We start from the raw sequence: 72089 nt of genomic DNA on the forward strand, positions 1-72089 counted from the left end.
CTCCCCAGAGCGAAACACTAGGTCGAATGAATCCCCAGTCTAGTAATTCTTGCAACTGCTCCTTCAACTCCCGAAGTTCTGCTGGAGCCATCCGGTACGGAGCTTTAGAGATCGATGCCTTACTAGGCAACAACTTTATCGCAAACTCCACCTCACGATCTGAAGGTAAATCGGGTAAATCATCTAGAAACACATTCGGGAACTCGCTGAACACCCGAATGTCCTCGAGTATCAACTCATCCCGCAGCAGTTCCTTTATACAAGCTAGGTACCCCTGACATCCGTCCAAGAGTGGCCTCCTCGCCTATAGTGCTGAAAGAATTTGTGGCGCTGAATGCATACACGATCCCATGAATTCGTACTCCTGCTCCCCAGGAGGTCTGAAAACTACCACCTTCCTACGACAGTTGATCACAACATAACTGGAGAACAACTAATCCATCCCGGAATGATATCGAACCCCGACATGTCATATACCACAAGATTCGCCGGTAGCAGCTTCTCCTAAATTTCCACTAAGCAGTCTACCAACATCTTCCTACAGGAAAGATACACTCTCCCGATGGCGTAGTAACAGATAACACCTCATTCATGTCTTGGATCTCAACCCCACATCGTCCCACAAAATTCACAGATACAAAGGAATGAGTTGCACCCAAATCAAACAATACAAAAGCTTTATTCGAAAGTAATAATAAGGTACATGTTACCACGTTACCTCCATGCTCAGCGTTCGCTGGAGTAAGAGAGTATACTCTGATCAGAGCTATATTCGTCTGAGCGGTTCCTCGAGGTATCTGGTTGCTCCCTCGGTCCCCACTAACTGCTGGCACGTCTCACCTCGGTGCTCGACAATTACGAGACTTGTGGCCTGTCTGGCCACAGTTGTAGCAACTACCCCCAAATGACTGGCACTCACCCTTGTGCCGCTTGTGACATTTGATACAACGACCACTCGTATGGCTTCCCTGAGAATCCTGGCACTCAGTATTCTGGTGGTAATCCGAGCCCTTACTCCTCTTCTTCCACGATCCCTGACAAGATCCTGTCTGAGAACCAGAAGGTACTATTCTCTTCCTCAATTCCTGATTCTCCTCATCCTCTCCTATACCAGTCTTGATCACCGTGGCCTTATCCACCAATACCGAGAACTCGCAAATTTGAAGCATACCCACTAGTCTGCAGATATCCTTCCTCAAACCCTTCTCAAACCTCCGAGTCTTCTCATACTCTCTCGATATCATACATGGTGCAAAGTGGGACAGCTTTATGTATCGAGCCGCATACCCCTGCACCGTCAAACTCCCTTGAGTCAGCGCAGAAAACTCATCTGCCTTCGCATCACGTACGGAAGTCGGGAAGTATCTGTTGAAGAACACCTCCTTGAAGCGGCTCCACGTCATCTCCTCAGGACCACCACTCTACTTCTCCAGCAAATTTACTACAGTCCACCATCGACCCGCCTCCCCAGACAGCTGGAAGGTGGCATAAAGAAATCGCTGCCTATCTGTGCAGTGCAGGACCTCCAAGATCCTCTCAATCTTCTCTACCCCAATCCTCTGCTATCGTTGGGTCAGGTTCTCCAAAGAACGTCGGAGGATGCATACGTGTGAATCTCTCAATGGTGCACCCCGCAGCAACATGAGAACACTCACATCTCCTCACACTTCGCCTGATCTCCTGTAATACCTGCCTTGTCAAACCTTGAGGCACAAAAGGGGACTCATCACTCGCAGTCTCTTCGGAGCCACTTCCCAGGTTATTATCCTTGGGCTCCATTCTAAAGCACAATAGGAATCTATCGGTATCCCTACAACACATACAGTTAACACAATGATCTACACTAATCGTGTTAACTACTCCTGCCAGGTCTAGGTCTGTCCTATCACACCGACACGAAAGTCATCAATGATCTGCCCTGGTTTTACTAGAATCGTCATCCTAGGAAAAATGCGGAATACCATCGACAAATCCCGGTCTAGCAACCGAACAACCCTCAACCAACTCTACCCATATCCCCATCCTTTACTGTAGTATGTACTCATAACTAAGCCTAACCAAGTCTACAAGATCTAGTAACTTGGTTAGCTCTGATACCAAGCTGTCACGCCCTGAATCTCGTAATGGAACCCAGGGGTGAAAATGTAACCTAACATGTTCCTGTATCATACAAATTATCACAGATACAGTACAATGGATAAGGGTACGACCCCGTGGGGTTCCCAAACACCCTAAACACATCCAACCACAATCATATACGCGACGGAAAAAGTCATTCTATATCAACATATGCAGTACCATACTAGAGTTTATACAAGAGCAGAACATGGCTATGACAAAACGTACAAACTGGGTGCCCAAATACAACTCAAAATGGCAACCCAACAAACTTCAGTCCTAGCACTTACCCAAGTGCTAACACAGTACACCGGCCACTACGCTCCCTACACCAAGACGCTAATTTCAGTTACTCGAAAGACCTGTAAAAATGTACGTACAGCAGGGGTGAGACACCTCTCAGTAAGGAATAACACAAGTTATATCGGTGCGTGACATTTGAGTATTATCATGATACAACATACACGTAGTTGAATGCAACCCAGTACTAATTCACACAGTGTATACACGCACGCATACGGCGGCCATTTATACGCAGCCCCGTCACAATACACACACATGATCAGTAATACACAGTGTCGTCACACTCATCGACCTGAAGCCGACCCAGCATTCCGACGTTGGCCCATAGCCAACCCGCACAGCATGACGCCACCGGCACATGGCTAGTCCTTAACTCCCATGGCATCGTACCGGCACTAGCTGGTGGATCCACACCCTTCCGTCTGATCTTCCGGGATAGGCTCACGCCCTCGGATATAGAGCCGATCACTCTCAGTCCCTGGAATCATTGGAATCGAGATCGTATCAGCAATTCCGCATATCACACACACATGCATGCTCATAAAACCAAACAAATCACACTCATTTGGTAATTTAAATCATGGTTTTCCAAACAAATACAGTTTAAACAAAGTCAAGGCATGACCATCCCAATATCACTGTATAAATTACACATATACTCGATTTTCAACAAAACCCGGGATTCGACTCATCGCCCCTTTTTTCCCAAAACTGCAATAATGAAAAACCCATAATTTTTCCTGCTAGATCCCCCCAAATGAGTAGCCAAAACACACACAGGACCGTGAACCACAGTTCCACCGAGGCCGATTTCGAAAAGAACCAATATAAACAAAGTTCCTCTTACTTTAACCCTGTATAACAAATCCCGAACTCCAAGGCTCCTAAATAGCGAACCGAGTTCCAAAACCTACAAATCACAGTACAGAATATACTCACAAGACCATCCTTTACAAAGCTACCAGATTAGAAATGAAAACCGAGCCTTACCTCAATTTTTTGCCAAAACCTGAAAACCTCCGAAACGAGATTCCGATCTGTAGAAGTTGTAGAGAATCCTTCCACGATCCTCGTGGTAACTTCCGTTCCCCGATTCTATCAACGATCAGCGAAGAAATCTAGAAAGAGAGAGAGTAGGGAGAGGTTTAGAGAGAGAGAGAAGGATATGTTTGAGATTTCTTAATGAAGAAGTAATGAGAATTTCCTTTTATAGCCCTTTGACCCGGCCCGATTTCATTGACGAAATGGTGCCTTCGTCGACAATCTTTCACTAGCTACGTCGACGAATCGGTGGTCTCGTCGACGAATCTGAGATCGCCAGTTTTTTCGAGACCCCTCGACTTCTCCTTGTCGACAAGTCTCTAAATTTCGTAGATGAGAAGAACACAGGCTTCGTCGATGAAATCCAGCTTCGTCAACGAATCTGCTCTTTTACCAATATGTCCCTCTCTTTATATATATAAACCCATTATCACGGTTCGGGTTCTTACAATACTGTTGTGTTTCCAGGCGTGGCCTGAGGTGGCGGTAATCTAGCTTGGTAAGGATTGGTTGTAAAGGTTGAAGTCAGCCCCGTGCTAATTGACCTGGTTGTTTAGGTGCCGCTCCACCTGTTTAAGTGAGCATTATAGTGGTAATCCTTATGCTTGTTAGCTAAGACGGGGACGTAGGAAATTTATCAAACCTCTATAACATTTCTACGTGACACTTCTCTTTACTACTTTTTGGTGCATGCGTAGTTAATTAAATTGCATTATTTAATTTCTAGTACATATTATAATTGATTTACTTTACCTGCACTAGATTGACCATAGGGTTATGAATATACTGCTGTTAGGTTACTGACCTAGGGGGTTGATTTTAAAAGTACCAATTCACCCTCCCTCCGGATCACAGTAAAGCTAACATGTGCCTTTAGACACGTTGAGATGATTGATTAGACTTTGGGCTTATCTCTATGGGACTTTAAATAGGCACTTATAAGAGTTTTTTTTATCAAAATATTAAAAAAATAAAATAAAAAACACACAAATATGAAGGAAACGAGAAAAATTTACATAAATGTACCCAATCAACTTTTCAAAAGACAGTTTGGGTTTTAAAATAATAATAATAATAATAATAATAATAATAATAATAATAATAATAATAATAAAAAAAAGATCAGCCGTCAACTCTTGTAAGCCAGAATTAGGAAAAAAAAAAGAACTGACTTTTCAAAAGTCGGTTCTTCACCTACACCCACACACGCACAAAGCCCAAAGCCTACCCCCTGCCTCCTCCCCACCCCCTCCCAAATCAAATCCCAAAGACACCCCCCCCCCCCCACACACACACAATCAATTTATTTAAAAAATTAAATAAAAATAAAATATATATTATTTTTCAAATTTTAAGATTTAAATAAAAAATTGTAAATAAAAAATATATTTTTAAAGTGTCATTTAATACAAAAAATATTTTGACTTTTTATTTATTTTTCAAATAAATTTTAAAAATGGCTGGGAAATATATATAAAAAAAAGTTTGCATGCATGCAAAAAAATGAATTAAATTATAATAATTAATAAATTTAATTATCATTATTTTATCTAAAATTAGTTATTTTTTTATTCATAATTTATAATCGAAGTAGTGTAGGTTTTACTACAAAGGATGCGGTGCGGGTCTTACCACCAAGGAGGTTGGTGTCCAAGGAGGAATGGAGGTCATGACGGAGCTGGCCCATCACATTAAGTATCGGCAAATGGCCGGCCTGGGCACTAGCAAGAGGCGGTCGAGGATTCGTATGGGAAGTGAACAGTGATGATCAACATTAGAGGAGTGATGATCTGGGAAGTACCGGCGCTGTAAAGATAGTAATCATATTTATATTTTTTGTAGAAAAAATTTAATTTATAAAATTATAAAATTTATAATTATAAAATTTTACGTGTGTTTATTTATTTATTAAATAAACTTAAAACTATCAATAAAAAATTAAAAGAAAATTTAAGTCTTATGAAATTTGAATAAATAGGAAAATTTTAATTTATAAAATTATAAAATTTATAATTATAAAATTTGATCGTGTTTATTTATTTTTTAAATAAATTTAAAGCTACTAATAAAAAACTAAAAGAAAATTTATGTATTACAAATTTTGAAAAAAAAAAAAATAATTTTATATAAAAAATAATAATAATTAAATTTATTAATTATAATAATTTAATTCATATTTTTGCATACATGTAAACTTTTTTTTAATATTTCCCTGCCATTTTTTTTAATTCATTTGAAAAATAAATAAAAAATAGAAAATATTTTTTTAAATGACACTTAAAAATATTTTTTTATTTACAAATTTTTATTTAAATCTTATAATTTGAAAAATAATATATATTTTATTATTATTTAAATTTAAAAAAATTTATGTAATTAGGAAGTAAGATATCCTTTTTTGTCTTAATATTTTCAAAAGTAAATTATTTCAATTTTTTTGTTATTGTATTCATTTGTATATAATATTTTGAAATTAAAAAATTAACTCAATTTTTTTAATTCATTTGAAAAATAAATAAAGAGTAGAAAATAATTTTTTTGTATTAAATGATACTTAAAAATATATTTTTATTTAAAAATTTTTATTTAATTATAAAAATTTGAAAAATAATATAAATTTTATTATTATTTAATTTTTTTTAAAAAATGATTGTGTGTGTGTTGGGGGGAGGTGGGGGTCTTTGGGATTTGATTATTTTTGGGGGCGACTTTTGAAAAGTCGATTTTATTTATTTATTATATATTTTAAAGCCTAAATTAATTTTTGGAAAGTTGGTTGGGTACATTTGTGTAAATTTTCTCTATTTCCTTCATATTTGTATTTTTTTGATTTAAAAAAAATATATTTTAGTAAAAAACTTAGTTATAAAGCTATTGCTTTTTTAAAAAAACATGCGGAGTGGGTTAAAACCTAGTACTATTAAACATAGTTAAAACCCAATACTATTAAACATAGTTAAGCCTAAAATTTAGATCCAATCGTCGTGTCTCTTTACGTGGATCTCAATTCTTTGTTGACATCTCAGGATTTGTTTGGTATCACTGTTGTTTTCAATTTTATGTTTCTATTTCTCCGCAGTGAAAAACAGATTATAAAAATGCGTTTGATTATGTTGTCAATTATCTAATCTGTTGTCGATTTTAAGTTGTTTGTCAAAAAATTGAAAATTAGATTTTATGATTTTCAATTGTTTATGTAACGTATTGCCAAAATTTTAATATTTCAAAATAAATATTTAGATTATATTCATTTTATACACTTTTAAATTAAAATTAAAATTAAATCATCATATGAATTTAAATATAATCAAAAGAAAAATCTATATTTTATTTTGTTTTAAAAATAATAAAAATAATTACAAAATACTTTTACTATTTTTCATGTTTAATAAAATTTTTATTGTATAGTAAATTTTGAAAGTAAAATAATTATATAAATTTTATTTTTTATTACAGTAATTTTTTAATGTACATTATTTATAATTTATAATTTTAATAATATTATTTGATTTAAAAATAATTTTTTAAAAATTAAATATTAATTTATATTAATTTTACAAATATTAACTAAACAAGTTTCAGTTTTTAGTTTTAGTTCTGATTTTTATTTCTGATTTTCCTTTTTCGACGGTGGTACCGCCCTCTCATCTTTTTATTGGCACAATACAGGTAAGAGTATAAATGGGAACCAGAGTGGACCTGGGGCTCGGGAGAGGATTGAAGATAGAGAAAAGGATAACAATGGCAGTTCGTTCATTTCCTTCAACTTTCTCTTCTCTGAACGACAGATTATGCCCTAATTTTTATAGCTTCAGAAACCACTCCTCGCTTCCGATTGCACGGCGGAGCGGCCGTCGCGGCCTCTGGCTCGTCACAGCTTCTCTGCTTTGCTCGCAAAAGTCTACGACATTGGATAAATCCACATTGAAAGTCGCGGAGACCATCGCTGAGGACGAGCTCTGGGCCGCTGCTTGTCTCCGTGTTCGCTCTTTTTACGAATTCCAATCGTCTTTTGGCATCGAAGTGAGTGATTGTGTGACCTAGATTGAAGTATGCTCAAAACATTTATGTTCTCTTTGGTTGCTGTGAAAGGGCAGTGAAAGAAAAGAGAATTGGAAATATAATAATTAGGTTTGCAGTATTTGAAGTCCTAGAATTGAAAATCTTAAACACTACTTAATCTAAGGTAGAAATATAGGAACCATTTGTCTTTTAGTTTTTCCTTCCAGTTTTTGAGCAATCGAACGCGGGAATAAAACTTGGAAAGTTTTCTGGTGAAGCACCCAAAAAAGTCAATTTTGAGTTATTTTGCATGAAAAATTCGGGCAGTGGGGGTGGCATGAAATTTTACACGTGGCCGAATCAAAGTCTATACAATGAAGTTGATTGAGCTATTTAGTGGTTTGACGCAATTTTTATTTTAATAATTCCTGAACTGGGATATGGTTGCATAATTGGGCACAAATGGTATGAGAATAGTATTAAAATAATTGTATAATTTTTGTTTTTGATAGAAAAGAAATTTTATGAGAACAGCAAGGAATAATTCTATAATTTTATGTTACATGATCCCTAGCAATTGTAACTGTAGAAGTGTTGATATTAGTATTACTGACTATAGAGTGTGAATGAGTTGGCTAAATTAGGCAATGTACTGGCATTGTTGGTTTCATGAGGGCTACCTTTAGCAGGGAAAAGGAGGGGAAGGGAAGGAACTGAGGTGAGAGGTCTAGTAATGCCTTTTTTGAGAGTTTTATTTTTGAGGGTAAGGGAATAGGAGGACTTTGGAGGAAACATGAGAGTAATTGAACTATTACCATCATGTTCTTGATGCAGTTAAATAAAACATAACATGAGAAATTTAGAAGACATTTGGTTAGGTTTCTGATTTCTATTAAGAAACAGATCATGGCATTACGTTTACATTGTTAATTTTTGGTTTTTGTTGCCGGTTTTCAACAAAATTTTTTTTTTTTCTGAAACCAAATTATATGTTTTTTAATTGTTTTGGTAACATATTGCCACACTACTTTAATTTACAATATTAAATTTTGTGGATTAAATAACCATTTTATACATACTTTTAATTAAAATCAAGTGAAATAACCATGATAATGTTAAATATAATGAAAATAAACTATCCTTAAAATTTCTAAAATTTGAAAAAAGTAATAAAAGTCTTTCAAAAAATATTTTTATCACTTTTTAATTGTCATCTACAAAAGGATTGTTCATGTAGCACTAAAAGTATGTTTTAACATATAATAATTGAGTAATAATTTCCATTTTTTATTATAATATTTTTAATTGTATACATTTATATTATTATTATTATTACTACTACTGTTATTATTATTATTATTATTATTATTATTATTATTATTATTATTATTATTATTTTATTCATATTGTTTAATTTCAACTATAAAAAAATTTGCATTTGTTCGATTAGGCTTTTAATTTGTTTTTGTTTTAGAAATTTTAACCAAACATGTTGCTAATTTTTGATTTTAGTTCTTGTTTCTTATTTTTAGTTTTCATAATTTTTGACAATGATATCATTCGACCCCTTAGGGGCCATTTGGTTCATAGAATTTAACATTCCAGTAAAACTTGAGATTATTGAAATATTAAATTTCTATAATTATATTACTATTTACACATAATTCTTGTGTTTGGTTCACTCATAATCAAATTCTTTGGAATGTATTGTCCATTTAACCCAAAAAAAATAAAAATAAAAATTCCAGCTGCAATTTCCAGAGAAGAGCACGATCTTCCTCCGCTCCTACACCACTTGCCAGCTGTGAAGCTCAACCTTTTGTGGTTCAGCCAACAATCAACAGCGAGCTGATGAACTTCAACGCTGAAATGACACGGCCTCAATGAGCTTGCAATTAATGTTTTAAGATCTTGATCTTCAGTGCCAGATTGACAAATGAAATGATTGTCGATGATGATGATTGATCTTCACCGTGAGTGCTTCCCATGATCCTAAAATTTGAAAATTTTGTTCTCAAAATTGCCGTAAAATTCGAGATTGTGAGCCCCTATTGTCGATGCCATGGTTTTAAATAAAGGCCGCGACCGTTACGTAACGCCGTTACGTAAAGGTTTTTTGGGTTATCGATACCGTTACACACTGCAAAATCGGTGGGAAGAAAAATCATGGCCGTAGCGGCCGTTACGGACCACGACCGTTACGTAAAGGCCGCTACAGCCGTTACGTAACCGCTACAAGACTATTACACCAAAAAAATATTTTATTTTTTACTTTTTCTTCTCACTTTTTCTCTCTTTCATATATCATTCTCAATATACCAAGTGGCAAGAGGGGGAAAAGATTATAATGAGGATGACAATGATACAAAATTTACTATTTCTTTAAAAACTCATAATAGATGCATTAATTATCAATTTCAATCTTGTTAGGAATTTTTTTTTTTTAATAATATTAGTAATTGATATTTATGTTCTTTATTTTTCAACTTCAACCTTCTTTCTTTTCTAGCTATTTTATATTTATATTATTCGTATGTCTTATGTGTCTAATAGATTAATGGAGTGTATAATGTATTTTATTTTATTAATTCATTTAGCACACATAAGAATTTATCACAAATAAGAACAATGAGAAGTATAAATACGCGCATACACGTAATTTTCTATCAATGATGGTTTAAAACAAATGTAAACTTGTTGCCCTTACCAAATAACTTAGTTACTCGAACTAAAGGGTCCAAAATACACTAAAACCCTTTCTAAGAATGGCCAAAAGCTTAAAACATGCAAGTACGCTAATATGCACGAGGTTGTGCGTGCTTCGAAAAAATTCACGACCGTTACCCCCGCTTCCCATTATGTAACATCCGCTACTCCTGCTTCCCGTTACACCTGTTACCGTTACGTTACGCTACCCGTTACCACGATTTAAAACCATGGTCGATGCTGAGCCCCCTGCTGTTGATCTTCACTGTTAATCCCATGATCTTCAATGGATGTGTTGGAGATGCTGAGGCTCCATTGTCGTAATCGCTGCCCAGCTACCCAGCAACTGGAAGCCAATGCTGCTGCGATGTTTGCCCCGTTGCTCCCTCACCGGCAACCCACCCCATCTTCGCCTAGACGCTCCCCAATGGCAGGATTGAGAGGCTCTTTGCTCTCCCATCTGCTAGTTCCCATGCCAAGAATACACACTACCTTAATTTAGGAAAGTTATAATGCCACCTTTTAAATGGTAATAAGATTATCGTAAAATATAATTAAATGATATAGTTGGTAATGCGAGATGAATGGAATGTTAAATTTCTTTAATGAACCAAAAATGGATATATGATAACATTACAGGAAATCTGCTTTGTGATGCATGGTATGGAATTTCGAATTAGTTTTGGGGCTGATATTTTTTTCTGGAATGAATTAGTATTTATATTTGTGAGGTTCCGTTAGTATTGCTGATGCGACGTATAGCATTACACATTAACAAGATCTTGAGCATTGTAGATTTACTGAATAATGCTCTTTGGTGAGATTAAATGTTAGCCTTTATAGTTGTGAATTGTGATTAGTAACATATTCACATTAGTAAGTTTTCTTGGACGTGAAGAGTTGCTTAATGATATTCACTAGTCAGACAAATTGTAGTATGTGCCATGAATAGATGGGGAAATAGTCATATCTGCAGTGGTAAATGATTCGGAAGAGAGTGTAAGGGGAGAAACATATGAGATATTGTTTCATGCAGTTGTTTTAGTAGGAATACTGTGATTATGAAAGCTGTTGGAGGTTCAGAATCTAGAATGCTTGGGATATCTTGTTAACAACATCTTAGTGATATCAAAGAAATTGGAGGGACTCTATTTTTGGTGAAATGTGGGTAACCTTGCCAAATGTGGATGAATTCTTTTTGGTGCAGTATTGGGGTTTTGGGACAAGAAAAAAGGGCCTGGCCTTATCAAAGTGTGCGACTTATGCTATTCTTTGGACTGCGGATCAAGAAAATGTGAGGCCTTCAATGCTAAAACTACATCTATGCACTTGTTATGGGATAGGGTAGCTCTTTTGCCTTTTTTTGGGCACAATATTTGGGATTTTTTTGGGTAATTTTGTTGTTTCACCTCCAAAGGGACTGGATGGCAGCACTTTTTTAGTTGTTTTTAGCTGATTATTGTGGGATATGCTGTCCTCCAAGCTTGTATTTTTGTTTCATTCCAATGAATGAATTTTTCTTATCAGAAAACGAAAAAAGAAATTCATGAGACTGATTCATGTTACTTCTTATAGATGTAGCTATAGGTATTATGCCATGGAATTGTGTCATTGTGACCGAGCAACTAATGTTTCTTTAAGTAGAAATTAGTGGTCATCTTGAGCTGATTGAATCTTTAGGTGATTGGGATTTGGACTAGAAGTGGAAAAAGTGGGGGAAAATGTTGCCCCTTGGGGCCATATTACACAACTAGTGGAATTCCAAAGGAAGTGGCGATGCCACTTATTCAAGTCCTTGGAAGTTTGTTTCACAAGTAGCTTGTTTTTCTTTCTGTTCACTCGTTTCAAAGTGGGGATTAGGGATACAATTCATTTTTGGGAGCATATTTGGGTTGGTGAGTCTTCATTGGATCTGTTGGTGCTGCTCTTGCTTAGACTTTCCTTAGTTTATAAGGCACCCAATTCAGCTTTTTATGTCAATGAGGGGGCTCTCTTTCTTGGGATTTCTACTTTTTTCGGAGTCTCAATAAAATAGAAGTTGGTGATTTAACTTGTTTGTTGGGCATGCTGGATTATTTCTTGCCAATTTTTTTTTTTTTTTTGTGGGGGGGGGGGGGGGGGGGTGCGGCGCACAAGGCTTTGGATTGGGGACACGTCAGGATTGGGGACACTTCAGGTCTTTCTCTTCAAAATATTTTCTCTCATTTTACTAAATCCACAAATCCTAGTCCTTCCCTTTTTAAACAAAGTTGTTTGGAAAGAAAAGGTTCCATTTAAAATTAAGGCTTTCATATGGACTCTTAACTCTCCATAAGATCAATACGAATGATGTGTTACAGATAAGGAGGCCATACAAAGTACTTAGTCTACACATTTGCATGATGTTCAGTTGATCAAATGAGACTTCTAGCTATTTAGTCCTTCATTGTAAGGTTGCAAGATACATGTGGAACAATTTGTTTTCATTTTTGGAAAGGATTGGGTGGCTTTGGAATCCATTTTTGATTTTTAGATGGTGAATTTTTGGGCTTTTGGGAAGAATAAGACAGGAAGGACTTTTTGCTTATGTGTGTAATTTTTACAGTGCTGTGGGTGCGCCAGCTTGAAAGCAATGTTTGCTTTGGGAGAAAGTTATTTTTTATGCTTCTTTTTGGGCAATTTTCTTTTGGGATTTTGGAGGATCTAACACTGGCTGATGTCCAAAGACATTGGAAGGCAGCTTTAATGTAATTGTGTTATTTGTCTGTTAGTTCTCTATTTTTACTGAGAGGATTTCTTATCCTCCATCCATTGTATTTCTTTCATTGATAGATTCGTTTTATATTAAAAAAAAAAATGAAAATGAGTAGAGATCATGTTATGTCAAGTGCATGCCCATTTTTTTCATTCAACTACTTCATTCTGTTGAGGGGTATGTTTGCATGGTGTTTGATGATTAATCCCTTTGGCGAAGCAAAGAGACCGAAGCTTATTTTGAACAAATTCAAGTGCATTATCACAATGAAAAAAATTGAATACCAGTGTTGAACAGAGTTTTTATTTCCTGTAGAAATTCATATTTGTCTTTAAACAAATAGATCCAGGTCATACTTGGATAGTCAACCTCAAAGGACGTAAAATATTGAGGATGAGTTAAATTCTTGACTCTACACGAACCCCAAATATCTAAATGAATAAGAGAAAACAATGCTTTACTACGAGACTCAACTCTAGACGGAAATGATGTCCCAAAATGCTTTCCTAACTAACACGCAAAGCACTCAAACCAAGAAACATATTTCAAAATGGGAAAAACTCATTCTTGGTTTTGAAGGGATGGATGACCCAAACGAGTGTGCCACTGACCCAAATAAACACCATGAGTAGAAATTGAGGAAGCCTTATGACAAAAACTCAATCCACCACGGCCACCATTTAAATAATACAGGCCATCCTTCTCAAGCTCTCCACCAATCCTCTTCTTCGACTGTCGATCCTGAAAAACACCACGAGAAGGAAAGAAGGTTTGAGAATAATTATGAGAGATAGAGTAGTTGATAGCACATTCGAGGGGAATTGCCATGCTGGAGGAGGTGTTAGAATCAATTACCCAAGGTGAGGAAGATGAAGGGGCGACAAGCCTGGCTATACCTGAATGGACCACAATAGCACTAGATGACTAAGTTTGGAGATTTTGAACCATGCAAACAATATTGTTATTCTCCTCTTAGGACAGGGTACATGATGTGCTCAATTCCCCAGTGGAGTCGATAGGTGTATTTGAAGTGTCAACAATACACTTACTGCTGCCACGACTACAATCCAAGCCTCGTCCTTCAAAACTTCTCTGACCATGGTTAGAGGAAGTAACCATGCACCATGGTTGAATTATCATGGTAAGAAGCTTGAGAAGAAGTCAGGCAGCCATACTAGCACAAAACATACTCCGGAATTTCAAAAATTCAGAAACTTACAGAACTTTAGAACTTCAAAGATCCAGAACCTCAAGATGCATCTATGACCACAGAACTGAGGTTACAATATCCTTGGTGGAATTACTTAATCATGAAGAATAGGGCAGATCACAACCAAGAACTTTAGGCACTTAATAAACAAGTTGGCAGCAGTTACAGGCATTATGGCTAGCAGTAACTGAAAGTGGGTACAGGCAAGAACAGGAAATAAAGTCATTGATCACCAATTGAAAGCAACCAGCAATTGATGCAAGATTGCAATCAATCAATCACAAACACATGAAGCACCAAAACAGCATCATCAACAAATCACAAATAGAGTACAACTAATGCTAGCTTGTGGACAGAGGAACAACAACAGAAGTATAGAACCAGAGTATAACTGACTTCACACCAGCAGACTACCACGAAACTTCCTACCAAGGATACTGCGCAGCCTAATCAAGGGAAAGAAGGTCCCTAAACAACTCTCAACCAACCAGAAAATCAGATTTGAGAACTGATTAGGGGAAGACAGGGCAAATGAAAAAAAAAAAAAGGATAATCAAAATCAATTCAGATAAATTAGATATAGGGGAGATCAACACTCTAATGCCATGTTGCGAAGTTAGAGATGGAGGAGAGAAGAAGAGAAGAGGAAAAATTTGGAGGCTGTTTGCTGGAGCGTATGTACAGCTCAGATCTGCCCTCTTACATAATAAGAAAGACTTGAGGACAAAAATACCCGCACTCACAACCTAATTACTAAAATTGCATATTAACAGAAATTTCTTTTCTTTTATATTTTTTTTAATCCAAAAAAGGGGAGAAAAACTACATAAAGCTACCATTTGTGATGAGCTTTTGGATTTGCTTAATATTGGATAAGGATCTACTTTTGAATTGCAAATTAGGTGGTTTTTTGTCTTGGAGTTATTCTTGAATGTTTAATTTGAGATGCATTTTTATAGCCTTGTGATTTGGTGTCCTTGTTCTTTGGTGAAGGGCATTAAAAGATGTACATGTTTTTCCATTAGTCTTACCTGCTCTCAGGTTTAAGAGCTTGAATGTTCATCTTATTAGCCGCTATTTTTTGAATTCCCATCTTTCCTTCTGTTCATTATATTTCTTTTTTGGATTAGTTCATTTATAAATTTTATTGTTTGTTAAGTGAACTTTTCTACCAATTCATTTTCTTGATTTTGGAATAGTTGTGTTCGTTTGTTTTTTACAATGCATGTTAGCATGTGTGTCAAGCGTTAAGTCCTTCGGAAAATGGATGACGTACTGCAGTGCTTAATGTTTTTGTATTTTCTTTTTCTGTTTAAAATACTGATGGTATTCATGACTTGTCAAGTTTTATTAGGATCATAAAAGATATTTAGTGGATCATGAGTTTGAAGCACTGAAGGAGCGTGTTGCTGGGAAGAGAAAAGGATTTAGAAGAGTTTCTTGCATAAATGCCAGCCTTCCATTTTCAGAAATATCAAAAATTTCAAACGATCTATCTGCTGCTTGCAAGGTAGTGTTGCTGCATTATTAGTTTTATATTTTGATCTAATTAGAAGTCAGCTTCCTTAATTTGTTTATGATGCCGTGCACAATATCGCCAAGTGAGATCTCTCAAACCAGAATTCTTTAATTCAAAAAAAAAGAAAAAGAATGAGAAGTCATCGCATGATGTAATTTATAGGCAAATAGCCTTGGGGCCCAGATAAATTAATTGGGAAAGTCTAATAAACTAATATGCTTCTTACCCCTGGACTAACTAAATTGATACAAAATGCTGAAAGAAAAGTAGGAATAGAATGTAGTCAGAATCTTCTCGGCTTCTTGAAAATTTTGGGCAAATGAAGTTGATGTGGGGGCTGAAACTATATTTTCCACATCAACCTCGCCTCCCTGGGTTGAAAAAAATTGACATTGAATTTGGATTTTGAGGCTAACTAATAGAATCTTTTCTGGGTGCTGGAACCGGACACTTGGGTGGATGAGGCTAGAGATGGATCCAGATATGCATCTCCATGATTGCAAGACTGGATAAGACATTCTGTGTGTTTTTTTTTTTTTTTCCGGGGTGGGGGTGCACAATAAACATAGAGTTGGACTTGGGATGATAGACTGTCAGTGTCAGGTGCACAATGCTGGGCTTACCTGCAATGGTAGTGGAGACTCCGAGCCCACATAACACACAACAGAGGAATGCGGTCCATGCATAGTAAAGGGAATTTGTGCAGGCATATTTCCTCATCATGTGTCAAATTGTGTGTATGAACTTTCATGGGCTGAAAGCTACAGAAGGTATTCAATCCAAAAGTGTGTATTAATTGATCAAAAACAAGTGAAGATTTAGGATCCATCATGATATAGGTGGGCTGTCATCTGTGAGCACCCTGAACAGCACAAGTTGATGAAATACCTGCCAGTGGTGGTTGCTGCTAAATCTTTGTATACATTATTAGTCCGCCACTAAACAATTTAAAATTTTGGTCAAGTTGTGAGTTGACATGGTTTCTATTTTTAGGAGGTACTGGGTTGTCTTGTTATTTGTGCTTCCCTCCATTATGTCTGTTGTAGTGCACTTCTTGCTGTTTGTGTTTTTGCACCTGTTCAAGTTTGATCAGTTTGCTTCTTCCCTTGTGAGATGGAGTCTGTGTGTGAAGGGAAGTGTTGAATGGATTGATCTACTTTCTTGGCCCATCACTTAATAGCTTAAGTAAGTGCCCTCTTAAAACAAGCATTTATTGTAATAAGATCATATGACATGGTGATCTTAGACTGATTTTTATCTCCTTTGTCTTCCATGTATCCTATTATAACCTTTATTACCCTTTCAATTTGTGTCCATTCAAATAAAATCCTATGAATATTTTCTGAGTCCCTAATATCCCTTGTATAATAAATAACATACATATCTTCCTAAAATTATCTCTTATGGTTTTTTTGCTAAGCCTATTCGGGGAGCATAAGCTCTAATGACATTTGTTATCTATTGGCCCAAGACCATCTTGATTTTTATGATTCTATCCTCAATGCTTGACATATATAACACCATCTTTGAAGTCTTTGTCTGTAATGATTGCAACCCCATTCTTATGTTTTTCTTTTTTAGTGTACCAAAGTTTGAATCCTGATTTTTGAATTTCTCTAGCTTCCTCCCTTACCCACTTAGTTTCTTGAAGGCACTACAATAAATTTTTTCCTAATAATTGTGCCACTATCACCATAATATTACCTATGAGTGTCCCTATATTTTAAGTTGTAACCCTAGTCTCCTAAACCAACTTTTTTACCCACTCACATCCAAAATGATGTGGGAATCCTTCTATATTTGACAGTGTATCGGGCATCGACACAACGTGTTGCTTCAGGGCGACTATCTAGCCAACCCATACCCATTTGTCACTACACATGGGTGGTATAGGTGCAACGTGTCCCTTGTAGGGGACGCCTTAGTGAATTATTGGCAAGGATTCATATCATAGAGATCTGAGAAATTTTATGTTTGCTGTCAACTACCTAATGCAACCCTCCCCCTTTACCTGGACTTGGGACTAGCTGTGTGTGAAAAGATTAGGACATTGAGTGCATCATAAGCAGAGTTGTGTGTGTATGTATATATATGTGTGTGTGTGTGTGTGTGTGTGTTGTACACATGTATGTATGTACGTGTAGTACACAATTTATTATAGGGTAAATTGCAAAAGCCTCCCTTATGTTTTTTGACAATGGCACACTTACTCAAATTAATAGTAGTTAAGCCACACTTACTCAAATTATTAGTCGTGAAAATAACACAAAAACTAGTAAGGATACTATATGAAAGAAGTCCTATCACCTGCAAACTGCAAGTATGAAAAGGATACCCTATCCCTCCCCACACATTATCTTGCCTAGCAATGACCCCCTCAATCATCCTACTCAAAACACTAGAATAAAGAGAGAAGAGGATAAAGCATTTCCTTGTCTTACATCTCTAGAAATTGAAAACCAAGTCTTGGGAGTTGGGATTCACCATTAATGATCATTGGAAAAGAAGCAGAAGAAAGATAACCCCTAACCCATCCTTGACAAAAGCCCTTTTTATCTAAAGACCTTGACCCTATCAAAAAAAGCCAACTCACCCGATCATAATCCTTCTCAATATCCAACTTATAAACTAACTCTTTCTTCTTACTACTCCTAACATCCTCATCCCTTGTCTCACGCCTCTAGAAGTTGAAAATCGAGTCTCATGTCACCTATAATAATCATTGAAAAAGAAGCAGAAGAGAGATAACCCTGATCCAACCTTGCCATTTGGAGCCAAAATCCTTCTTATCTAAGACCCTATTCCCAATTGTAAGCCTCTCAAAGTCCAACTTAAAAACCAGCCCCTTCTTCTTACTCCCAACATCCACCCTCATTATCCACAAGGATAGCATCCAAATATGTACTCCACAGTCAAAAGCCAGCTGAGAACTACAAATGACATTCTCTATCACCACCCTAATCATATTAGCAAAAAAATTTGCAATTATCTTATACATACTCATAAGCCAATTCTCGTGTCACCATTAATAATTAGTAAAAATGAAGCAAAAGAATCCAACCTTGCATTTTAGAACTAAAACCCTTCCAATCTAAGACCTTAATCCCAATGGTAAGTTTAAGAAAGAGTAACCCTAATCCAACCTTGCCATTTAGAACCAGAATCCTTCCTATAAGACCCTATCCCAGTCGTAAGCCTTCTCACTGTCCAACTTAAAAACCAACACTTTCTTTTTACTCCTAACATCCACCGACACCTCATTATCCACAAGGATAGCTTCCAAATATGTCTCCCACACGCAAAAAGCCAACTGAGAACTACAATTGATATATCCTATCACCACCCTAATCCTATTAGGGAAAACTTCTGAAATTATCTTACACATACCCATTGTTGAGCTGACATAAATCATCCTATGATCCTTCTTATAAAGAATTCTTAATATCGAGTAATATCCTCCACCATAATATCTGGATTCCTAGCCATAACACAACCATCTTATAAAAAATTCTTAAAATTAGAGTAATATCATCTACCATAAAATCTCGATTCCTAGAAATAATACAACCATTGGCCTCCATGTCTTTAATAACATTCCTCTTGGGCTTTCCATTAGATATTTTAATGAAAAAATAATCTTGTATTATTGCCCCCTCCTTGGCCCATTTAAACCTAACCGTTTGTAACAAATTAATCTTCTCCTTCAATAACAAAATAAGAAAATTTTCAAATATGCTCTCCTATAGGCCAAATTCTGCGTAGTGTTACTCACATTCTCCAAATGATCAATATCCTCTATTCTTTACATTTTTGTATGCAGCACATTAGAAGCATATTGATGCAAAGAAAGCTATGGACGATCTTCTCTTTTGCTTTGAATCTTCTAGAATTTCTTTTCAAGTAAACTTTTGTGTTTCAATTTGATAGAAATTCATGTGTTGCATCTAGAAGACCTAAACTAAGGAAAAGTGCTTCTCTTTAGTTGCTACCTTCCCCAACTTCCCGAACCCTCCCTCCTTCCTCACAACTATGGATGTTATGGCAGTTATTCATTCCTAACCTAGTCTCTTTTATTAGTAACTTTTAATCAAAATCACTTCTCACAATTTCGAGTTGGTGGGAACAAAATGGGTGTACAATCCACATGGTTGATTAAAGGCTTCAACGTGGATTGTCTTGATTCTGAAATTCATAGGAAGGTTCACTTCCTTTATTTTGCTTAAGAAAGTGGAGTTCCTGTGAGTTTTGAGATTATTGGGGGGTGATTTGCAAGGGAAGTTGAGGTGTTGACATGGCGAATTGGGTGGGAGGGGTGTTGTTTCTTCGAGAAGGAGGAGGTTGGGCCGACATGAGATTGCAGTCAACTGGGAGGGGAAGATTTTTGTGCCTAATAAAGGTCTTCAAAGGAGGGTGAGGGCAGGATATACTTATACCCCAAGGGGTTGGCGATGCTTCCTTATGTAGCTACAATGAAGCTATTGAGCATGAATTGGGCAATAGAAATTAGAATAAAAACCCTAGTTTGTGTAGTTTGTAAATCCTTGAATATTCTTCAGTATGAGATGTAGTGGGACAAGGCAAGTCTTCTCCATAGGCTCTCAAAGGGGCGTTTTTTCGCTGACATTGTTCGGTGATGGGAAGGAGGATATCCAGGAGGAGCGGTGGCTTCTATTACATGGATAGGGAGATATTTCCTTTCTAATGCACTAATATTTTATGCCTGTTGGCAAGAATGACGCTTTTTCAAATTTTATATTGATGTGCTTTGAATTAATGGCAAAAGTGGGCTAGTTAGTCATGTGCCTCTCCAAAATGGGCCAAGCATGGTGGTATATAAATGGGTTGTAAAGGCTAAGAATTCTTCTAGATCTAGCGAACTGCAGGCGGTTGATCCGAGACCTTTTGGAAAAAAAATGAGGTGGGCTTGAATTTACTGAAAGGCTTGGGCCCTTTTAATCAAGAAAAGTTGGATTGTTTTAGTGATGAGTAATTTTTTTTTTTGGGGGGGGGGGGGGGTTGGGGGAGGTGGGTTTGAGTTGTAAATTGGCCTTTAGGAAGAAGGAGGTCCAAAAAGAGTTAAAAAAACCTAGTTTCTTCTATCAATTATGGGGGTGGGATGAATGTTGGTATGTGAGGTAAAAGTGTTAAGAGTATGAAGATTGTTAGTTCGAATGTAGAAGCTTAGGGGATTATAGGAAAGAGGACTTTGATTAAGGAGGTTTTGCTTAGACATTCCCCCGCTATTGTGCTAATCTAGGAAACCAAGCTTGAGCTTGTTATTTTTTTTTGGGGGGGGGGGGGGGGGGGGGGGAGGGGGTGATTGTAGGGATATTTGGGAAAGGCGCTGTAAGGATTTGGTCTTTTTACCCTCTTTAGGTTTGGTAGGGGACCATCCTTGTTATGTGGGATACTCGTTCTATTTCTAAAGTGTATAACTTGGTAGTTACTTTTTCTTTTTTCTGTCTTGGTAGAAGTGAGAGGCTGGGGTCACTCGTGGGTTTCTTCGGTGTATAGTCCTTCTAGACCAAATCTTAGGAGTTCTTTTTGGGATGAGCTATATTTTGTTTCTTGGTTTTTCCACCCCTTGATGGATTGGGGATTTTAACGCTGTTAGATTTTTGGGGGAGAAAAAGCGGGGATGAAGGGTTACAACTGGCATGCTATTGTGCTAATTTAGGAAACCAAGCTTGAGCCGGGGGATATTTTTTTTTTGTTGGGTTGGGGTGGGGGGGGGGGGGGGTGTGGTTGTAGGGATATTTGGGAAAGACGCTGTAAGGATTTGGTCTTTTTACCCTCTTTGGGTTTGGCAGGGGGCCATCCTTGTTATGTGGGATACTCATTCTATTTCTAGAGCGTATAGCTTGGTAGTTACTTTTTCCCTTTTCTGTCTTGGTAGAAGTGAGAGGTTGGGGTCACTTGTGGGTTTCTTCAGTGTGTAGCCCTTCTAGACCAAATCTTAGGAGTTCTTTTTGGGATGAGCTATATTTTTTTTTTTGGTTTTTCCACCCCTTGATGGATTGGGAATTTTAACGCTGTTAGATTTTTGGGGGAGAAAAAGTGGGGAGGAAGAGTTACAACAAGCATGTAGCATCGACATGCTTATTAGGTGAGTGTGTCTTGAGAGATCTCCCATTGGGAGTAATGCTAATTTTGCTTGGTCTGTGGGTGGTGTTAGGGCAGTTGCCAATAAGCTTGATAGGTTTTTGTTTTGTAGTGAGTGGGAGGACGAGTTTCACAATCTCTCCCAAACTTTGTTTCCTAGACCCACGTCTAATCACTTTCTTGTCTTGCTGGAATCAAGCAAGGGTCCCTGTGATTGTACTCTCTTCAGGTTGAAAATATGTGGTTGTATAATGATTCCTTTCAGCCATTGGTCTGGAATTGTTTGAGAAAGGATGTGGAGAGGGGTTGGAAGGGTTTAGGTTTATAAGGAAGTTGAAGAGGTTGAAGTGAAGTTGAAAGTGTTGAATAGGGAGGTATTTGGAGATATAAGGGTTGGAAAATTAAGTATTTTAGGTCAATTAGACTTGTTAAATAGAAAGGAAGAAGATGTTAATATCTTGGAGTGTGAGGAGGTGAAAAGAGTATCGTTAAAAAATGAATTGGAAGATTTGGTTTTCAAGGAAGTGAAGTTGGAGATTGAATACTAAGTTTAAGTGGGTTAAAGATGGTGATAGTAACTCCAGGTTTTTCCATAGGCATGCAAATGGGAAAATGAGGAAGCATTTGAACAAGGAATTGGATTGTGCGAAAGGAGGAGATTTTATCAAATCCTAGTCATATTGCCTTTGAGATCATTGAGTTTTATTCTAATTTGTATATTCAGAAGGATGCTTGCAAACTGATGATTGAGGGCTTGGAGCGGGACCCCATTTCTGGAGATAAGATGTATTAGTTAAGAGACCTTTTGAGGAGGAGGCGAGGATACAACGTTTGGGATGGAAAGGTACAAGGCTTTGGGGCCACATGGTTTTAACTTAGATTTTTCTCAAGATTGTTGGGAGATAGTTAAGGGAGACTTGCTTAAGGTTTTTAATGAATTTTGTTGGAATGAGATTTTGAGTGAGAGTATTAACACCACTTTCAGAACTTTGGTGCTGCGGAAGAGTAGATCTTTCAAGATCATAGATTATAGACCTATTAGTCTTATTTTTAGTGTGTATACTAAGATAATCATTAAAGCACTAGCTAATTGGTCCAGTGCGGTGCTTGATAAGACCAATTCTAAGGCTCAAAGTGCGTTTGTGGGGAGTAGACATTGGATGCCATTTTGATAGTTAATGAGGTTGTACAAAATATTTGGAGAAAGAAAAAGGGGCTCATTTTTAAACTGTATTTTGTGAAAGCATATGATAGGGCTAGTTGGAATTTCTTGGATAAGATTTTTGAGAGGAAGGGTTTGGAGAGAGATGGTGTTGCTGGATAAGGGGTTCCATGTCTAATATGTTCTTTTCAGTTATAGTGAATGGTGAACCTATATCGTGGTTTAGTACCTTGAGGGGGTATTAGACAAGGTGACCCATTTTCCCCTTTTTTGTTTGTTTTTGTGGTTGATTTGTTTAGCAGGTTGGTTGACAGGGTTTGTGGAATGGTCTGGAAGTGAGGGAGAGGGGTAATGGTTTCTCCCCTTTAATTTTCTGACAACACTATATTCTTTATAGATGACCACAGTTTGTCTTTTATGAATATTTGGGTCTTCTCCATATTTTGAGAGAGTTTCTGAGCGTATAATTAACATGGGAAAGAGTGATCTTATTGCTAGAGCTAGTAGGTGTGTTAGGGAGTTGTCTTTGTTGAGGGTGCGCTTTGTTGGATTGGCCCTTGTCCTATTTAGGGGTCCATTAGGGGGAAATCCTAGATCTTTGAGCTTTATCTAATTGTGGAGAGGGTGGTTAAGCCTAGATGGTTGGAAGGGGGCTCTCTTTTCACTAGGGGTTAGAATTACTCTTATTCAAGCTTGTCTTTCTAGTATCCCATTGTATTATTTGTTTATCTTAAGATTCCAGGGGGGGTTGCTAGAAAGATTGAGAAAATTGTGACTTTTTTGTGGTCTGGGGTTGGGGTTATAGGGACCATTTGGTGAGTTGAGTGGTGGCGTGTAGATCAAAATTGGAGGGTGGATTGGGTTTTGGAAATTAGTCTCTAAATGTAGTGCTCTCTTGGCTAAATGGCTTTTGTGGTTTCCCTAGGGGATTCTTCCCTTTGGCATATATTAAGAGCAAGTTTGGGCTGAATGAGAATGGGTGAGATATCAATTTTAGATCTCCTTGTTCTTAGGAAAGCCAGTGGAAATCTCTCTCTCAGATTTATCTCTTCTTTATTGCCAATACCAAGTTTGTGTTGGGAAGGGGTTCTAGAATTCGTCTTTGGAAAGACTTTTGGTTGAGGAATGTTGTTTTGTCCACCTATTCCTTGTTTTCTCCTTTTGAGCTTAGGGCAGAACAGCACTATTTCTTCTTTTGTTGTTGCTTTGGGTGGTCCTTTGCCTTCTTAGGATTTTCATTTTTGGAGATCTCTCAATGATAGGGAGATGGGCTAGCTTTCCTCTTTGTGATTAAATAATTGTTGTATTTCTTTAGAGTAGGATGGTCGTTTTTGGTCCTTGGGGTCCTATGGGGGTGTATTCTTGTAAATCCTTTTTGTGAATTCTTGTCTTGCTCAAATTCTTCTTTTCCTCTATGATACTATTTGGAAGGCCAAAGCCCCTCCTCCCTCCTTTACAACAAAAGTCAAGGCTTTCTATCTAGTTGGTTGTGCTTAATAGAATCAATACCAATAACTTGTTGCAGAGTAGGAGATCATGAAGGCTTTCTCTCTAGCTGTTTTTGTTCTTTGTCATAATAGTTTAGAATCAGCATCCCATCTGTTTCTGCAGTGTGATTTTTCCTGGAGAGTGTGAAATAAGCCTTTCGGTTTATCGGGAGAGAGTTGGTTATGTCCAGAGACGGTGGAGAATTTTCTGGAAGTTTCTTTTGTTGGTTTTGGAAGGAGAAAGGACAGGGTGGCACTATGGAATTGCGCTTTTTGTTTTTTTTGTGCAGTGATGTTGGGGCTATGGTTGGAATGTTATGACTTATGAGCATATTTTTTTGGGGAAGAAGTTGAAGGAGTGAGCTTCTAGGATATTTAACGTGATTGGCATTATTTGCTGGCTTGTTTATTTGTGCTGGGAGTTTTTTGTTTGTTTCTTTTCTTTGTTCTGTTTTTCGCATTTCCTACATGGCTTGTCTCAGATTTTTCTAGGGGATCTGTTCTGTATATTCTTGATCTATTAGTGAAACTTGTTTCCTCAACATCCAAAAAAAATAAAAGTAAAATAAATAAATAAAAAATAAAAATCCAAGATTTGTGATTTTGCAAAACATATCACCAATGGGTGGGTGGAACATAACATAAAATACCCTGGAAACAGTTTGTTACTACATGGCACGAAATTAAATTATATTTTATGAGGCAAGTCTGTTTCACCATCTTTAAGGGGACAATTTAAAGTTGGGAGGTGAAATTCTTATCCCTGTCACTCACGTCTCAGCCATAGGGATACAAAGTGGCTGCTGCCCTTAGCCATGGGAATCCAAAGTGGGCACTGCCCTATGTAACGTGTTCATGAACAGTTACGCTAGATTTGGAGTCCACTATTTCATGTCCTAATATGAGTCCTTATTGTGCATAAATTCAGGCTAATTTTGATGACGCCTATAATTTTAGTGTATTTTTCCTACTTTTTCATGGATGGGAAGTCCAAGACTAATGCCTCACGACAAGATGAAGATTCTGAACATGTGGAACAGAATCCGCCATTTCAAAATAATATTTTAGAATTGTCTCCAGCGGGCCAATCAACTATTAATGTTTCTTGTGCCCTTAAGAGAGAACCGCCATTTTGTAACATTGTGGCTTGACCGTTAGAATGAAACTTCTTTACAAAATTCACGTCAATAACTTCAATCTTAACCCGCATTTGGCCACTGCTGAACTTGTTCATGTTTTCCTCCAAGCTTGAGCCATTTGTTCATAGTACTTTTTAGGTGGTTTTTCTTTCCCTTTTGAATTTATACCTCCTAAATTTCCTCCTTATTCAATTGTTTGTTCCTTGATTAAATCTAATGGAACTGTTTTTTTTGGGTGGTTCATGAATATGGAATAGATATATTTGATATTAAGTCAATTTCTTCTTTGGAGGATTTGTTGCTTTACCAAAAGACAATGGGTCTCTTTTTGTTCTTTGCAACTTATGGTACAAGGCTAGCTACACCTTTTATCCTAGTTTATGTGCTTGTATCACTCTTCTTGTGTCGTGTGTTGCATAATATGGATGTTGCTGATATTCTTCCAGACCACTTTCTGAGTGGCACTGCTTTTGATATTGATGGAAATTTCAAGGGTCTAATTTTCTTAAATTTCAATTTCTCTAGATTTTTTGATTTCAATTTAAGGAAATATCAGAAACTTATAATAAATTATGGAAATTATGAATGAAGTTTTAGAAGAATTAAAATAGATAATTTTGAATAATTTAGAAACAAAATAAAAACCTCATAATGTGCTCTTCCTTTTTTCAAATTTTTTTGATAAACAAAGAATTGTATTAAAAAGAAGAATACACGACAAAAAAGTAAATAAAACAAGAAAACAAGAAATCCTCCTTTTACAAAAAACCAGCTACAGGGTCATAGAAAAAACAAACAATAACACAATGAAGCAGATCACGGTGCAAGTCTTCCAGGGAAACATGCCAAAAGAAGCCACTTGGCAACTCCCACAGCAATGTGAGACAAACCACTCAACTCCAAAGCAAACTGCTGGTAGTAGCCACATCTTTGAAGACTCTAGCATTCCTCTCCAACCAAACAAACTTTACAAGCCATAGAGGCGCAGTGCTACAAGGCTTTCCCATCCTTACCCTTGCAAAATCCCTCAGCATAATAGCACAGAAAGCCTTCAATATGGAAGGACAAACCTAGTTTTCATGGAAGATACCAAATAGTTTTATTGCAAACATCCAAAGTTAAGGGGCAATGTAGGAACAAATGTGAGCAAGTCTCCCCACTCTTCAAACAAAGTACACAAATATCAGGAGACAAGGCCTTAATAGGTCTTCTCTTTTGAAGCAAGTCATTAGTGTTGATTTTCTCAAGTATTGCATTCCAAATAAAAAAATTTATTTTTCAGGGAACATTAGCTTCTCAAATCCATGAGTTCCAAGGCAAAAGGAGCCGCATTAGAATCATGTCATATAGGGAAAGAAAAAAGAGACTTACAAGAGAGTTGTCCCAGAAGGATCAAAGCTCCAAACCCTTTTGTCACTCCCCAAAGGAACATGAAAAGAGTTGAGCAAGTTGGTGAAGAGAGCCAACTCATTAATGTCATCTCATTAAAATTTCTCCCAAAATAGAAATCCTAAGTTGCCCATCCTCTTGCGATAGGAGAAAAGTAGAAATCAAGGTATCATGGATATTATTATCATTATTATTATTATTGCGACTACTTTTTGTTGCTACTACTTATATTAATATTATGTATTTTAAATATTCTAAAGATCAGGTGATATTACTGAAATTTCAGCTGAAATTCCCAAAATTTTGAGAATTTTGGCTGAAATTTCACTACTGCTCAAAATTTCGGCTATTGAAACCCAATTCATTAGGACCATTAGGAATCCTCTCGAAATCCAAAAAATTTGGGCAATTACTGAAATTTAAGACTGCTTTTATCTGAGGGGATTTGTTCAATCTATGCTTGTCTTCTTGACATTGTTCACCACTGTTCTAGCTTTCTCATTTGCGCTGATTTGTTGGATTTTCATCCTTTTAACACTTCAAAACTTAAGGTCAAATTTTCACTAATCAGGGAAGAATGATTTTGTTTTAAATTTTTTGGAAATAGTTATAATATGTTGATGTTTGTTTGTGGTTTTGTGATGTAAGAATTCCTTGCAATTTAATTCATTTGTATTTATTTATTTATTTTTTAGTTTGTTGATAATGGACAAGATCGAGTAGTTGTTGGAACCCTTGATCTTAATCAGTGTCTAAGGCTCCCAGATGAAATAACAGGAAGGAAGCCAGAGGTAAGGGTTAAATGTCAACTTACTGAGATTATGTTTGATTACTATTTTGTAATAGTGAGTAGAATACTCTGCTTATAAGACAAGGGAATGGATTCTATACATTTCATTGTTTTAAAAGAAAAGGTTTCAAGAGAGGTGTTTTACCCCTATTAAGTCAATGCAGAAGCCTAAGATTTAATTTTTTATATTATTTGTTTATACATGCCAGAAAAAGTAAGAGGGAAAAAAAACTATGACAATGGGATAAAGAGAAAGTTTAAATATGATTTCTCAACTACATATAGGTGAATTTAAGCTCACCCAAGTAAAATAAATTATGTAAGGAGGCAGAGAATAAAATCAGCTCATCTCTGTTTGTACGTCGACTGTGCACTCTGTTATTTGCAGATTCATATAGGGCATTTGGCAAAATTCAGTGGACTTTTTCTAAAGATAACTTTAACCGCTGAGCATTGGATTGTTTATGAGCGGTGTGTTTTGAATTTCTGTATGTTTTCTATTTTAAGCCTTCTTTAAACTATAAGGATTAAGAGTGTTTATATAAATAATAATTAATTGAGAAAATCAAAAATAATTTTTATATTTCATTTTAACATAATGTCTTCCAAAATGATATTATTTCTTAGAAACACTATTTTTAATGACACAAATTATATTTTTTAGGGCAAAAGACACTAACCTCCCCTGAGGTTTGGCAAAAAGATAGGGACCTCCCTTGTGGTTCCCAAAAATTCCATTGACCTCTCCCGAGGTTTCAAAAATGCCACAGACTTCCTCCCAAAAGACTTTATTTTTTACAAATACAAGGGTAGTTTTCAATCTTTTTGACAAATCTCAAGAGAGGTCTTTGGAATTCTTAATACCTCAGGGGAGGTTCCTGAAATGTTTGAAATCGTAAGGGAGGTGAGTATCTTTTTGCTAAACCTCAGGGGAGATTAGTGTTTTTTGTCCTTTGTTTTAACTTTTAATATTGCGTAAATTGAAGGATCTAGATGAGGTAGATGGCCAGCGATTGTAGAGCCTCGATTGGAGAGGAGTGATGACATGTAAGCTTTGCACCCTTTTTGGTGTTTTGAATCCCATGCAAGTTTTGCACCTTTATGGGGTATGCTGCATTGATGAAAACAGTAACTCATAAAAAATTAGCTGTCATTAGTGTTAATCTTGTCTCCATGAAGTTAATCTTTGCAATCCTTTCTTGCCATTATTCTCCTAAGCATCAATCAAAGGGCATGGATGTAGTCCGTTCCTTGAGCGGGTCGGTTTGCATTGTTGACACTGGCACAGTGTACTGCTATTATAGAGCCTTAACTATAGAGGTCGAAGGGAAGAGTTGGAAGCAAGAAGAATGATGAGATGCCATTATAGCATGTGGAATTGCAGGGGGGATCTATATTCTTTGTGGTTTTGCAACAAGACCATAGCAAAAAGTGGAACTCCCTTTCATTCAAGCCTTTTATGTAGAGGACGTTTTATGGATGTATTGGTTTGATTATACATCTGTATATGCCTATTACCTGATAGGTGATTTTTACACATTTGGTCAAATAAGAGTTGTTCAGAGGGTGTTAAGAACCTATACTGAACAGGGATAGTTCCCTGGATTTTAAACCCATTAAGAGATGAGCCTCTATTCAGAGATTATTAAGCACTAATGCTCCCTGGAAACATGCCACACAAGTAGATAGCTTATAAAAATAGGACCAAGCAACATGGAAATTAACAAGGACTCAAATTTCTATAAAACTGAAATTCCTCAAAAATGTAATTGGACTGACTTGAAACTCTAAGATTCCTAATAAACTGAACTAGAGACTTCTCCAATAAGAAATTTCAAGAAAAATAAAACTTAACTTCTACATGTCCCAACTAATTCCAACAGCTCTAGAAAATTAAAAAAAAAACCCTATGAAGGAGTTCTAGAACTACCAAATATCGATCCATTGGTCAAAATAGTTGTAGCAAAGGTAATATCTGAAGTTAAATCCAAAACTTTCATCTTTCGTGATGCAGTATGCAAATGAGAGCTATTTTTCTTTCCTAATTTTTATGTATTTCGTTTCTTTTATTTTGGATCATTTTATTGGGTCATTTCTTTACGATTTTTGAATTCATTTTGGCTTCTTAAATTAGTTTCCTCATCTTCCAAGCATTGTAAGCATGTAATAAGGCTTTTATGTATTTGTTTTTATTTAGATTGGAATTGAGAATTGAAATTGGTTGACATTGGTCTTGCATCAAGTGGTATCAAAGTAGACTTTGATCCGACACGAACACGGTTATCGTTGTTAGTTGACAGGGTTCACAATTTCAACTTGAATTGCTATGGATGTCAGTATTTGATAAGGGTATCTGCGAGTTTCCATGTACACTCATGGGTTTTTCCATTTTGACTTCAATCACCTGCATTGCTGCTTTCTGTGTGCTCGATCCATCACTCATAATTGCCAATAAAAAAATATTTTCAAAGCTGTGATACACACACACACATACACACACATTGCAAAACCTTCTTTAGATTTTGCAAAACCAGCATCACAGTTACTCACAGACCTTGCTGATCTATAACTCGGAAATTTCATTGCTGGAGGACCATCCATGCGCCCTCACGTGCCAGTCATAGGCTGACTTCTTGGATGCCATGCGTTGATATCTGAGGCTTTGTTAACTTGTAACACAGTCAAGACCTGTTTGACTTGCTCAAGTGAATTTGAATACTTGTTTCAATTTGAGACAGTAAAGACAAATGGAAAGAAGTATGGGTTCAAGAAGATGCATTGATTGTCCCATGGAACTCAATGGAACCCAGATTGCATGGATGTGTATGCATCTAGATGTATGGGAGGAGATTTGGGATTATATCAAGTTTTTGTTTTAGTTACAGTACTCATATGTAATGTCTCTCGTTGGAGTACTTTCAATTGCAACAAGGAGGCAAGAGTTTCACAGATTACTTAGCAGAGAGCTGTGAGGAACCGACAACAATTGATGTTTTTGAGATGCAAAAGTAGAGGGAGCACATGGCAGTCCTTTGAGTCCTAGTGGTTTTGAAACCTGATGTCTAAGCATTTCAATCCCATATTCTTGGCAGTGCAGAGTTTGTTGAGGTTTATTCTCATGACCTTTGTGCTGTCAAATATTTTGTGAATGGCCGAATGAATTGGCCTTAAGTTCTGTATATTATATATAGACTTTACAAGAATGCTATACATGGAAAGTAAATAAGGTCTAACATGATTCTAGCCAACAAGTAGACTATAATCCATCAAGCCCTATACATGTAAACTAAATATATGCTAACTGTACAAAATAATGAATTGAAATATAAGGAAAAAAATGTGGGCTGAAGTAAGGAAAGAAATCTTTTGCTTTGCTGTTTGCTGTTCTGTTAACAGCCCCCCTCAAATTGATGCGGTTGATCAACAAGCATCAATTTGCTACTTAGGAAGCAATGTCGATGACGAGTGAAAGCCTTGGTGAAGATATCCGCAATTTGTAATTTAGTGAAAATGTGTGGAAGAGTGATAACACAAGCTTCAAATGCTTCACGGATTGAGTGACAATCAACTTCAATATGCTTTGTGCGCTTATTATAGACAGGATTGACTGTGATCTGGATAACACTCATATTATCAGCATGTAAATGTGTAGGATTGGTCTCAGAAATATCTAGCTCAGCAAGCAAGCCTCGAAACCAAATAATTTCAGAACAAGCAAGAGACATCGCCCTGTACTCAGATTCCGTCAATGACTTAGAAACTCTATCTTGCTTCTTACTCTTCCAAGAGATCAATGCATCACCTAAGAACACACACCAACTAGTGATGAAGCGACATGTATCCACATAACCAGCCCAATCAGCATCGCTATAAGCAGCAAGGCGAGAAGAATTGCCTGCAGGGAAGAATAAATTATGGGCAGAAGTGCCCTGAACATAGCGTATGATCCTACGGACAGCAGCCAAATGAAGATGACGAGGAGTTTGAAGAAACTGGCTGACTTGCTGTAAAGCAAAAGAAATGTCTGGTCTTGTAATGGTTAGATGGACAAGACTACCCACCAACATCCGGTATAAACTGGGATCAGCAAGTAAATCACCCTCCTCTTTGCGAAGCTTGACATTTAATTCCATAGGAGTATCAACAGAAGTACCCTCCGAAGGCCTGTTGTGGCCACCAAGTCACTAGCATACTTATGTTGATTGAGTGAAATATCTGAGGGACTACGATCAACCTCAAGACCAAGAAAATATGTGAGAGACCCAAGATCTTTCATATGAAAGGATTTTGAGAGATGAGTCTTGAGCTGAGCAAGTAAAGCAGAATCGGAACCAGTTATTACAATATCATTAACATAAACCAAAAGAACAACAATACCCATGTCTGATTTCCGAAGAAACAATAAAGTGTCATACTTGCTTTGCTTGAATGAAAATTGTAATAAAGTGGTGCGGAATTTATCAAACCAGGCTCTCGGAGCTTGTTTGAGATCATAAAGAGAATGATGAAGCTTACACACATGTGAAGTCAAAGAGGGAGACAAGCCCGAGGGTGGCTTCATATAAATACACTCTTTAAGATCTCAGTGAAGAAAAGCATTCTTGATATCCGTCTGATGTAGTGGCCACTCAATGGAAGCAGCAATAGTTAGAATCGTACGAACAGTAGTCATCTTAGCCACAGGAGCAAAGGTCTCTTCATAATCGACACCATATTTCTGATTATTCCCAAGTGCAACAAGGCGAGGTTTGTAATGATCTAGACTTCCATCAGATTGGACCTTGACTGAGTAAACCCATTTACAACCCAGAGGAACAATGGTGGGAGGACAAGGCTTAATATACTAGGTGTGATTGGCCTCTAGAGCGGAAATTTCTTCCTGCATAGCTTGTCGCCAAAATCATACTTGGCAGCGTGTGAGTAGGAAGTGGGAATATCTAAATTGGACAATGTAGTAGTAAGAGCTGAAATAGAGTTACCGGAACTTGAAGAGGGAAACCCATACCTGTCCGGGGGTACATACACTTTAGAAGATCGACGTACCAAAGGCTCTGGAGGTGCTGCAACTGACTGAATCTGGAGCGTGGTAGGATCAAATATCGGATGAGCTACCAGAAGAAACTGTGGGCGGGGGCGCCACATATACACAATACCTGGTTTGAAACGAGAACTGACTGAATGAGGATCCGAGAACTGCTCCTCAAAGGAGGGGAGAATCACAGTAGGAGAGGAGGGTACAGAGGACATAGGAAAGAAATGTTGATTTTCAAAGAAAATAATATTCCTAGAAATGCGTGTACGATGTAATGTAGGATCATAGCAAACAAATCCCTTTTGTCACACATTGTATCCAAGAATGCACATCGAACAGATTGAGCAAATAATTTATGTCGCTCATAAGGAGGTAAATGAACGAAACATACACAACCATAGGTATAGAGGTTATCGTAACTAGGTTGCTTAGCAAGTAAACGGAAATAGGGAGACTCCATGAGTAGGACTTGAGAAGGTAAACGATTAATCAAGTAAGTAACAGTTTTCAGAGCCTTAACCCAGAACAAGTCTGGAACAGAAGATTCCAGCAAGAGAGTGCGGACCACATCTAGGAGATGATGATTTTTCCGTTCAACTACTCCATTCTGTTGGGAGTAGCAGGACATATACATTGATGAATAATGCCTTTAGAAGCCAAAAAGGCCTGAAACTTAGTAGACATTCACCTTTAGAATCTGCATGTAATGTCTTAATAGAAGCAGAAAATTGTTTGTCAACATATGCTTAAAACTCAGTGAAAGTACGAAAACCTTAGATTTAGAGTGAAGAAAGTAGACGCAAGTAAATCTGCTATGATCATCAATGAAAGTCACATAGTATTTAAATTTTTCATGTGAACTAACTGTGGAAGGTCCCCAAACATCACTATGGATAAGCTCAAAACACTGAGAAGCTCTACTAGCATGCAAAGGGAAGGGAAGAGTGTTGCTTTTACCAAGTTTGCAAGTGGCACACTTAACAGATAAAGAAGAACGTTTTTTATTACCAAGTAAACTAAAGTTCAATACATGAGATAAGATCTTAGTATTGGGATGGCCTAAACGACGATACCACACCATACTAAGATCTGAAACATTATTACAAGCAAAAGAATTAATAGAAGAAATTGGAGAATGTGCTGGAACAGGAAAAAGTAGTGGAAACAAGCGCCCCACTTTAGGTCCCTTCACGATCGGCTCTCCTGTTACCTGGTCCTGCACAACACAACCATTACCAGAAAAATTAGCAGCACAATTGTTATCAACTAATTGACCAATAGAAATAAGATTCGTGGAAAGTAGAGGAGCAAGAAACACATTAGTGAACTTAGAAGAGGCATCTCTGACAGTAGCTATTGGCAAAGAACTGCCCTTAGCAGTTTGAATAGCAGATTGACTAGCGTAGGGCCAAACATGACACAAGGTAGTGGGATTATTCGTCATGTGATTCGAGGCACCTGAGTCCACATACTAGAGATTAGTAGAATTGTTACCTTGGAACCCCATTGCTGATAATGCTGAAATTAGCATCTGTTGCACCATTTCGGGTGTGTAGTAATTCGCTGGAGCAGATGCAGGAACAGAGAAGTCACATCAAAAAGAGCCAGGAGCCGCAAACGTCACTGTGGGGGGTACACTAACAGAAGTTTGGAATGCATGGGCCTAGCTATTTTGCAGGCTGATACGACATTCTTTGATAATGTGACCCTTCTTGCAATAAGAGCAGAATTTCTTGGAACAATTAGTAGCGATATGTCCAAATTCTTTGTAGCAAAAACACTACAAAGTGCTAGAATGCACAGGCAGTCCTTGTCATTGAGCAGCATAAGCCACAGGGACAGACCCGGAACTACCATGTGCCAAAGTAACTTGAGTACTAAGCCGTTGTTCTTCATGAAGTAAGTCACCAAAACAGACATCTAGAGAAGGAACAGGAGAACGATTTAGCAGAGATGAGCGAATAGATTCATACTCAAGGCGGAGTTTCATAAGAAACTGATGACAACGACTAGTCTCGTGAAGACGATGAATAATGGGAAGAGAAGCCACAGGAACATTTGCAGTAACTAGATTAGAATATTTATTCCAAAGAGTCAGAAACCCTGAATAATAGTCTTGGATGGAATGATTGTCATATTGAAACATGACAATTGCATGCTCTAACTGAAAATGACAGACACCATTACCTTGATGATATACTATTTTTAAATAAGTCCGCATGGATTGAGCGGTGTGATAAGGTCGCAAGTTGGGGACAATATGTGTCTCAACCGAGCCAAGAAGTGAAGACATAATTTGAGCATCAAGCACGGCCCATGAAGGACAAGTTATGGACTCCTTGGATTTATTAGGATTGGGCGCACAATCTGTGCCATCAATATGACCCCAAAGATCTTTTCCCTTTAGGAAAAGTTCAAACTGAAAAGCCCACGTAGAATAATTGTTGCCTGTAAACTTGGTGCACACAGGTGCGGAGTCTATGCTAAATAATGGAGAAAATCGAGAAGCCCAAAAAAAGAAAAAAACAGACTCTGCCGAAAGAAACAGACCACCAGAAAATCTTGAAGCCCAAAATAAAATCCGCAGGTACAAAGAAAAACCAAGAACAACCTCCCTGCACTAAAAAATTAAATCTTGAACCAAAAAAACTGCACTAAAAATTAAATCTTGAACCAAAAACCTGCTGTGCCAAGAAGATAAGTGCCAGAAACAGCAACAGAAACTGTTGCAGAAAGCTGTTGCCTGCTTGCCGAGAGTCACAAACAGCAACAGAAACTGGAGAAATAAGTGGCAAACTAGAAACCTGCTGTGCCTGCTTGCTGAAAGTCAAAAGCCTGCTTGCCGAGAATCACAAGGACATAAACTGGAGGAATTAATGGCAACCTAGAAACCTACTGTGCCGACAGCCACGCAGCCACAGATGTACCAAAAGAACAAAGAAAAAATTCCAGAAGAGAGAAAAAAACCCCAACAGCCACGAAACCAAGAAGACAAAAAATCGAAGGGGAAAAAAAACCTAGTAGTCGGCTGGCTCTGATACCATGTCAAATATTTTGTGAATGGCCGAATGAATTGGCCATGAGTTCTGTATATTATAAATAGACTTTACAAGAATGCTATACATGGAAAGTAAATAAGGTCTAGCTTGATCCTAGCCCTATACAAGTAAACTATAATCTGTCAAGCCCTATATATGTAAACTAAATATGTGCTAACTGTACAAAATAATGAACTGAAATATAAGGAAATTAATGTTGGCTGAGGAAAGGAAAGAAATCTTTTGCTTTGCTGTTTGCTATTCCGTTGACATGTGCTTCCTCTAGCAACCTTCCTTGCTCCTTGGTTCAGTGCTTTGCCTCAAGCTCTGAAAAGATTGCTTTTGTTGTGCAACTTGGTTTTTTGGCTCTCATCTAAGTAATCAGAGAAGTTCCCAAGGTGGTTTGAGTGGTTGTAGCAGGAGGGATGGACATAGTAGAAGCTCCCCACACCGGTGTACTCATTGTGGTGAGGAGGTCATACAATTGAGTAGTGTTGGGATATTCGTGGTAAACCCCCTCACATAGTCACAATAGCCTTGGCAGATTCCACAACTAGTTTTGGGAATGGGGAGTGAACTGTATGTGGTTTGGAGGAAGAGTAGTCAAAGTTTGTGTAGTATTAGGCATCCCATTAAGCTTCTCTTCCCATTACATATCTTGCCCTGCCCCATAGCTTGCTTATCGTCTAGTATCTCTTGACTAGTCCTTGGGTGATAGATTCACTGACAATTGGAATGGTACAACAAATTTATTCTCCACTCTCAGGTACTCTGAAAGCTTACCTCATGTTACCATAGTTGATGTATTGACTACTATGGCTAAGGGAATAGGGATGGTAAAGCCTGCTTCCTTTGTTTCTTTTTTTTTATTTTATTTTTTATATTCTTAAGTTTCCCTTTAATATGCTATTCAACAAAATTACAAAATTCATGAATTGATCTATAACATTCTTTCCTCACTTTGTTGTCATTGAGGACTTCACAACAAGGAAGACAATCGGTAGAGGACATTAGGCTAGTGCACTTCACCACTTTGAGTTGGTGTCTCCTTTATTGCCTTCACTACTATTGCAACACTTCAATTCAATGTTCCCTTGGTCATCCTTCTTTGTGCAAGTTAAAATAGTTGGTCTCTACTTTGAGTTCTATGTCTAGGTTTGAGTGAGTCTTATCAAGGAAAGCATCATTGTGTTTCATTTGCTTCTCAAGTCAATAAATTGGCAGTAACCCTTTTTTGTTAGTTTATTCTCAAGTCAATATCGTTTATGCCTCTTTTTATGAGACTAAGACTCGATTTGATTTACTTGTTTGGATACTTTGTAGTGATAATGCCAAGGAGTAATTCAATACCTAGTCATTACCTATTTGAGCAAGTCTGGTATAATGCCTTAATCATCTTGTCCTTGCACTCCACACCAAAATGGAGTTGCATAGAGGATTAATAGACATATCCTTGAAGTTATTCTTACCCTACTGTATGAGATGAATAGATTTTCACTCACTGCCTACTAGAAAAATACCATCCTCTGTTCTTGGCGGTAACATATTTTTGTTCTCTTCCATAATGCCCCTTTATTCTAGTTATCTCCTTCTCTATTTGGGTGTATGCCCTTTGTCCATTAGTTAACTCTAGGAGTGGATAATTTGGATCGTTGTGATATTAATTGTATTTTTTGGGGCTACTCATGTGCTCAAAAAGGGATATTGCTGCTATAGTGTCCCTACCTGGAATCAGTTTTTTGTTTGATGTTACCTTCTTTGAGTGTACGCCATACTATCATGACTAATTCAGTCTTGATCTTGATCAGTCCCTTCCTTTGACTAGCCTTCCAGATTTTGGCCTACTATCTTCGCCAGTCATCCTCTTACATCTTCATCTTGTTTGAGTTCCTTGTAGTTGTTTGGATCATCCTAGTTTGCATGTGTACACATGACTACTTAAGGGAAGTGGTGTCCTCCAGCTTTCACAACTATGCCTTTGATTTCCTTGTCTAAAGATCCATTTTCCAATATCTTGATCTTATTGCTGTCCAAAAAGGTAAATGCACTTGCACCCAGCATCCACAATCTCTAATTTCATTTTCTATGATTTTTGGTCATCATCATATTATTGTTTTGTCAATACACTATCCAGTGTTATTGTTCCGAAATTTGTCTCTGAAGCTTTATTCCATTTTGGGCGGAGGATTACAATGGTTGAAGAAATGTTTGTGTTACACAATGACGACACTTAAGGAACTAGTACCTTTTCGCTGTCACTGGTATATATTGTGAAGGTTAATGCTCATGGTTTCATGGTTAGTATGAAGGCCCATCTCGTTGTTAAAGGATATACTCAGGTGTATGCTTTGAATTACTAGTAGATTCTTCTTGGTTGCTAAACTTGCCTTTGTTTGTTTGTCTCTTAGCCACCATGTGTCGTTGGCCTTCACATAAAATCAAATGTGAAGAATGCTTTGTGAAACAGTGATCTTCAGGAGGAGGTCTATATAGAGCAACTACCTAGGATTGTTCCTTAGAGGGATTTATCTCTAGTGTGTCATCCGAAAAATTCCTTATGTGATCTGAAGCAATCTTCCATGGAATGGTTTGGTAGGTTTTGTGCAATTGTGCTTGAGTTTGGCCTTTAGCAATATGCGCTAGATCATTTTGGTGTTCTATCGCACTATTGTTGCTGGCAGAATTTGCTGATTGTGTGATGATGATCATCTTTAAAGTTTGAAGCGGTTTCTCCAAACAAATTTTAAACTAAAGATTTGCATTTTTTAGGATACTTCTTGGGTATATAAAGTATTAAGATCTCATACAGGGACCATCTTGTCAATGAGGGAATATGTTTTGGATCTTTTAGATGAGATTGAACTAGTGGGATCCAAATGAGGGTGATTTGTTGGCTGACCTTAGACGATATTTGAGGCTTGTTGGAAAGTTAACCAACATATCTTTTGCAACAAGTCTTTGTGAGCTGGTTCCTAGATTCTCCCTGATTATATCTTGTGGATCTTAAAGATGCACGGGAAAGAAACTTTTGTATCAGGATTGGTGTATTATACAGATGCATATTGGGCTTGGTCACCCTCAGGAGGTGCAAGACTGGGTACTGGGTGTTTGTTGGTCGTAATCTAGTATCTTGGAAGACTAAGAAACAAACTCTTGTGGCCCTAAATGCTAAGTCAAATATGGGGCCATGACACACTGCATGTAAATTGGTTTGGTTGAAGAACATGTTGGACAACTCAGGTTTCATAGTCTCAGCCAATTGGGTTAATGTGTGTTAATCATATGGCTATATTATAAATGGAGTGGGAGATCTATTGCTGTGATTAGGTCTTCCAATTTACTTGTAGGGCCCTACTCATGAGGTGATCATTCTTATTTGCAATTTATTTTGGTATGCAGTGTCATTTATAAACTGGTGCTTTTACTTGTACATGTTGAGTGTGCCATTTCTATAAATTTGATTTTTTTCCTAATTTTATGGCTTTGCGTCATATGTTTGATAATGGTCTTTAGGATATTACTTCAACAGGGTATTGGAGCTGATTTTGCAAGGGCATACCTTAGCAATGTATGTGTTGCCAAAGAACTGCATCAAAATGGATTGGGTTATGCACTTGTTGCAGAGTCCAAGATGATTGCTCAAAAATGGGGTATTAACATCTGTTTCTCAAATTCAATCACATTTTTCGCTTCTGCCATTCTTGGAAATGCCATGGTCAAACACTATTAACACGTTATATGTGTTCTTTTATTTTCATTGAAAAACTCTTGTGTAAACTAAAAAGGATATCATATAACTTAATTCAAGACGAAACTCTCTTTGAATCTCTATGGAATATAATTTGGAAATCATTTCTTTTATTCTTTAGTTGTATTGAATCCATATCTTATTTTCAAATGAAATCTTGTAATGCCTTGTACTTTTAATTTTAATTTACGAGATATAATCGCAGTTTCATTCACAGAATATATATTTTTTTTATAGGACATTCATTCATTCACAGAATATTAATATTTCAAACGAAAAAAATATCATGCAAATTTGTGCATTTTTATTACCATTCTATTGATGAGATCAATTATTCGTGAACTTTTGAAGTTCAATAAGATTTATCATTATTGTGGCAGCAGCTTCATCCCATATCCTTAGCTTTGGCAACATACGGTTGCAAATGGATTGATTCCCAATTGGTCAATCCAATACAACCTATCCCAGATCACTATATTGTTTTTTGTTTTAAATAGAAAAATAAGAGATTATTAAAGAGAAGAGAAAATACAACAATAATCTTAAGAAATCCTCCTTAGAAGAGGGAAAAACCAAAATGAAAAAAATAGAAAAAATATCATAACAGTTCTACCAACCAATCATGCTGAAGATTATCTCTACTCCTTCCAAAACCTTAAAAAGGAATAGTTAACAAATCCTCCACTGATTCCCCACAGACCCAACTCTATTCATATACTCCAAAGAATTTGTTCTAGACCCTCCAAGAAAGTGAGCAATGAAGAAACATGGGAAAAGTAGATTATGAACTTCCAAAACAAAAAGAACAAACATCTGGAGATAAAGCCTTAAAATGCCTCCTACTCTTGAACAGATTGTTAGTCTTAACTCTTTCAGAACAACTAACCAAATAAACCCTTAATCTTAGAGCAGATTTTGGCCTTCAAAACAGAACAATATAGCAGAGAAGATGGATTTTCTTGGATCCAAAACTCAAGAAAGGACCTGCTAGAGTACTCCCCTGAAGAATCAAGAACCCGAGACCAATAGTCAAACCTCATGGAAGGATGGCTATCCTCCAACAAACACAACAAAGGAGAGCTCCAACACCTCCCTATCATTAAGGGTCTATAAGTATAAATATGAAAATCTCAAGAAAAATCAACCCCTGGTAAAGTACAAAAGGAAGAAATAATTCCATTATGCAAAGAGGACAGCCTATACAGAGGAGGGAGGAATTGCAGATTGCAACATCTAATATCGCTATGTGTTCAGTTGAGCTTTTAAAATGTTAGATAATTTTTTTTTTTTTTTTTTGGGGGTGTTTTTAAGCATTCAAAGACCTTGCCCTATGCACTGACTCATCTTTGTATTATGTAGCTGTACTGTGCTAAAATTTCATATGTAGCTTGTTTCTTTTGAGGCTAGGATATCTAAATCAAATAGGACGGCGAGGAGAGACGCAAGCTAGAGGAATTATATATATAATGTATGTGTGTCTATGTATATGTATGTAAGTATATTTTCGCTTTCTTTGTTTGGTTTATATAATTTAAGTAATATTTTAAGATTCTAAGATATATTTATTTAGGAAATTAGTATTTAAGTTTATTTAGGTGTCTAAAATTAATTTTCTTGTTTTCAAGCAATGTTGTCCATGCCTTCTATGTTATTTTGAGGGGAATTGATTTCAGAATTGAAGTTGTCTTGGACTTTGGTCCTGCAAAGAAGATTTGATCTGACACGGCTGTCAATGTCAGTCAACAAGGATTGGGAAATCGAAAGGATTTTCACTGTAGTTCAACACAACCACTGGGCTTACAGATTCACCTGAATTCCAGTGCTGTGGCACTGTCGTTGTTCCTCGTCCACAAAACCTCCTCACTCCCTCCCCCCCCCCCCCGGGCGGGCCACAAAGAAGAAAATAGAAAAGGCTATTCTACCGTCTACCAAGAACACCACCATGTACTCTTTGGCTTGCTTCCTGTTCATTTAATCTCTCTTGGTCCCAGTCCTTGTCCTTAGCATCCAAATCCCTTTCTCAACAAACTTTCATTCTATAAACCTGGAAAAAAAAGGTGTTTCTGTAGCAGAAGAAAACAGAAGTCATTGTCCTCACTCCTTGGTCAATGACATCAGTCATGTAACTAGAAGTTATCAATAGCTGCTGATTCTTTGCCCAAATTGTCCATGCTTACCATTTCTTATCCATTCAGTCATCTGAGAGCTGCATTGCTTCGTTGCATTGGCTTGATACCATTGTCATCTGCAGCCATCATTGTTTCTTGGCCATTATACATTTCCCTTGCTCCATTTGTCACCATATTTTGGCATCTTTCTTTGTGTCATTGTTGCTTACGATTTATACTCATGTCATCGTTAGGTCAATGCATTGTATAAGAAACCCTACCTCTTTTGGTTTGACGAAAAGGAAGAATGGATCAAAAGGAACAAGTAGCTAATTTGACCGTGCCTTGTTTGAAGAAAGAAGGGCTAAAGAAGCCAGGTAACTGATTTCACCTAGATTTAATTGAATCTACAACAAATCAAGCCGCAAGTCCCACTAGGTGGGGTCGATTACATGAATTTTTTTTTGCCAATTTATGTGATCATGGACAGTTTCCTTCGACAAATTCAAGGCTCTTAAATCCTTACTATCTCGTTCCAAGTTATTTTAGGTCTACTCCTACCCTATTTACTGTCCTTGACAATAACTAAATAACTCTTCCTCAATGGTGCACTATGTGTCCTATGATGCAAGTGCTCAAACCTTCTAAGTCGTCCCTCCCTTATCTTTTGTAGGAGTTACGCCTAGCTTACCGTGAATATGTTCATTTCTTAATTTATCTTTTAGTATTATACCACTCATCCATTTAAGCATTTACTTCTCAAAAACTTTTACTTTTCGGATATGTTGTTTCTTAGTCTTCCAGCATTCTGATCCATATGGGCATAACTGGTCTTATAACCTTTATATAAAACTCTCCTTTTAATTTTAAGGTTATTCTATGATCACCAAGCACACTTGAAACACTTCTCCATTTTACCCAACCTATTTTAACTTAATGTATTTCATCTTCTTCAATTTCTCCTTCACCTTGCATAATGGATCCCAAGTATCGAAATCTGCTAGTGCTATTGATCTTTTCATCATGTTTAACTTTGTTTCCAATATTTCTTCTATTATTACTAAAATTACATTTCATATATTATGTCTTATTTTTACTTATCATAAGACCTCTAGATTCTAAAGTTTCTCTTAATAATTTTAGCTTAGATTCTGTTCCAATATTCATCCTACTATAGAACCGTCGTGGTCGGCCTCTTCCTAGGACTGTGCATGTGCGGGAGCTTTGCGCACCGGGCTGTCCTTTTATTCTACTCCACTCCTAGTTTCATTAATCAAGATAATATCATCTGCAAATAACATACACCACGAAACCTCATTTTAGATACTTCTAGTCAGTTCATCCATCACTAAAGTAAAAAAATAAGACCTTAAAGCGGATCTTTGATGTGCACCTATTGTGATTGGAAATTCTCAAGCTTTTCCACCTATAGTCCTAACACTATTCATTGCTCCATCATACATTATCCTTAATTACATTAGTCATCAGTATACCTACTACACACACCCTAATTTTCTAAAACCTACCACACCCTAGGTACCCTATCATACGCTTTCTCTAAGTCAATAAATACCATATGTAAGTCCCTTTTCTTTTCCATAAACTTTTTCATTAATCTTCTTATAAAGATATATAGCTTCTATAGTACATCTCTTAGGCATAAAATTAAATTGATATTTTGAGACCTTCATTTCTAGCCTCAATCTTTGTTCAATTATCCTTTCCCACTGTTTCATTGTATGACTCATAAATTTAATTCCATGATAGTTATTGCAATTTTGAATTTCTCCTTTATTTTTGTATATAGGTATTAACTTGCTTTTCCTCCATTCATTTGAAATTTTCTTAGTTTTTATAACTGTGTTAAATAAATTAGGTAACCATATAATTTTGCTATCACTTATTTCCAAACTTTAATTGGGATGTTTTTTCCTATAGCTTTTCTATTTTTCGTATTTTTTAGTACAAACTTTGTTAACTCTAATCTTGCGAATAAATCTCATATTTTTGGTTTTTTCCTCATTTGTCAATTTTAAGTTTAAGCCTTATACTTGATTTTTATTAAATAGGTTACGAAAGTAACTTTGCCATCTTTCTTTTATGTCTTCTTCCTTAACTAAGACAATATCATCCTCAATTTTTTTTTTTATACATTTTACATTACTTAAGTCTTTATTGTTTCTTTTTCTAGCTCCAGCAAGTTTAAATGTTCCTTTCCCCTTTTTTCTATATAAGCTAGCATACGAATTATTAAATGATCTATGTTTAGCTTCACTAATAGGCTTTTTTGCATCTTTTCTCGTCTCTTCATACTTTTTAAAGTTTTCTATGTTTCTACATTTTTGCCATGTTTTATACAAAACTCTTCTTGTCTTTACAATTTTTTGGACATCTTGATCCCACCACCAACTTTTTTTGCTATTCGACAATCTTCTTTTTAAATTACCTAAAATCTCTTTTGCCGTCTTTTTAATAGAGTTAGCTATCTTGCTCCAAAGATTGTTTGTGCCTACACCATCCTTTATACCAATCGTCATCTTTGATCATTTTATTTTTAATTTTTATTATATTTTCTCCCTTTAGGTTCCACCACCTAGTTATTGGTTTATTTTATCCTTTCTCTTCCAATTTTTAATACATATACCTAACACTAAAATTCTATGTTGTTTGGTTAAGCTTTCACTTGGGATAACTTTACAATCCTGACACGATAAAGCAATCTACCCTCTTAGTTAAAATTTGATTTTTATTTTGTCTATTTTTTATAGTTATTAAGTGTTTTTCTCTCTTCTTAAAGCAAATATTTGTTGTAATAAAATCATATGATGTGGCAAAGTCTAAGGTCATCTCTTGAGGCTTATTTTTGTCTCCATACCCATATGTTCCTTGTATCCTTTCATAACCTTTATTATCCCTTCCAACGCATCCATTTAAATTTGCTCCTATGAATGTTTTTTTAGTCCTCCATTCATATCTTTCCAAAATTGTCTTATAAGGTTTTCTGCTAAGCCTACTTGAGGAGCATACGAAGTAATGACATTTATTATCTGTTCGCCTAAGTCCATCTTGATTTTTATAATTCTATCCTCTACTTTTTTGTTATCTACAACGCTAATCTTTTAAGTTTTTGTCTACAATAATTCCTACCCATTATGTTTTTCTTTTCTAGTGTACCGAGGTTTAAATATTGATCTTTCAATTTCTCTAGTTTTCTCTCCCATCCACTTAGTTTCTTGAAGGCAAGTTAGATTAATTTTTCTTATGGTCATTGTCCACTATTTTCATGCTTTTACCTGTAATTGTCCCTATATTCCAAATTTCTAATCCAATCCTAGTCTCTTAAACTAACTTCTTTATCCATCCACATCTAGAATGATGTGGGAACCTACACATATTTGACACCGTACCTAGGTGCCGACATGGCGTGTTGCTTTGGAGTGACGACCTAGCCCATCCTCACCCACTTTTCGCTACACCCAAATGGTATAAGTGCAACACATTGCTTGTAGGGGATGCCCCAATGAATAATCTTTGACAAGTTTAACGTTAGCTGTTAGCTACCTAACGCAATCCTCCTCCTTTATCCGGGCTTGGGACCGGCTGTGTGTGAAAAGATTAGTGCATTTGAGTGCATCACAGGCAGGGTTGGTTTGACTTGAATGTATGTATCCATGACCACTTAAAATGGGGCCAGACAACTTGAGCCAGACCAGTTCAAACCATCGCCTGCCCATTCCCCTCTCAAAATAAATAAATAATGGAGGAAAAAAATGGAGATTGCCTCAACCTCTTCATTGGGCCGGTTTGATGCTAGGATGAGCAACTTTACTCCATGCTTTGCACTTGTATATATTATATTAATCAGGGATGTGCCAAATGAGTGCATACTAGAAGAGGTGCCTCCTTGTGAGCAAGGTAGTCCAAAAGAAGTGCAGAATTTGTGCTTGAATTAAAGAGTCAAATCAGAACATAATGCCTGGAAATTGGAGCTCAAGACACACACTTGATTGGATTCAACACTCAGCTAAATTTGTTAGTGTGCAGTGCAGTGGCTTTCCCATTGTACAATAATATTTTGTTAAAAATTTTGGTCAAGTCTGGTCATAATCTTGGTTTTCCATCCTTTGGATTTTTAAAGTTAAGAGGTCAAATTATATCCCACGGGAGGATGATGCAACTTGCAAGCAATAAAAATTGTTGATTTATAATTTTCATTTTATTTTTTCATTGTTAAATAATATATTTGAAATTCTAAGATATTTTATGTAGAAAATTAGTATTTAGTTTATAAGAGTTGTTTGGTATTACTATAAAAAATTATGAAAATGAAAACTAAAAGCCAAACATAGAAATTAAAACTTAAACTCTCTGTTTGGTTAATTCTAATTATTAATTTTATTATATTTAAACTCTTTTTTTAGTGCTCCAAGAGAGATCCTATTCCATATGAAGGTGCAAAATTGGTGAAATAAAATTTTGAAGACTAACTATTTTTTGAAAATTTTAGAAATTTTATCACTTCATTTCACTGGGGTAGTAGTTATAAGAGCCAGAAAGAATTAACTAGTCATTTGTTTGACAAGTGTTTGGGTGGTTGAGATGTTCTTTGCACTTTTTAACTTGTTCACCCCTGTTTCTCTCTTCAATAGGTCATATGATTAGCAGATTTTTGGATGGTAGGAATTCTTCTGTATAGCAAGTATGAATATTGAACTGATTACCCAAACTAGGAGCAAGAATATCTTAAGAAAACTTGAAAGCAGTAAATTCAGACTGATAATATCTTGGATTTTCACATCCTCTTTTGAGTTTTATTCTTCTGAATTTCTTGGATATTATGTCATCCCCCGCCAGTTTCATTAAGACAATATCATGAAACAAAATTAATTTATTGATAATCTTTATATCTGAATTTTTGGAATTTTCAGGCATAACAGATTTGTATGTCCATGTTGCTGTTGACAATGAACCTGCAAAGAAATTGTACAAGAAGAGTGGTTTTGTCTATGAAAGTGATGAACCAGCATGGCATGCTCGGTTTCTGGATCGGCCCAGAAGGTTTCTTCTATGGAATGCTCTCCCTGCAGCCTATGACTTGTAATATTCCAACTTATTAACACCCCTCCCACTCAAAAACTAAAAAGGAAAAAAAAAAAAATTCTGTTGTAAATCTGATACGTGTTTGTTTAAAATAATTTTAAATGTTTAAGAATGGTGTCCCATTTTTTACAGTTTGGATGGGAAGCAATGCCCATTCCTTCTATCTCCACAAAACAATTTACAAATTGTAATGTATCAAATATGATGGAGATTAATATTTTCTTCAGTGGTATAATATAATAATTGATTTGGCACGGTAAATTTTAGCATCTGTTTGATATAATGCTCAGGAGGTGTGAAGAAGTAATAACTGGTGTGTTGGGGTGGGTGCTTGGAAATCATGTTGAGAGATGCGGGGAGATTGATTACACACTAATACAAGGCTGAAGAGTGTTGATCTTCTAGTTGTCATGTATCTCACTTCACAATAATATTGCCTCCTCTTGTTGTTTCTCCTCTTTTCTGATGCCATGCGTATTCTTCCTTTTGATTGTGTCAAGGAAAGTGTACAACCTGCACGACGCAGAATTTGGAGTTTTAGGGTGCGCTTAGTTAAGGTTTCGGATACAACTTCTTGTATTAGTGAGGATATATTTTGAACAAGTGTATGCAAAATATTTTTAAAATCTGGGCTTGTAGAAAATAACTGGGGAGTGTTTTTTAGGTCTTCACTCGTCGGGTTCAAATTCACGGATACATAAAAAATGCAAAACATGACCCTTTCGGACAGGTACCTCAATTATCCAAGATTGGGACCCTCTCTCCCTCTCCCTCTCCCTCTCCTACTCCCACCTCTTTATAGCGTCCATGCTGCCATTGAGGAAGACGACCAATTTTCAGTTCTTCACTACCAAATCTGTAAATTCTCCCTTTTTTGTTTTTCAGTTTTATTTTTTATTTTTTATTTTTTTGAATTGTATTGGTATGTGTTTGTTGCTGTCATAGCCCTAGCTTTGTGTTCGTCGCACCATTTACACAAATCTATTAAGGTTTCCCTCTTTGTGGGGTCCATGCTTTTTGAAAAGGGGTTTTTTTTTAATTGAGTTGGCTTCTCAAGGAAGCATGACAGCTGTTGTTTTGTATTTTTTTAAAGTCCTCACGCGCAGTGACATTTAATTTTCTTCTCGTAGTTTGTTCCTCCATTTTGTTTTCTTCTCGTCTGCATCCCTCCTTCTAGTGCTATATAGCAGTTGCCTCTCCGTTTGGTCTTCACACACAGCAGCTCCTCACGTCTTAGGGTTGCTTGTGTTCTTTCTGTAGCAACTGCGACTTCTTCTCTTGCAAGTTGCAGCCATTCCTGTTGCTGTTCCGACTGTGTATCATCAACATATTGGAATTTCCCGGTTGTGCTCATTTTTGATTGGTTCTTTGGAGTTTAGTTCAGAATATTTGGTGAGACATTTCCATCTTACTACATTTGTTTATACACTCTTGTATATTTGTAAGGCTTATGCCTTTTGTATCCATTTTGTACAACATATTTGGTGATAGTGAATTTAGACCGTTGTGCCCCGTGGACGTACCTCAACTTTTGAGGGAATCACGTTAAATTTCTTGTCACTTATTTTTTATATATCATTTGCATTACTCCATTGATTTACTTGTGGGAATTGTTCGTATATAATTTTTTTCCCAACAAGTGGTATCAGAGACGTGTTATTTGTATGCATTAAATTTGTGTAAATCATGGATGGTAATGTTGACCATATGATTAGCTTCAATGGAAGCAATTGGGTAACTTAGAAAACAAAAATGCAAGATCTTTTATTTTGCAAAGATTTGGATGGGCCTATTGAGGGTGATAGCCGAAAGCCTAAAGACATGAGTGATGATGAGTGAAATAAGCTTAATAGGAAAACCATTGGTGTTATCTGACAATGGATTGATGATAGTGTTTTTCATCATGTTTCTACCGAAACTTCGACACATGAATTGTGGAAAAAACTGGAGGGTCTTTATGATAGAAAGTCAGCTACAAATAAAGCTTTTCTTTTCTGAAAATTGGTGATTTTGAAATATAAAGATGACGGTCTTATTACCGAACATTTGAATAAGATGAAAAATATTATCAATCAGTTTGCTACTATGAGAATAGTTTTTGATGATGAATTGCAGGCCTTAATGCTTCTTAGCTCTTTGCTGGAAAGTTAGGAGACTTTGGTTGTGACAGTTAGTTATTCGACTCCCGATGTAATTGTTACTATGAATTAAATAACTAGCAGCTTGTTGAATGAAGAAATTAAAAGAAAATCAGTTGCCTCTTCTTATTCAGAGGCACTTGTGGCAGAAAATTGGGGGAGATATTGAGTGCCACTATTGTCATAAAAAGAGGCATATGAAGCGGGAGTGTAAAAATTGAAATACAAGGTGCAAAAGAGAAAAATTTTGAGAAAAAGCATGAAGACACAACTTCAATTGCATCTGATGGTGATCTCATGGTTGTTGGTGATGAAAGTTGCATTAATTTGACAAGTCAAGAGACTGATTGGGTTATTGATTTTGGTGCGTTATTCCATGTTACTTCTCGGGGAGATTTCTTCACTTCTTATTTCAAAGGAAATTATGGAGTTGTTCGGATGGGAAATGAAGGTCTGTCGAAAATTGTTGGCATGAGAAATGTTTGTTTGGAAATAAATTTGGGATGCAAGTTGGTGCTAAACGATGTGAGACATGTACCCGATATTCGACTAAGTTTAATATCTACCGGAAATCTTGATGATGAAGGGTTTGACAACCATTTTGGTGATGGAAAATGGAAGCTCACAAAGGGTAATTTGGTGGTGGCTAAAGGCAAGAAGACCGGTACACTTTATATGATGCAAGGTAAAATTGGTAATGGTGTTGTGAATGCAATTGAGAGTCACTCTTCCACCGATTTGTGGCATAAGCGGCTTGGGCACATGAGTGAAAAAGGAATACAGTTTTTGTTCAAAAAGAAGCTCCTACTTGGGATGAAAGGTACCTCTCTTAAAGCTTATGTTCATTGTTTGGCCGGTAAGCAACATAGAACTCCTTTTCGTACAAAGTTTGTTCATTTTTTATTTATCATTTGCATTACTCCATTGATTTACTTATGGGAATTATTCATATATAAATTTTTTCCCAACAAAATCTAGGACTATGTTAGAAGGCTTTAATTTGTAGGATATGAGATAGGCACTACCATAGCCTCGGATGTAGTGTTGTGTTTGTGTTGTTCCAATTTTTTGTTATGATTTTGAAGCCATCTTAGTTTGTATCATTTTGTAACTCAAATTTTGACGTTCCAATGTATCATTTGTTTTGATTTGTACAAAGGCTTGTGTTGTCTTTATCATTGCCATAGCCTATAATTGATTCTTGCTTGGTTATCTAGCCTAAGCTTTAAATATGAAAAATCTAAAGTTTTAGCCCTCATTAAAAACCTAATTGGGAATTGCACTATACATATCAAATGCATTAAAATAAAGAGAATGTGAATGGATTTCTAAAGTTCTTATGAAGGGTTGGGAAGGGAATTGGATGGGCTACTCTCATTACATCTCATCTTATATATTTTCTTCTTTTGCTCACAATATATGGTTGATGTTTTGGTTATTAAACATATGATTGTTTTGGTCATAAGAAAGGATATGCTTTTTTGAACAACTAAGATCAATGAAGGGCTATTGTGCTTTGGCAAATGTTGATGTGCTACCTCATAGCACCATTAGAAAGTTGTATTTGCATTGTTTAAATTGATTTCGCATTTCTAACAATATAGCATAATTTCTTTATAATTCTTTTCATGGTGTTTGTTGTTGGAATAAAAAAAATTAGATTGTGTATGATTTTACACGCACTTTTAAGCGATAGGCTCTGGCGAGGTACCAAAGAAGAAGGAAGATCAAGGTATGGTGGAGAATGGGTTGAAAGATTTATTCTCCAAATTTTTGCTTATCCTTCTTCTTTTGAGTAGTGGAGACTGCCATTGATTCAACCCTCTGGGTTTGGGTTGGCTTTTGAGTGTATTGCCTCTTTTTGATATGGAGAAAAGAGTCACTACCTCTGAAGGATGCTCGCATTGACATCAGCTGAAACATTGGTTGAGGAGAGCTGAAAGCAAAAGTGGATGGAGGGAAAAAAGGGTCAATCCTCGTCTATGTATGTTGTTGCTACTAGCTTTACTTGAGGGAATTTAGCTGAGCTTTAAGGTGCTGCATTTTTGCTTCTTTATTTTTGAAGGCTGGAGAGAATGCCGACTGTAACGCCAATAGTTGCAATCGACGTCAAACCACTTATGACTGGATTTGGTCATGGGTTCATAAACCGGAAAACTATCTCCCTTGAAGTATAGGATAAGAACTTGAGCTCCTAGAGAAGCTGGATCAATTAGGTTGATAGAGGTGGCTGACGGTCTAATCATGATCTTATGATATTTTAGAAGTGGTGATGAATTTTTATGCGGTTGGATCATCATGGTGGGAAAGATAGCTAAGCAGATGAGTTTGTTCAGGATTCCTAATCCTTTGGGAAGGAGATGTGAACTGTTGACCTTTTGAGTCCCATCCCTGTTTTGATGCTGACAAAGCTTAAGTATCTTATGTGTGTATTTAAGTGTGTGAACAAGTTTTTAATTTAGCACACACATAAAGGAACGAAAAATGGAAGTATTGACCTTATAGGTTACACCGATTTTGATAACGACAAATATTTAGGTATTTGATGGATTTTAAGTGTATGTGCAGGTTCATTTTAGCAGATCAAGTAATGACACATGAAAGCAAAGCATGAAGACCCTAAATATTCTATTTCATATTGTAAATTCAATTAATGTAATATGGGTTTGTAATAGTAAGTAGGTATATGGTCTGTAATAATCTCTACATGTCATGCATGTAGGTTTTTGTAAGCTCAAAATGACCGTAAAATGATCATAGGGACCGAATGACCTTAGAGCACCCTTCGGTCGATCGAAGGTTGACTGATGCAAAATATTTGGGACTATCTCAAAACAGCCTCAGTAAGACCCTAGTATGACTCTAGGTCCCAACATTCTCACACATATCATACAAAATACAAGAGTGTTAAAAATGTGCTTAAATTGAATATTTCTAAGGAATTTGAGAGAACCGACGAGTTCAAAACTCCTTAGGCGCCCGAATTGTTGAAGAGTTAACAGCTGACTTGGGCTCTCGGGCGATTGAACCATTTTATGCGTACTGTCCATGGGCGCCTGAACCCTTCGAAAGAGACATTCCACCAACTCGGGCTACCGAGAGATATAGTTCAAAAAGAGCCCTGGGCGACCGAACACATGAGTTCAGGTGACCGAACCTATAACGGGGCACCCGAATTTACGAACATAAGCTACTGACTTTTGTTCGGGTTGCCAAAGCATGACACGGGTGACCGAACTTACTTAAATACCATTTTAATCCGTGTTTGTTCGGGAAACCGAACCAAAGTTCAACCACCCGAAACCTCGGCGGATTAAAATTATTTTAACTACAGTAAAATCGGGTTAAGTTGGGTTAAGTGTGTTTAAACATTTTGAATCTTTTCTAATAATTCCCAACAAGTCCCAAATAGTTATAATTTTACCCATGCCTATAAATATAGGTTCATTTGTATGGATTAGATAGGATTAGCAAATTGATTAGCCAAAAAAATCCTCTCTTTTGAAAATATACTCTTTGGCCAAATATACTCAAATTTCCATTCCTTTGATTTTGTTTTCACACCTTTCCTCTTAAATAGACATTCAAACTTTATATGTCCCTTTTTCTTACATTGATAGCATATGGTGTTGGTGTAGGCATTAGAGGATTTGCTAGCATAATCTTTGGATGCCTTTGAAAAATAACCCATGTAAAGATTCTTTTTTCTTTTTATTTTCAACCCCATTAAGTCCAATGTCTTCTTTGTTTAAGGTCATATGAGTCTATCATTTTGTCAAAGTTTTTATTTCCTTTTGTGAAGTTGTAAATGATCTTTTCTTTATCTTCAATTTGATTTTTGAGATCATTTATTTCAATATCTTTTTTATCATCAACTTTCTTTTGTGATTTCTCTAATTCTTGAGATAATTTTTTGATTTTATCCTCTAATTCAGAAATATATATGCCTTTCTCATATTCTATAGAGGATAGGGACCGAAGATCTTCTATCATCTTTTCATTCTTGCTTTCTAATTTCTTGATTTTCAAGTCTTTTTCTTTTTCAACAAGATTTTTAGCTTATAATTCTTTTATTGCAGTTTCATACTTATTTTCTATTTTCTTGAGTTTTGAATCTTTATCATTTTTAGCAATCTTAATTGATTCTAGCTCTTTCATCATTCCATCATTCTTGTTTTTCAACAATGTATTTTGTTTAATTACTTTGATTAGCATCTTATATAGTTTGAATAAATCATTTTGAAGTTCTTCATAAGATGGCATGGTCTTATCATTTGATTCATCACTACTATAATCATTAACTGATTTGGATGAGGAGCTTCCCTCATCATCCCATGCCATAAAGCTTCCCTCTTGGTCACTTGATTCACATTCCAAACTACTTGTACTATCCCAAGTAGTGGCTTTCATGGCCTTTTTGTTTTTCTTCTTAGACTTTTTCTTAAATAATGGATATTCTGGTTTTATATGTCCAACTTTGTTGCAATTATAACATGTAGGAGTTTTATTTTTAGATTTATTTTTGTTAATTTCTTCTTTTTTTTTTATTCGGAGTTTTGATTTCTTCTTTTGAATTTGTTTTTCCTTCTAAGGAGTTTTGCAAGGTTCTTAGATATGAATGCTAGTTCATCTTCATCCATCTCTTCTTCACCACTAGAGTTTTCTTTTGAGGCTTTGAAGGCTATTGATTTTTGGGCTTTGGTTTTTCCACTCCTTTTATTTATTGCCATTTCATATGTGAGGAGAGAACCTATAAACTCATCGAAGGAGGTATTTTTCAAATTTCTTCCTTCGGTTATTGTAGTGGCTTTATATTCCCATATAGGTGGAAGATCTCTAAGTATTTTTCTACTCATTTCATAAGTAGTGTATGTTTTTCCTAAGGCATTTAGGGAAATTTATTATGTGAGTGAACCTAGTGTACATGCTAGTTATAGATTCATCTGGGTTCATCTTAAAAGCTTCATATTCACTTGTAAGCATATCAATCCTATTATCCCCAACATCTATACTGCCTTCATAAGTTACTTCTAGCTTGTCCTATATTTCCTTGGCCGATTTGCAAGCTATGACTCTATTGAATTTATTACCGTCTAGAGCACAATATAAGACATTTATGGCACTTGAATTTATTTGAAGCATTTTGTAGTCTATATCGGTCATATCCTTTCTCTCTTTAGGAATTTGTTTTCCATCCACTATTTTGGTAGGTATTAGATCGCCATCCATGATAACTTCCCAAGCTTTCGAATCCATATATATATATATATATATATATATATATATATATATATATGTTGAAGATAGATTTGCATTCTTTTTTTTCAAAAAGTATAGTTATATCCACAAAAGATTAGTGGTTGGGTTGAGGATTGACCCTATCCGAAGGGAGCTACTCCTATGTGTGCCATTACATCTTTCTATAACTTCTTGTTAGGATTTTTTATAACCCCGCTCTGATACCAATTGAAAACTAAGGTGTAGTCCCAAGAGGGGGCGTGAATTGGATTTAAAAATTTTCTTTTAATTCTTTTCAAGAATCCTTAACTTATTTTTCTTCTTTTAATGAATTCTTTACTTCTTGTTTATTTCAAATAATAAATACTTGAAAACAAAATTCAATCCACAACCAACAAAGTACTTAACCAATCAATTTACTAATCATACACAATATTCAAACTAGTATAGAAGATTCAGCTTGTGTTTGTTTGCAGCCCTGTAGTTAATGAATTTGCTTTCTTAAAATGAGGTGCAATATAAAATCCAATACTCTTTCCAAGAGCTTAGACGTTAAATAAACTTTCAGTTTGAAGAGCTTTTGAGTGTTTCACCAATCAATGTACTCCCTTATGGTTTCCGCAAAGAATGGATCAACCAACATGCTCCCTTTCAGTTTCTACAATCCCAAAAACAAATTAAGCTTAAGTTTACTTTATATCAAATCCACGTAGTGTTTATGATTAAGGAATTTAAAGCATCGACGCAGTTCATATTTTCTGTAAGTAAAAAGAGTAAGGGAAAGAGAGAGTGAGACTGGGATTTTTACGAGGCTCAGCTTATACCCAGCCTACGTCCTCCCCTTTGGCAAACCACCAAAGGATTCACTAAAACCAGTTCCTTTGCCGAGGGGAACAACACAGTTTACACACTCCTTCTATAGGCTAGAGCCTGCCTTTCCAAACAATATACCCTCGTTCAGTCACTCCTTCAATTAGGTTAGAGCCCGTTTCTCTAAGCGATATCCCCTCGCTTAGCCAAAAATTCGAATGCCTTGAATCGTCCAAGAACTAAAAAATATATTAAGTAATCACTGCGTACAAAAGCACTCTCAAAACAGAGTAGATTAGTACAAATTCAACTCTAGGTGCTTCAACAATTTAAACACCAATAAGAAATAGAATTGAAGCTCAAGTGTATAATTCACCAAGGGTTCCTTGTGATTGAGAAAACTTGGTATAAGAACCTTAGTTGATGTTTTAGCAGCAATTCAGAAGATTTCCCTCCAGCAAAAAGTATAAGCAATATGGAACTTTGAGAGAGATTAAGAGATTTAATACCAGTGTGCTATATAATTGCCCTTGGTTTTAATTTTGAGATTAAGGAAGTATTTATAGGCTTTTTTTAGAATTAATTTCCTTGTTCCCCAAGTAACTTAGAGTGTTCATCAAGTTTTTATAAAGTTCATAATTGAAAAACCAATTTTTGATATTTTTCCGTTAGAGTTTAAAAAATCAAATCCCATGGAGTCAGTCGACTGGGTAGTATATTTCCATAGGGTCAGTCGGCTGGATAGGCGGCTGACACCCTTCTGTATTCTAGAAATTAACCTGAATAATTGTCAGTTGGCTGACTCGATACATTTCAAAATGAGTCAGTCAGTTGGGCACTGTCAGTCGGCTGAGTGTTTTTAGTTCATTGTGTCAGTCAGCTGACTAATTAACTTAACTATTGATTTTCTGTCAGTCGGTTGAGTAAACCTAGTGTAAATCTAGTCAGTCGGTTGACCAGTCCTCTTTCTGGTTTTTCACTTTTGGTTTTCAAATTTAGGTTTGCTCTCTTGCTTTGATCTTTCATAAAATTTTTCAGGGTTTTAAAATAGGTCTCTAAGTCCATGTATTTCCCTTAAAGAGTTTCAACAATATTTTAAAAGATATTTAAATATTAAAGCACTTACATAAAGACTTCTAAGCCATTTCTTAAATACTTAAGACTTTATGCTTTGATCTGCTACTTGTCTTCAAGCTTTAAGATACTTTGAGCTTTTCATCGAGTTCTCTTTAATATCCATGCTCTCATGATCTTCAAGCTTTAGTCTTTGAATTCATGCCATTTAAGCTTCATATGATCATGCTTCTTTGAAATATAAGATTTAACACATTCTCTTTCTTAAACCCTGAAATAAAGTCACTCAACAACACATGTTAAACCATCTTTATTTGTTATTATCAAAATAAGATTGAAAAACCTAGTTAGGCCAACAGGTGGAATACATTATATTGTCACTTTTGTAGATGATTTTTCCAGAAGAGTTTGAGTGTATTCTATGAAGCATAAAAATGAAGTGTGTGATATTTTCCTTAAGTGGAAAAAATTAGTTGAAACTCAAACTGGCAGAAAGATTAAACGGCTCATATTAGATAATGGTGGTGAATACATGAGTGACTCGTTTATGAAGGTATGTTAGGATGAAAGTATTGCTCGACACTTCACAGTTCGAGATACACCACAACAGAATGGGGTGGCAGAGCGCATGAATCAGAATTTGCTAGAGAAAGTTCAATGTATATTGTCTAATGTTGGGTTAGACAAAAGATTTTGGGCTGAGACTGTTAAATATGCGTGTCATCTCATCAACCATCTAACATCATCTGCAATAGGGGGGAAAACACCCTATGAGGTATGGTTTGGAGAGTCCGCTAGTGATTATGATTCTTTAGATGTATTTGGTACTATAAATTATTATCATTTTAAAGAATCTAAGTTGGATCCAAGAGTCAAGAAAGCAATATTCTTAGGGATAAGTGCAGGAGTCAAAGAATACCGTTTTTGGTGTCTAGAGACAAAAAAAATAATTTTAAGCAGGGATGTGACTTTTGATGAACTTGCAATGATGAAGAAAACCATATGCAAGGAGTCACGAGTTAAAGAGAAGACCAGTGGTATGCAACAACAGGTGGAGGTTAAGACAATTTTGGGAAACCTAGTGAGAAATGAGACTACACAAGGTATGTTTACCTTATAGGTCATACCTGATTTTGATAATGACAAATACTTAGGTATTTTATGGTTGTCAAGTGTTTGTGCAGGCTTAAATGAGCATCCCAAGGAATGACACTTGAAGCAACAAGAAGACCATAAAGACTTTAATTTATATTGTCAATTCAATTATTGTAATATGGGTTTATAATAGTAACCTAGGATATGGTTTGTATTTTCTTACTTGCATATCATGCATATAGGATATATGGTAAGCTCAGTAAGACCATAGTAAGACTTTAGGTTCCAACACTCACACATATCATACAAAATATACGGGTGTTGAAAATGCGCTTTAAATTGAACATTATTAGGTAAATTGAGAGAGCTCGGGCGACCGAACCCTAGGAGTTCAAAACTCCTCAGGCGCCCAAACTGTTAAGAAGTCAACAGTTAAGTTAGGCTCTCGGGTGACCGAACATATTTATGCATACTGTCCTCTAGCACTCGAACCCTTCGAAAGGGACATTCTACCAACTCGGGTGACCGAGCCTTTGAGTTCAAACTGAGCCCCAAGCGACCGAACACACGAGTTCAGGCCACTGAACATATGACCGGGCACCCAAATTCATGAACAGAGGCTACTGACTTTTATTTAGGTTTCCGAAGCATGACACGGGTGACTGAACTTATTTAAATTTCTTTTAAGACTACGTCTATTTGGGCGACCGAACGACGATTCAGCCACCAGAACCTCGGCGGGTTAAAATTAATTTAACTGCGATAAAAACTATTTTAGTTGGGTTAATGGTGTTTTAACTATTTGAAACTTTTTTAATAATTCCCAACAAGTCCCAAATGGTTATATCTTTTACCTTACCTATAAATATAGGCTCATTTGTGAGGATTAGCAAGAATTAGCAAGTTGATTAGCCAAAAATCCTCTCTTTTCAAAATACACTCTTTGTCCAAATACTCTCTAATCTTTACCTCCTTGATATATTCTGAGTTTGTGAGAGCATATTAAAAGTGCTTGTGATTGCTACACCTTACTTGAAACTCCTATTTGATTGATTGATTGTGATATTATTTTTGGGGAGGTTAGCTTAGGTTTATCCCACAGATTTTGATAATTATAAATCTTGTGCTGGGATAAACTACGTGAGCTTATGATATTTGCATTATTATTGCAAATGTCCAATAGTTTAGATTTTTCAAACAAACAAAATATTTTCAAACTAGTATTGTGCTTATTTCATTAAGGAAAATCTTCTTGAATTAGTTTGATTATCTAATTCATATATTTGGAATATTGATTTGCTACTGAACTGTGCTTTACTTAAATTCCAAGATATTGCTTGTATTGAACACTTTTGAACATTTCACTGATTATATCATATTGAGTGTTGATAACACAACTATTTGCATCACTGAGCTTACACTATATCTATATCATTGATGTATATGTGACTACGCGTATTGGGTACATATCTGCTTTACATGAAAGCATAATCACTGTACCATTTAATTGAGAGAATATTGTTGTATTTCCAAGCATGGCCTAAGGGGGCGGTAATCCAGTTCGGTAAGGATTGTGTAAAGGTTGAGGTCAGCCCTATGCTAATTGACCTGATTGTTCAGGTGCTGCTCCACCCGTTTAAGTGAGCATTATAGTGGTAATCCTTGTACTTGTTAGTCAAGGCGGGGACATAGGCAATTTTTTAAATCTCGATAACACTTCTGCGTGTCACTTCTCTTTACTATTTTTTGGTGCATGCTTAGTTAATTAAATTGCATTATTTAATTTTTGGTACATATTACAATTGCTTTAATTTACTTGCACTAGATTGACCATAGGATTGTAAATATACTGCTGTTAGGATACTGACCTAGGGCATTAATTTTAAAAATACCAGTTCACCTCCTCTCTTGGGATCACGATAAAGTTAACAATTGGTATTAGACCCACGTAGCATAGACTAATAGTTATTTTGCAAAAGTTTGTGATTTGAATTCAACCTAGGAAGTTTTTAAATCCCAATTCACTCCCCTCTTAGAAATACACCGTTCCTCGCAATTGGTATCTAAGCCCGGTTGCAATAAGTTTAACCCTTTTTGCATAAAGATTGCAAGGGCTCATTTTCGGTGTCTCCCTATTTTGAGGGTCAAACCTTTGCAAATCTTCCATTGCTTTTATTACGTAGATTTTACTGTTTGGAAATTGAAAATGTGTTCATAAAATCAAATTGATTGGAGGTTTCGGAAAGTGTTTTGCAAAAGAAATTATATCCCAAATGAAAATGTTTTAAAATGCATAGTTTCCCAAATTGAAAATAATTTAAAAGTGCATGACTTGGTTTTAATTCATATCAACTTGTGTGTCATGCATATATTTTGCCTTAGCTACTGATATTTTTGAAAAGATCACTTGTAGTAGTGCTAAGGATTTTATTTGGGAACCATAAGAGAAATGAAAAGATCGAGAGAGAGGAGAACGCTACTCCAAGGACTCCGAGTTTAAACGATTAAGGAGTAAAATGTATTAGTATACCTTTGCCTCCTTCTATTTTATTTGATAATTCATGCCATGATTCTTGTGTTATATTTTGTGTTAGGGTTATAATGCTTTAAATAATTAAATAGTGTGTTGTGCTTAATATTTTAAATTTTAGTATACACTATTGTTATACTATGATTATTAGAAAAGCAAGCCATTGAGAAAATCCTATTTGATAATATCCAATATGTTTGCTTAAGCATGAATATATTATTTTGATTGGTTAAAATATGAATATATTGGTCATTGCATGCTTAAATTTGTAAATCTCCTTCTAATGGACAAAGGAGCTTTATTAGTAGAAATTTTTTAAATGCTACATATATGCCTAAATTTAAAATCTTAAACATAACATAATTTGTCCATCACATAGTATTGGGTTTTAGGAAATTGATCTTATGCTATGAAATGTATAATCCTAAACTCATCATTGAGCTTAAATGATCAATCATTTTCAAATGCTAAATTAAATTTAAGGAATTCATAAGCTCATCCCCATACTAAAAAATATTAGTTGTGCTAGATACTGCTAATTGAATATATAATTCTTTGGTTGGAAAACAGAGGGGGAGTAGAAATTTTAAAATCTCATCCAATAAGCTCTTTATTGTAAAATGCTTATTTTTAGAAATATATTATCATTTCATAATTGATGATTTGTTTTTGAACTGCTCATCACTATCCATAAATTGTGAAATGTTTAAATTCTTTGATGGATAGTTTAAAATTGAATTAAAATGGATTATATGCTAATCTAAATTGAACGCTTACTGTCAAAATGAAGATTTCATTTAATGGACAAATACGTTGTTTTCATTGATTAGCTATAGTGATCTGCATGCTTGAACTAGAATGTCACCTGCATGGCTGATGCAGTGATGTAAATTGTATGCTGGTAGTGGATTTAGGTTGTTGTATGCTTAAAATGAATTATTTGCTGAAAAACAACCAGATTTTAGGTACATGAAATTTTGGGAAATGTTCTATTTACAGACGACATGCTACCGAAATTTCATTAAATCTTTCCCATATTAGTCAAAAGTCCATGAATCATGCACTAAGATCATTGTGATAAAATGCATGCTTAAATAATTTTTGGAAAAAGGATGAATGAATGTTAAAAGAATATTAATTTTCATCCTCAGTTGAAAACACATGCAAAATAATTTAAGAAGTTAGTACATGTTGAATCCTTAATGTTATATGCCAAATTGAAAAACATGTACAATTTTAGTAATCCTTTTTTTATTCCCCTAGAATGCTTTGATTTAGGAAAATTCTTTAAGTCTAGGAAAATCTAGTTCATGGACACCATTTGGTCCAAATCTTTGGGTTATGAACTTCATGTAGGACCCGAATTGTTAATAATCATGTAATAAATTTCAAGTCCATGCAACTGTGGGAAAATACACGACAATTGGGGAAATTTTATTTGTCACACACTCATTGAGTAATCTGAGTTGTGTTATTTTAATAATAAACTCCAACTACACAATTATTGCATAATCTTAAGTATAGCCTTGATTGGCTATCTTGTATCAAAATGAAATGCAATATGTCATGTTTGTGCACTAAATGCCTATATTTGCTACATGTTGTAATCCTATGAAAGGATGAATATATGATGAATGCGCTTAAATGGACATCATCCTTGGAATAAAAGCAAGTATGTGTGCATGCAAATATACAAGGGAGCATAAGTCTCATCCTTAAGAAAAGGATTGTGATCACCTGCCCCATGGACACATATGCATCATTTGGTTATTGTTTTTATTTTTGAGTCCTATAGCTTTTCACTAGAAGCCATGAACATCTTATACTATTTTTTAAAGAAACATACTATGATATGGATTGTTCTTGGGGCATATGAACACTACACATGACTTAATTTCAGTTTTCTGGTGCATATGTGTTCTAGAAATATTTTACTGGTTGCTTAAAATGTTAAATCAATATCCAATATTAAATTGTTGCTTATACTGTAATAATGAATTTTCACAATTGGTATCAGTATAAGTAGTTAACTTTTATCTAAGCTAGCTTTGAAATCTAAAGGGGGAGATTTTGTAAAATTCCATTTTTTCTTTGTTCTCCTCACTTTAGGCTTAGAATAGAAGGTTACTGTGGCTTGTATGATTAGTATGATGAATTCCTATTTGCCCACAATAAATCTTAAATTCATAACATCTAAGCTCATATTCAAATTCATAGGGGGAGTTGTTGAACTTGAATTTGTATCTTGTTGTGCTCACCCATTCTTAGGCTTAGATCTCTATTGAGCATTATGTGGCATGTGCATTAAAGTATGATGATTTTGTTGAAAATCTTAAATTGAAATATGTTGTTTAGCCACAATAATTTGTTTTTCCATATGATCTTGTATTTAAAATTTTCTAATATTTTGGATCTATATGGTTATTTTTCTGTGATTATAATTTGGATTGTACTTAAACATCTACCAGAAAAACGTCTACTTGCTTGGACTATGTTCCTTTTGCAGCAAGCACAATCCCCATAACTTATTAGTAATATCATAAAGGGAAATTATTTTTAAATTATGTTTAAAGCAAGAAATGAACTTATAATAGATAAATCTTATGTCTTGTTTGTGTGCTTAAAAGACTTTCTGGTTACATTTTGAAATTTTCTGTGCTTAAATGCTTACTAGAATATCTTCAGCTTGCTTGAACCTAGTATTAAAAAGTTATTATTAGATAGCAAGCATTGTTCCCTTGTACTCATTGGTTATATCGAAAAGGGAATTTAATTTTTTTTTTTTGCAAGAACAATTTTTATAAAAGATATATCTTATCTCTTGCCTTGAGCTTAACTGCATTCATGACATGTTTTTACTGAATTTTGTTTGTGTCATGAAATTTTACGTTTTAAGGGATTTATTGTTTTAAATGACCTTCTTTTCAAAGGAGATATTTTTTAGTCCTTTTGTTGATGACAAAAGGGGGAGAAGGTTAAAGAGCAAAATTATATTTCATTCTCTTGCCTTTATGCTTCAAAAATGGAAAATGAACTTTGTGCTTGATTGAGTTTTTTTTTTTTTTTTAAAAGAAAGCTTCAATATATAAAATGCACATTGAACCATTGAGCTTAAATACATAACTTGGAAAATGATAAAGTCTTCGTGTTTGAATTGAATTATATTGAATATCTTTTTGAATTATGCATAATGTGAGGGGGAGCCTTTTCAAGCTAACCTAATTTTGTTCCTGTGTTTGTCATCATAAAAAAGAGGGAGATTGTTGATTTTTTAAGTCTGATTCCTGTTTTGATTATGACAAACAATAATATCTCATCTGTGTGCTAAGTGTATGAACAAGTTCATTTTTCTAAGCACGGGTAATAGATGGGAAATCGAAGCCTTGAATGCACATCAACAATCATATTCCAAGGCGTATTCTATGAACAATCAGAAGAGCAGAAAACTTGAAAACTTTATTTATTATTTTCTAAGTTGTAATAATTATTTAGGTTTAATGTGTGCATGTATACATATGATTTAAATTGAAACTTAACCAAGACCTTAGATTGACTTTAGCGACCTCCAAGTTTCATAAAAACCTTTTTATTTAAAATGCTAATATTATAAAAAAATGGTTGAAAGGGTTTTGAACTTAAAAATAGGCAAAATATCATTTGTTTTTATTATTAAAACTCAGTCAACCGACTAACTTAAGTCTTAAAGTGCTTAGTTGACCGATCAGTTTATTTGGCCAAATTTGCTTAGGCTCAGTCGACTGACCATTAGCTAAGTTGACCGACCTCTTAGGGTCAGTCGACCGACCAACTTAGGGCTTAAAGTGCTCATTCGACAGACTAGTTCATTTGGCCAAATTTGCATCGGCTTAATTGACTGACCTCTTAGGTTTAGTCGACTAACCAACTAAAGGCTTAAAATGCTCAGTCGACCAACCAGTTCAAATGGCCAGATTTGTGCACGCGCAACCAACCGACCATGATCTCAGTCAACCGATGCCTTAGAGTCAGTCAACCGATGATGTGCTCAGCCTATTGAACCTCTCGAGAATTCAAAATTCTTGGCAAAAAATGGTAAAAATTTTAAAATAAAATAATATTAAAAATACCCAAGGGCTAGTTAACAATAAAAATTGGTTTTTTCCTATCAATAAGGACCCAAAAAACTTGGAGAAGGTTGGGAAAATTATTGGGAGCATACTTGCTCATATTTTTGATTCCCACACAATTTTTTTTACCCCATTTTAGTTTTAAATTTCTATTTCTCCTACTCCTTCTTGAAAATATTTTTTGGGGAAATTCTTTTGGGGATTTTATTTGAAAAGGCTCAAGTATGTGTCATCTTTAATATATATTTTTCCTCATTGCCTTGTTCTTCAAATGATTTTCAAAGTCCAACTTCTCCTACACTCTTCATTAGAAAAATTATCTTTTGGAGAAAATTTTTGTTTATACAAGAAATGCTTGAGCTTGAGCATATATTTATACATATACGCACGCGCGCGCACAAACACACACACACACACACACACACACACACACACATATATATATATATATATATATATATATATATATTGTTTAAAAGCCAACTTGAAATTTGATTTTTATAAAGGTCAATCATTTTATTTAAGAAAAATCATTTTCCATACTCTCATGGTTTTACATGAAAAATATTTTTGAGAGGAAAAACCATACTCCATTGAGCTTCATTTTAACATCATACGAGAGTGCATCTAGAGCTTCATTGTGTACGTCTCATCTTATCTAAGAAGCATTTCTTTGTACGAAAAATTTATTTTATATATTTGTATTCCAGGCGTGGCTTGAAGAGGGAGACTCGCCCTGTAAGGAGTCCCGCATTGGCTCCGACCCAGTTAGGAAAGTTAAGATTTGCACCATCCTATAAAGTGTACACAGCTTGGCTTAGCCTGGTAATTGGGTTGAGGTGTCTCCACTTTATAAGGTGAATTGGTTGTGGCTTAGCCCTATAAATGAGTTGGGGAGCCTCTACCCCATAAGGAGAATGCAAGTGACATCGCTCCTTCCGGTTAAAGTGAGCATATAGTGGAATCCTTGAGCTGCTGGCTTAAGGTGGGGACATAGGCAGGATTGGTTGTACCCCAATAACAAATATTGTGGCTGCTCTTTCTCTCTCTCTATCTCATTTAAATTCACGCACTTTAATTTACGCACATGTATGCTTGTTCATTTATCTTCATCATTATTTTTGCTTACATGCCTTTAATTTAAATGAGATATGCTTCACATGTATGTTTACATTCAGCGGTTAATCACTTCACATACATGCCTTTAATCTTAAATGGAATATGATATGATGTTTGTATGCAAATATTTAATTTGTAGAGAATGCCATATTTTTTTTAAATATTTGCATACATGATTAATTGGGGGAATTGTGATTGCTTATGTCACGCTCCGAACCCGGAAATGGGACCTGAGGGTGAAAATTGTAACCTAACCTGTCTCTGTATCATATAAATCATCACAGATATAGTACACTGGATGAGGGTCCGACCCCATGGGGTTCCCAGGCACCCTAAACACATCCAATCATAATCATATACGCAGCGAAAAAAGTCATTCTATATCAACATATGCAGTACCATACTAGAGTCTATACAAGAGCAGAACATGGCTCTAATAAAACAGACAAACTGGGTGCCCAAATACAGCTCAAAAAAGCAACCCAACAAAACTACAGTCCTAGCACTTACCCAAGCGCTAACGTAATACACCGGCCACTACGCTCCCTACACCAGGACGCTAGTTCCGGTTACCCGAAGGACCTGTAAAAATGTATGTACAGTAGGGGTGAGACACCTCTCAGTAAGGAAGAACACAGGTTATATCGGTGTGTAGCATTTGAGTGTTATCATGATACAACATACACGAAGTTAAATGCATTCCAGTACTAATTTACACAGTGCATACACGCACACATATGAAGGCCATTTATACGCAGCCCTGTCACAATACACACACATGATCAGTAACCCGATGTCATCACACCCATTGGCCCGAAGCCGGTCGGGCATTCTGGCGTTGGCCCGTAGCCAACTCGCGAAGCACAGCGCCACTGGCACATGGCTAGTCCTCGACTCCCATGGCATCGTACCGGCACTAATTGGTGGATCCACACCCTTCGGCCTGATCTGCCGGAATAGGCTCATGCCCTCGGATATAGAGATGACCACTCTTGACAACGTGGCTGGCGATACGCACACCCTCGGATATAGAGCCAGCCACTCTCAGTACCTGGAACAATTTCGGAACCGTGTTCCTACTAGCACTTCAACATATCACACACACGTGCATGCTCATATAACCAAAAAAACCACACTCATTTGGTAATCTAAATCATGGTTTTCCAAACAAATACAGTTTAAACAAAGTCAAGGCACGGTCATCCCAATATCACAGTATAAATCACACATATACTCAGTTTTCAACAAAACTCAGGATTCAGCCCGTCGCCCCCTTTTTCCCAAAACTGTAATAATGAAAAACCCATAGTTTTCCCCGTTAGATCCCCTTAAATGAGTAGCCGAAACACACACATGACCGTGGACCACAGTTCCACCGAGTCCGATTTCAAAAATAACCAATATAAATATAGTTCCCCTTACCTTAACCCCGTAAGCAAATCCCGAACTCCGAGGTCCCTAAATAGCGAATCAAGTTTCAAAACCTACAAATCATAGTACAGAATATACTCACAAGATTGATACCTACAAAACTACTGGATCAGAATTAAAAATCGAGCCTTACCTCGATTTTACGCCGAAACTCGAAAATCTCCGAAACGAGATTCCAATCCGTAGAAGTTGTAGAGAATCCTTCTACGATCCTCGTGGTAGCTTCCGTTTTCCGATTCTGTCAACGATCGGCGAAGAATTCTAGAGAGGAGAGAGTAGAGAGAGTTGAGAGAGAGAGAAAGAGAGATAGGATTGAGTTTACTTAATGAAGAAGTAATAGAAATTTCCTTTTATAGCCCTTGACCCGAAAATTTCCAATTTTGCCCCTCTTAATATTTAAACCCATTTTTCATATTTTGGGTTTTTACAGCTTAGAAAGACCCTAAGTTGCAAAATACTATTTGCGATTTAAATTTAACCTAGGAATTTTTTAAATCCTAATTCACCCTCCCCCCCCCCTCTTGGGAATACACCATTCCTCACAACGAGCCTTATAGAGCTCAATGGACCCATTAGAGCGAGTCTTGATCTTGTAGATCTACTTACAACCAACAATAGACTGTCCAGGAGGGAGAGTAACCAAATCCCAAATATGCTTCTTAGATAATGCATTAAGCTCATCTTTCATTGCAATTTGCCATAAAGGGTCAATAGAGGCCTCACGATAGGGTGTGAGGCTCGTGTAGTGTAACAATGATAGTAGAGTAAGTGAGTAGGAATGAATCTTACTTGAATTGAGTGACAAGGTGGAATGTCTTCTATAAGATCTTCAGGCGGAGCAGGAGTAGGGGACCAGAGCTTAGGGTTGGGTAGCCTGTCGTCGACCTGTTCATTAAAGGGTGAACTGGGAAAGGGATCAAAAGTATCTGGTGGTTGGACAAAGAAGTTTATAGGAGGATCATGAGCATCTATAGAGAAAATAGGTGACTCATCTAAAAATATTTCTGACACGAAGGAGGTAGACAGGGAAGAACGAAAGTAAGAGAGCTTAACAAAGGATCGGTGTTCCTAAAAGACAACATTACGGGAGACATAAAGATGATGAGACACATGATCATAACACTAATACCCTTTTGAGTTTCACCATAGCCAAAGAAACAACAAAGTCTAGATCAAGGCTCAAGTTTGTTATGCTCATGTGGCTAAAGAAGAACGAAACAAGTAGAACCAAAGGAGTAAAGGTGATGATAGTTTGGATGTGACCCAAAATGACACTCATATGGAGTTTGATTTTGGATGACAGGACTCGGAATGCGATTGATAGTATGACTAGCATGAAGAGCAGTTTCACCCCAAAAAGGAGTAGAAACTTTGGTAGGGAGAAGGAGAGCATGAACAGTGTCCTTGATTATGTGCTTAAATTGCGTAATTAGGTGATTTAATTTATGCATTAAGGCTTATATTTTTAATTAAATACATAATTACTCTCAATATTTTAGCACAGTGTCCTATTTATAATATTTTGGTTTTATTGAGTAATTTATGAATTTTTGATATTTTTTTATTGCAGGGCAATTATCGGGAGTTAAAATAGGCACTGCTTTGTAATTTGCACATAATTTTTTCATCCAAGCTCCGACTGAGACAATTCAAAACTCTAGAAAAAGATGAGAAGATTATCTACAACTTTTGTGTTTTAAGATTTGAGTGATACGAGCTCTAATATGGTCAAACTTGGGCTTGTTCGCTGGGAAACAAATAGAAGAAAAGAATTAAAAAAAAAAAGAAAAAAAGAAATTATAAAACCTTATCTTAATGTGACCCAGCCATGTAATGACCCAAAAAATAATGGTATTTAAATATTAAGAGAGATGAAAATGAAAAATTTAAAAGGGGGACAGCAGGCTTTGTCAACGAATGCTTCACGTTTGTCGACAATGTTGTATATAGGGCTCGTCAACGAGGGTGCGTCTTGTCGACGAGAAAATACCGAGAGGCCATTTTGTACAGTTCTGAATTTTGTCGACGAAGGGGAGCACTCGTTGACGAAGTTTCTTCTTGACGTCGTCGACTAAGGCCAGTGTATAAATGGGTAAAAACCTCATTTTTGGTCGAATTCTTGCGTAAACACTCTTCTCTCTCTCTCTCTCTCTCTCTCTCTCTCTCTCTCTCTCTCTCTCTCTCTCTCTCTCTTCTCTACGTCCCTCCTACCTTCTCTCTACGATCGCAAGCCAGATTTACGCTGGTTCGACGATCTGAAGCCACCACGACGCTCCTAAAGAAGTTCTCTACATATGTACCGGAGCGGATCGTTGGTGGGCTTGAGTTGAAGTTCATCCCTGGTTTAAGGTAAGACATTTTATTCAAAATTTGGATTTCCATAGTTATAGGAAATATTATACACAGAAAAATACTAAAGTTTAGTTTTGGGAGTTGTCATTTTCAAGGTGTTGAATAGGGAACCCTGCGGGTGCAGGACGAGTGGATTTTTAAAAGATTTCTTTTCAATGTCAAGTAAGGGAATAAACTAAAACTGTTATTTTTCACATAAATTATTATTATTTATTAGCAAATTAACTTTCAGGAAAACATGTATTATATTTGTATATTATGGAGAAAATGCATATTTGGGGAAAATACTGCTATTATGTTGAAATGTATATATATGTATGAAATGCCAGAGATTATGATTTCAGAATATAATGTATGGTTTTATACAGCAATACGTGACATGAATATTATTTTATGTTGGAAGTATTATTATATGAAAATTTTATGAATAAAGTATGTATTCAGAAATTATGAAAGAATGCAGTACATTATGTTTCAAAATACATGATTAATGAATTATTTATTCAAAATAAAATGTATGAAATGTTCGGCACAAGGCCGTGATTGATAGCTAGCGTAAGGCCGTGTATGATATATGATTTCGGCGCAAGGCCATATGTATGATTTTGGCGCAAGGCCATAGATATGAAAGAAACGGGCACAAGGCCCTATATATGTATGTTATTTCAGAAAATGCTATCAATTTATTTATGTTAGACAAGTATATTATCATGTATTATGTATTATCAGAATCTGGATGATCGTTTAGTTCAGTTACAGGAGCACGGTACAGTTGCTATACAGATCAAATATGTATGTTCAGACTTGTGCTAACCACCCCACAAGGGGGTGGGAGATGGATAGTCGATGTGGCTTTTAGTGTAAAGAGATAGAAATCCACCTGGCAATCCGGACTAGGGTGTGGTAGGCCCATCGTACTTATAGGAATTTTTGACTTGGCAGTGGTCGGCCAGCCATTGTCGGGTCTCGCCTTCGAGTTGCACAACCCGTCATGGGGGGTAATAGATGACATCAACTAGCTATACATCCTGGGTGAATTTTCAGTATTATCAGTTATATCAGACATTTTATTAACTGTATGATTTATTAGAAAATATGAAAGTATATGATTATTCAATATGATATGATGAATGTTTTCAAGTATATGAAATGTACTTTATATGTACAATTGCGTCAAATATTCATGTTGCCACCCAGATGTGTTTGTTTATTTTCTCTTACTGAGAAGTGTCTCACCCCCGAACTTAAATAATTTTCAGGAAACCTAGAAAGACTGAAGGATCGTGGCCACCATTGAGTCAGTTGTACTACCCCGCTAGGAGGGTATGTTGGAACTAGGATTAGGAGATTGTGATATGGGATCCTAGAGTTATTTTTGTATTTTTGGGAGATCGTATATAAATAGAATGTTTTGGGATTATAGTTGACTCTGGTAATGTGTTTTGTGTGGTTGAGAATGTGATTTACATTTACTGCTGCTTAGATTTTCGCCGTGAATGTCAAATGTGCCCCCGTTACACTCGGGTTTAGGTTGACTATTTTATTTATTATGTTTTATTTTATGATAAGATAAGAAGGTCGTTACAGTTTGGTATCAGAGCCTAGGATACTAGGTTTTGTAGACTCTAGAATGCAGCAGTAATAATACCAAAGTACGAGATAAGGGAATTTGAGGTCTGGCTTTGTAGTCTAGATACAGGACTTCCATGGTGGTTTGTGTGATTTTCCTAGGGTGACAATTTCAGGAAAGTCATGGTAAACTATCGTTAGGTTGGGTATCTAGGTTGCAGGATTGAACCTTGAATTAAGACCAGGAGAGATGAATTAATTGGGGATATATTACTAGTTGGATGATATGTTATGCTGATAGGGGTTCTAAGTTAAGTTCTTTGTTTTTCAGGATGGACCTTGGTGGCAGTAGTGGCCACGCTAGTGGGAACGAGGGAGCTGGGCCCTCAGGCACTACGGACGGTGATTCAGATGTAGTCTTACGTAGTGTGGCACAGCAAGTCATGATTGAAATTGCCAGGAGCTCGAGGGAATAGGGTGGTCCGTCGGCAAGCCACGACAGCTTGATAGAGAAATTTATTAAGATGAATCCTTCGGATTTTTTCAGAAGGAATTGATCCTGCAGTCGCTGAAAACTAGGTGCAGGAGATAGAGAAAATATTTACAGTGCTGCAGTGTTTAGAGGAGCAGAGGGTGTTGTTTGCTACCTATAAACTAATTGGAGAGACCAAGAGATGGTGGTTGGCAGTGAAACTCTTAGAGCAGCAGAGGACAGTACCTATGGAGATGACATGGGAGTAGTTTAAGGAGACATTCTTTGATAGGTACTTTCCAACCTCATCCAGGGAAGTTAAGATAGAGGAGTTCCTGAATCTGAAGTAAGGATAGCAGACCGTACAACAGTACGCGGTGAGGTTTATCGAACTATCTCGCTTTTCCCCGTACATTATTCTAGATGAGGCGAAAAAAGGTACGATAGTTTGAAAGAGGTCTGAGGAGGGAAATATATAAGTAGGTGTCGATATTGAAGTTGCAGGATTTTGCCGAACTAGTTGATAGGGCCACTATAGCAGAGATTGGAGAGCGATTAGAGGCTAAGGAGCGAAGGCAGAAGAAGAGATCCACGCCTTCTAGTTCCTAATAGGGAGTTGGCCGTGGTTTGTGGAAGAGAGGTGGCTACTACAGAGATCAAAGGCAGGAAACAGGGACTCGAGGTTTTTCAGGATATGCAGCCACTTCCAGCTTGCCCGACTTGTGGGAAGAGACACTCGGGGGAGTGTCGTGCCAGGTGGGGTGTTTGCTATTGGTGTGGGGAGCTAGGGCATGTGATGAGGGATTTTTAGGCTCAGATTGGTGCTGCTCCTGCTCCTAAACTTGCTCGAGGAGGCTACCAGGCGCCATGTGGAGGCCAGCAAAGGAATATAGCTCCAACTAGGGTTTTTGCTCTGATGCCGGGTGATGCTGAGACAACCGGCGACGTGGTAACAGGTACAGTTAATATGTTTTTATTTAAGGTTATTGCACTTTTTGACTCCGGGGCTACACATTTGTTTGTATCTGTGTTATGTGTTAAATTGTGTGGAGCTGAAACATAATCACTAGATGTTGAAATTATTAGCGGCTACACCGACCGGGTCAGTGGTGAGATGTAGTAGGATGCTCCGTGGTTGTCCAATTGATGTTCAAGGGAGAATTTTATCTACTGATTTGGTGGTGCTGGATATGCATGAGTTTGATATCATCTTCAGCATGGATTGGCTAGCAGCTAATTCTGCCATTATAGACTGTCGTGCAAGAGAAGTGATATTCAGACCTCACCAGAATTTAGATTTATAGGGTCACGAGTACAATCTCTACCCCAGATGGTCTTAGCTGTTCAAGTGAGGAAACTACTCCTAAGTGGTTGTCAGGGATTTGTAGCCTTTGTGAAAGAAATGCTAAAAGAATGAATTGAAGTTG

General features: G+C 36.3%; 1 protein-coding gene across 2 annotated transcripts; it reads left to right on the top strand.

Moving 5' to 3' along the window:
- Window positions 1-7031: 7031 nt before the first annotated feature.
- Window positions 7032-46989, top strand: LOC131157356 (GCN5-related N-acetyltransferase 7, chloroplastic). Of its 2 annotated transcripts, XM_058111430.1 has the most exons (5): window positions 7032-7485; window positions 15469-15624; window positions 27608-27703; window positions 39302-39422; window positions 46557-46989. In XM_058111430.1, exons 1-5 carry the CDS (start codon window positions 7144-7146, stop codon window positions 46727-46729), a joined length of 888 nt encoding a protein of 295 aa, XP_057967413.1. In that variant the 5' UTR covers window positions 7032-7143; the 3' UTR covers window positions 46730-46989. The 2 variants fall into 2 exon arrangements, with proteins under 2 accessions (XP_057967413.1, XP_057967414.1); XM_058111431.1 differs by lacking the exon at window positions 27608-27703.
- The last annotated feature ends 25100 nt before the right edge of the window (window positions 46990-72089 follow it).

Source organism: Malania oleifera, chromosome 6 (assembly GCF_029873635.1).
Source record: "Malania oleifera isolate guangnan ecotype guangnan chromosome 6, ASM2987363v1, whole genome shotgun sequence".
Classification (NCBI taxonomy): Eukaryota; Viridiplantae; Streptophyta; class Magnoliopsida; order Santalales; family Ximeniaceae; genus Malania; species Malania oleifera.

Coding starts and splice junctions, on each gene's coding strand:
- LOC131157356 (XM_058111430.1), top strand. CDS start 7,144: ATGGGAACCAGAGTGGACCTGGGGCTCGGGAGAGGATTGAAGATAGAG. Junction 7,486..15,468: donor AATCGTCTTTTGGCATCGAA/GTGAGTGATTGT, acceptor AAGTTTTATTAG/GATCATAAAAGATATTTAGT. Junction 39,423..46,556: donor GATGATTGCTCAAAAATGGG/GTATTAACATCT, acceptor TGGAATTTTCAG/GCATAACAGATTTGTATGTC.